We start from the raw sequence: 72,089 nt of genomic DNA, 5'->3' as shown, positions 1-72,089 counted from the left end.
AGTTTGGTGAGAACAGTGTTTTGTGTGCTATGATGCACCTGAGGCGAAGCATTGCCGGATTTCCACCATGAAAATGAGGTAAAATGCTATTGGATTTTCATCGTGGAAATTTGGCACCAATTCCAAACACACTAAGGAAGCATCAATCAAGACCACACCCTTTCCGAAGCCAAACCTCAAAACCCAATTCATTTAAAGCCTCGAGAGCTAATGCCAATAGCTCATTTTTAATTGCTAATGTCCGAAAATTAAGATTTTACTAAAACAAAAGACTGTCCTTGGATAGGCGTTATAGGATGCCTAACACATTCCGCACACATAATCAGACTTCCACACTCAATAATCAAGATTATTTCCCTATCCATATTAGATTAGGAAAAATGAATTGGAGAGGATTGAAATTTCAAAATGAATCGGAGAGGATCGAGATTCATACTGCTGCTCGTTGACATTTCCATTTGTGTTGTTTACATCATCTTTTTTATTATTATGTGTATCAAATATGCATTGACAAAAAGTGGAATAATTCCAAGGTTGAATGTAACTGTAAAATTGTTGAAGCTAATAGATTGTTTAATTTTTGAAAATATGAAGATCTAACGGAGTACATTGGTATTTACTTATAGACCTTATTATATAAATTATATAATTATAATGTCTAGAATTTTCATGATTTGATTTAGAATTATTATAAATATATAATATTTATAAAATATATATAAATATACCCGAAATATTTGGTTGAATAAGCTAATTCTAAAATATTCTGTTCCAATTCATATCATTAAAATAAATTGAAAGCATCGTCCTTAAATTCTTTCAACCATCTCTGTGATTTAAGATAAAAACTCTGAAATGGCGCATGATGGTCAAAGACATCTCACCTACGGGGTGTATGTCCAACGAGTCATAATTACTAATTCGGCTGGTTTAGGGAGTAAGATGCTTACTATTTAAGAAACAAATAATTAAAAAAAAAAAATCTTTGCTAGTAAATAGTAATGATATATATTATATATAGAAGGGAATGTGAAGACCTATGCTGCATGAACACGACTAAAATGGACAAGTACTGAAGTACTCATACCCATTATGGTATTCATGCAACTTGAGAAGGTGTATTATGTATCGGATGCATTAGTTCTCCTCCTTTTTACACAAGGATGGACTTTACACTTGTGGGCTACATCCTCATGTGTGTGTGACTGTGTGAGAGAGGAGTCATGTACCTAATGTATAGTGTATTTTTCTGTACAAATAAGTGTCTAGTTTATTTGAACTATTTATTTGTACGTTAGACAACAATTTATGGACATCATTATACTTTTTTGCTATTTGCTATTGCCTTTAAATTAATTTTAAATATGTTGTTACTTAATTTTAAAACAAAAAATAAACATATTATGTCCATAAAATATTCCTAAAAAGAATATTGATTAATTATCATATCTTAGATGTGTCATACCCTAATTTTTAAAGGAATATCACCCTTGTATTTGCACCCGTACAATTTAGGTGAAGAGAAGAGTGCACCAATTAATGACTAGAAAGAAACATCATGAGAGAGAGAGAGAGAGAGAGAGAGAGAGAGAGAGAGAGAGAGAGTCTGTATCTGATGACAATGCCTGCATCGTTAGCCTCACTCAGTCTGAGAGTTAAGCTGTAGTTTAAGGCCTAACCTAATGGGCCTGCATCATTAACCTAACTAAGTCTGAGAGTTAAGCTGTAGTTTAAGGCCTAACCTAATGGGCCTGCATCATTAACCTAACTAAGTCTGAGAGTTAAGCTGTAGTTTAAGGCCTGGCCTAATGGGCCACCATATACAAAGAATATAATAACTCATATGTTTTATCTATCACATAGTAATCATTGACAATAATTCCCAAATTATAAAAATGGAACAGTATGGAAGTCTTTAGGATTACAAAGGACATTTTCTTCTTGGTTTTTATCTGTAAAAATCCCTTTATTAATCACGTGAATAAGACAATATCTAGTTCCGATACAAAATCCAATAAAAATAGAAAAACAAAACAAAACAACAACACAATTACGAGGGAAAGCCGTAACTCAAAATGTATATAAAGCCTATCCGGCTATGCCTCTTCTTCCCTAAAAAAGAAAAGCAATAGCAATGGACATTAAAGAGACAAAGAAACTAGCAAAGACCCTAATTGATGAAGAACTAGGAGGAGGTGGTGAAGCCATAGTGGATGGACCTTCAACCTTATCAGGAGATGGCGTAGGAGATGGGCTGCAAGCAGCAGGGGTAGTTGATGTGGGAGTAGGGGTGGTAGGAGTAGTAGGAGTGTTGGTGGAGGGTGGAGTAGCGCCCGGAGAGCTCGAGACAGTGATGGCTAGCTTCTGACCTGCTAGGCAGTGCCTGCCGACGGTGCATATGTAGTAGTGACTGCCAGCAGCCTCGAGAGTCACATTAGCAGGGCCAGTTGTGATGGTGTTGCCAATAGGGTTGGCATTGCTGCAAGCGTCGTAGGATTCTTTTGGTACTTTAAGGACATCGTGCTCGTTGGTGGTGAAGTTGAACGCTGCAACACATGGTAATTAATATATATGATGGAAAATGCATTAGATATATTGATATAATACTTAAATTAATAATTGAGTTCCTGATAGGAGGATTGATGCACATTGATTTGTTATCTTTTAGTGTATATAATATTATTAGAGAAATAAAATTTGATGATCTACATTCTGTAGTTGTTTTTTCAAATTAATTGTATACAAACACGTTTATAGCTACTTGATTTTCAATTAATCACTTTTTTCTTTATGTGGGACTATGTTTCCAAGGCTCATATCATAGGGCACCTAATTAATCTCTTGGGTATGTGATTAATCACCCATTCGTTGGTGACATTGTTACAGATAAACATAGCAAAGAGCATATCTAATATGGTTGGAAGTTTGGACTAGGTTCCAACACAAAAGTACGTCTTAAGTAGAAGACATTAATGTTATTTGAAGAATAAATGTCCCTAAGCAGTTGGTAGTGATTAGGGGGTGGCAAAATTGGACACGACCCGTGAACCCGATACGACACAACACGAAATAAGTAGGTTATGGGTCGAGACTTAATAGGTTAGTGTCATATTTGGGTTGACATGACTGACCCGTTTAATAAATTGGTTGGGTTAATGTTCAACATATGAGACCCGTTTGACCCATTTACTTAAATAACATCTTACTAATATACCAATCAAACCCAAGGTATATAAACTTATTAGTTATTGTGGTTTATTTTCTTTGACATATTGTGATTGATTATTTGTGATATTTAGATATGTTTAGTTTTAAATGATTATTTGTGATGCAATTACTAGTTAGTTCTTAATTTTATATTAAGAATATTTATTTGTATGTTTTTTCATAAATATTTTTTTTTTTTTTTTTTGATAAAATTTGATAAACAAGTTGACACAACTGACCCATTTAATAAATTGGTTGCGTTAAGGTTGAGAAATCTTGACCCGTTTAACAAACATGTCGAGTTAATGTTGACCTATATAGTCGAATACTCAAGAGTTGATACGACACGAACCCGACATGTAAACACAAATTGCCACCTCTGGTAGCAATGATGAAAAAGAATAGATAAAAAATTAAAAGTAAAGAGGGCCGTTCACATGAAAGAAGAGAAGAAAGGAATGAAAAAGTGTGAGAAGAGATAGAAAATCATACTTAAAATATCACCAACCACGAACTGCTTGCTAGCAGCCCAAGTCTGATATGCCTGGGCACCACCTTGTGGAATGGTCCAACCAATGTTATCTCCCACAACATGCACTGTTTGTGCTGTCGTGCATTGTAAAAGCACTGCAGCAACAACACCAAGAACAATCACAACACTCATAAGCTTTTCCATTCTCTCTCTTTATCTCTCTAAACAATGTCAGTATGTATATGCTCTTGTATGCCTTTGATACAATCTAAGTTCTCAATGTATTATTGTATATGTCTTCGATGACAATGTGAAGTTGCATGTAGACTATATAAAGTGACGCAAAAATGGTGAGGAAGAGCTCATCTTGGACTTTGACTCTAAGCTAATTCATAATTTAAATGCCGGTCCCTTTTGTTCATTTTATTACTTGGTCATAGGTCCATTATGTACGTACATTTATGAATCCATCTCTTGACCTCAAACCCAAAGTGGAAAGTTTGCAGATTTGATTTGAAAAGTCTTATATTTCTTCGGAACATACGGACAATCAATAAGGCTAGACTTTCTCTTAGTTGGACACTTGGACCACGTCCTATACCAAATCATACGCAAGTTTATAATATTCATTGAAACTAGCTCAAATCATTCATATCTTAATATAGCATTAATAATATTGAAAGACTTAATAGGCTATATTATAACCTATTAATATTTAGTCTTTCAATGTTGATTCTCCAAAAATATAAAAAATAAAAAGGTCTTTCAATGTTATTCTCACCAAAAAAAAAGTCTTCCAAAATTAAATTCTCAAAAAAAAAAAATATATATATATATATATATATATAATAAATCAATCTTTCAATATTGCATACAATAGAAGGATCTAATTGACAATAGATTAAGTCTCTGTTCAAAGGGTATGCGACAAAATTCAAGATTTCAACAATTAAAACCAATATATATGTATTTTGTGCATAGAAAAATATCAATTATGCTACAAGACTTTTGAAAATTGGTTTACTTAATTTATAGTATTATAGTCGTTATTACTTACATTTATAAAGACTTACTTTTAATCAACTCCTTCCTCATGGATATGGAAAAGCACGGTTCTTTTGCCTTAAATTACCATTTGCCAAAAACTTTAACAGGTAAGAAATAAAAAATTTAACCATTTAATTATTATTTTAATATTTTCCTCATGTGTGGACTCACTACATAATTATGACCTGTCCTAAAAATTTAAACGGTTAGAAAGTAAAGAATTCATTTAGTTAACTATTATTTTTAAAACTTGGGTTAATCACCTATTTGATCACTAACTTTTGCATTGTATATCAATTTGGTCACAAACGATTAGGATAGTTTGAGAATTGTTGTTTAAAGTTTTTTGAAGCTTTTTAAAATACGTGTAAGTGAAAAAGTATGTGAAAATGTATGTAATATTGTCTAAAATGTGAAAATTGTTGTTTGAACTTAGTGACCAAACAGGCCTAATCTTTAACATTTTGGTATTATAATTTGTGTAAAAATAGTTCATGTTGTTAAGTTGCGGATAAAAAATACAGAAGGCTAACACAGTGATATTATTATTATTATTATTATTATTTTCAATTGAAGCTGACACATCAACCACCACAAGTCCTTAATTAAAAAATAAATAAAAGACTTTGGCTTTTCTTCCCCAAATCTGAAACCTTGCTCTGCAAAACCTGAAATTGGAAGGCACCGGGCAGGAGAGGATGAAGTTGATGTCCAGCGAAAGAGAATGCGATGGAGAGGTTTTAAATGTGGGGAAGAAAAGTCAGTCTTTTTAAAAATAAATAAATAAGGACACATTATTGTTAATGTGACAGCTCAATTGAAAAGAGAAGATAATATTTTAATATCATAATTAATCACATAATCTTTATCCGGTAAAAACTGTTTTGACACAATACTAAAAACTTAGGGATTAAATTAATATATTTAAAACGTGACATACAATGTAAATTTTAGAAACCAAGTAAATAATTTACCCTAAAAACTGTAATTAGATTACTAGCACCCTTTGGTTAGGCAAGGTTACACTTGCATTCATTCATTCATTATTTTTAGTTCAAAGTTCAAACTAATGGAATCAGGTTTTTTTCCCTTTTTCTTTTGGCTTTTATTTTATTTTATTTTATTTAAAACTAGTTTCTCTTTACTTTTCTTAGAACAATTGATCGTAGGTTTTAGTTTACATTGAAGAAACCAAGAAGCCCACAAGGAAGATTTTATTTCCCATTAATTGACTATCAAGTCTTGAGTATATTTAGATGTGTGTATTCAAAGGTGAAAAGAGACATTAAATCCAAACCAAGACTTGGAAAAATATCATGCCTCCTTGACATTAATGAATTTAAAGTTTAAACTTCGAGAACTCCCAAAATTCTTGTAGTTTGAAGCTTTCCTCTGCCTCCGAGGACTCTTTCTCTTCTCCTCGCCCGTGAAAGACCTCAATGCCCCAACATTAATCTTGCTTCTTTGACATTTCTTGTTTGATTTGACATATGTGATATTACCTGTTTTCTTACTGTAAATGAATTCCTCTCGGACCTCTAAGTGAGTAATTTAGATCACTTGAGCAATAAATAACAAGTACAGACAATGTACAAATTATGTTTAGAGCAACATGTGTTTGGGCTTTTGAAATTTCCAAAAATGAAACATGCTGTCTATATTAAAATGTAAAATACATATTGTTGGAGGCATTCAACACAATCATAGTCTAGACTCAAGCTCAATTTTTGATGTGCAAACCAAAAATACTACTTGTACAAGTAGTATTTTTGGTTTGATGCATTTCTAGGTTTTTCATTACGTTGTGTATGATGTACATGAGATGCGCATGATTTTCCTACAACTATAGTATCAATTCCTACTTCTTTATTGATAAGGGTAAAATTGTGAATGTGAATACTCATGAATATAGTATCATGAAGCGACGTTCAAAATAGATCCGTCGGCCTCACTTGTCATAAATGGCAATCAAACAGCTTTAGGATGTCTACAGCTTTAGGAAGACGGGGTTAACTTGTCATAAATGAAAAGCTGACACTACTAAGTTGAAGGGAATAGGCAAAGCTGACGACCCTAACAAGGTAGTAGGCGAAGCTGACGATCCTGACGAGGTAGTAGGCGAAGCTGACAACCCCAACGAGGGAGTAGGCGAAGATGACGACCCTAACGTGGCTTTGCTTGATCTCCACGTTTGCATATATAAGGAAATATCTTGCGCCCCACACTTGGTGTTAATCAAAAAGACTCCTACAAGGAAAGGATTCCAAAAAATATGTTCATGAGGATTCCTATAAGGAAAAGAACTCTACACTAAGGAAGAGAGATCAACCCTTTACTACTATAAAAGCCCCAATACCCTCACAAACCAAAGTACGCATAATTTACCCGCTCTAGCACTCTAGAGTTGTGAGAAATTCTAACTTGACATTCGGAGGGTATTTGGCCGGCACCACACCGGTGCTCTCTACGAGGTCTTCTCTTTTTGTGTTGCGCAAATGTTGTTTCGAGTGTGCGAGAACCATGTGGCTCACTGGTGATTTTTTCGGCATCATCATTTATCTTTCTTTTTTCACATGTTGTTTGAGTTTAATAATCAAAGAAAGATTTTTTCTTGATGTTTAAAATTTTGTGCATAATCTTGAATTTAAGCATTTTATATGTAGAAACATATTAAGGTTTATGATCAATGCATGATTTGATGTGGTAACATGTTTTATATGTTTTCTTTAATATTCAAACATAAAACATGTAAAGAAGTTGATATTTTGAATACTTGTTTGATAACATTTTTTTTTTTTTTTTTAATCTTGAAAACATGACTTGTTTGATGTTTAAACTTTTGATAGATTGAAAGAAAATAACAAAAATCAAATTAAATTTTAAGTTTTTATAAAACCCTAATTGAAATCCATCAAAAGAAAAACCCGCCTAATGAGGTATGAGGTTAGGGTTTTGTTCTTAGGGTTTCTAGTAAACTAGTATTTTGATTTTGATTTTGTAATTCTAATTAAATTAGTGTACTTACACATTCAAAATAATTTAATTTGAGTGTTCAAAGTATTTTTTTTGTAATATATTATAAAGATTTTCAAGTGTTAGGGTTCCTAATGAGATTGCAAACCCCAGTTGCCTTGAGCAATTGCTGAAACTCAGAGTCCCTAGAACCAAGTGTTGATAGGAACTTGGTGGAATGCTTCTGTATAAAACTTTTAGTCCTGATTAGTTTAGGAGTTTCTTTTAATTAACTACTATAATGAGTTAATTAGAATTCTTGAATGTTTAAGATTTCTAGTTAGGTCAGATAAGGATAAAGTTATAGAGTTTCAACCTATAGAGTCTGCTTCTGATGATTGCATTCTTTATCATCAGATCAAGACACCAATAGGTTTTTGATGTAGGTGAGAATTGAACCCCAACTCTCTTATTCAACCATCAGAGACTTTACCGGTTGAACTAACTAGAACCTACAACTTTCCATTTAGTTAGTAATTCTTATGAGATTAGAATTCTTAAATATTTAAAATCATAATTAAAGTGCAAGGTCAACATTAAGAATTGTGATAAGATCACAATAAATTTTAAGAAAACCATTTTTTTTTTCAAAATAACAATTGAGAGAGTTGGATTTAAAAGTTGAAATTTTTCGTACAATTATTACAATTTTTTTTAATGAAACCTGTATAAATAAATATGTTTGAAATTACAACTAATTATATCATATCAAATTAAACTAATTTTTTAGCAAGAATTGAATAATATTATCCAAGTATTTAACATGAAAATATCGCAAACAAAAACAAAAAATATTAATATCCATGCATTTAAATAAGCTAGTCTTGATTTGTTTGTTTAAACTTTAGATAGTAGGGATTTAGAGTATGAAAAATTTATAATTATAGTCCTTATCAATTGTTAGGCGAGGTGGGGATGGTACAGAGAGGGACTAAAATGTCTGTACTCATCATCTCCCCATCACGTGGCAGGGGTTAAAATCTCACCATATCCCACCCCACCACCTATGCAGGATGGAGAAAACTCATATGGGTATAACGGAGAGAGGCGGGTCAAGGTGGGATGGAGCAAAATTGTCATCTCTATTGACTTTCATTGTCAAGTTTATAGTAATATGAGTAGATACCTTGCCTTCGTCATGGGCCTTGCTCCTTGCCGAGGGTATTTACTTTGCAAGTTACATGACAAAACATTTTTGTGATTAAATTGAGTTTGATCGTACTGTCGTGACATGACTTAGTAGATCACATGGATTCTAGAAAATGGAACACATATGGTGTATAAGGTTTATATTGTGATGAAATCATAATGATTATAAAACGACCCAATTGTTTAAAACATCTAGTGGGAGAGACTCAAAAGAGTTGTGAGTTTCATATCCTACAGAGTCCGTTTATAGTACTATTAGTGTGGGCTTGCCTGATCTGGGCTAGTAAAAAAGAACTAGTCGCTTTTGGAGAAAAGCAGGCCTGATTCAATTGGCAACGACCCATTTAACTGTGGACGTGGGGGGCACGATACCTGTCTTAAGAAATCCTCCTCAGTCACGATTTGTGCTTTTCACTTTTCAGGTTCTTCTTCCCTACAAGTCTTTTCCTATCTTCTCTCTTTCATTCTTTTTGTTTCTTTTTTCTTGCTTTAGTACTTGTAGTTGTAGAGTCCATAGGTTTTATTTTGCCTTCTCCACTTTTGTTCAGAGAATCAGACAGTCCCAAAGGACATTGGCATTAGGCACATTCTCCAGTCAGGGGCGCTTCACATAGAATTGGTCAAAAGACACTTGACCTGAAATATATATATATATATATATATATATATAAATTTTAAAAAATTTATGATTTTTTATCTTTAAAAAGAATTTTGTGGCCACCTTGAAATTTTTTTACAAATTTTTTTAGGGCAAACGTAATAAAACTTTGGACAAAACTTTGGTAACAAAATTGGTTGTAGACTAAAACTACAACTCAATTCAATATTTTTTTTATTTGATATAAATTTTGACAAATTCACCTTTGGATTAGATCTTCTTCTTATATCCTCCAAACTTGCAAAATTTCAAAAAGATCAAAAATCAACTGCTATGTTATCAATCAAATGTTTGAATTTCAAGTTTTTGTTGTCTAAAATTATACATAAAAAATAAATTTATGGATCGAAAGGTGTTGATACTCATTTTTGATAATATGGACCTAAAGGTCCCATGGCAGAAAAAGAAAACCCAAAATAAACCAAAAAATGGACTAAAAAGTGGAAAAAGTAAGGCAATTGGGTTGTGCCCCAAAGGCCCAGAAAGTAAATAAGCACAGCCTAAGCAAGAGCCTGAAGAGAGAAAATACCTAAAAGGGACAAAAGATAGAACCCATTAGCCCACCTTAGGGTATGGGCAATGTAGGTGAGTTGGCCACGGTGGGAAAGGCCCAAAAAAGAAAGAATAGGGCAAGAGCCCAATAGACCCACCCAGCAGAAACTAACAGGAAATGAGAAAGAATGAGGTAAAGAACCAGTAGGCCTAGCCTAGCAAAATGAAACATGGCCCATGTTGCTCCTATACCAGGAACACAAATGAGAAGCACCAAATGCCAAGAGAATGAAAAATAATGAGACAAAACTAGGTAGCAAGGGCTGAAACACATGGAGAAAGAAAAAACAAAGCATGAAGAAGAAGACAAAGATGTAATGATCAAAGTACCACCAACCTAACTCAACTAATGCAAGGAAGGTGGGCCCACGGCTAAATGGATTACAGAATGTGTGGTTTGGTGAAAAGGGAAAAAGAGCCTAATTCTGGTATCCTGCCATGACCTCTTTTGGAGGATACACTGCTAGGAAGGCATCTTTATCCAAAATAGGTGGTAGACTGGCTAAGACCACTTAATGCGTGCTGGAGGAAAAAGATAGAAAGAGACTCAAGGTTTTACCATTTAGAGGGAGAAATAGAGATAGAAAGGCATATACGGCAGAACGTGTAGAAGAGAGTTTGTTGTGAAGTGGGTAGTGGAAGAGAGAAAGTCCTGTCCACAGTCAAGGATTAGTGGAGGTTAATCCCATCTAGCCAGAGGGCATTGGGCACTCCTGAAGAGTGTGAGCAACAGACAAAATGGTTGGTGAACAATAATGGTAAAAATGAAAAATTACATGAGTTTGATTTGGCACATAAATAGGAACAGTACCTATAAGGGGGACAACAACACTGACCTAGGCAATCTGAATAGGAAATTGAAAGTAAAAGAAGAGATAAAAGGAAAAAGTGAAGTGAGACTTAGAAAAGAGAGAAGAGTGATTATGGTAGAAACAGTATGCATCATTACGCAATCTTTTCCCTCCCTCACATAACAAGCCCACTCCTTGTGATCTCATTAGGCAGAGTAGCTATTCTGACCTATCCTCCAAAGTGTATAACTCTATGGTCTGAAAGGGTAATAAGGTTGTATAATGAGACTATCATACAAAATAAGAATAAAGTTTAAGGTTGTATAACTCTATGCCTAACTGCTGACAAATTATTTGGATTGACATTCATTTCTTCTGTTCCATATATATTGCTTGTTTCCCTTTTCTTGGAGTGTCTTGTCTTGTACACAAACGGGTTCTGAAAAAATTCTGCGGAAAAAGAGTCAGGCCCAACTCCCTTACCTTCAACAAATAGCCTCAGCCCAAAAGCATAAAAGGTCCCTACAAATCTATATATTACTAAAAGCTGAAACATAGCGTTTAATACTGTTGCTCTCACGTTGCGCCACATCAGTTGTTACGTCATTTTTTTTTATAAATATAATTTGTCCTATAATTTTAAAATGGTTTTTTACAATTTTCAATCCTAGAAATGTAGCCCACTACTTATTTATTTACTTCCACTATCACCCTATAATAAATCAAAACTAAAGTGTAGCGTTTAATGCTGCTGCTTTCACGTTGCGCCACATCAGCTGCACCATCATTTTTTTTTTTTATAAATATAATTTGTCCTACAATTTTAAAATGGTTTTTTACAATTTTCAGTCCTATAAATGCAATCCATTACTTATTTATTTACTTCCACTATCACCCTATAATAAATCCAGCCCACTATTTATTTATTTAATTCCACTATCACTCTATAATAAATCTGTATAATTAATTCAGCTCACCTCTTATTTATTTAGTTCCACTATCAAGCTCAACTCAAAGTCTTTTCAGTTCAGCTTTAGGGTTTTGTGTAAGCCTTTTCCAAAAAAAAAAAATACAACAACAACAACAACGACGTTGAAGCCTTTCAAGCTTTAAGGTTTTTTTTTTTTTTTTTTTTTTTTCCAATTTTCCTATAATTGTTTTTAACATTTCTTTTTTTAATACTTATCTTTCTCCAACCTTTCTCTCTCCCTTACCATTTCATCTCCCCACTACTTCTTCAATCTTTCTCTCTCTCTTACCTTTTCATCTCCCCACTATCCTCTACATTAATATCATTCTTCCTCTTTCCCTTCATCTTCCTTTATTTTTGTCTCTTCTTATTCACACCCTCTTACTATAAATTTGTCACTATCTCTTTTATTCTATGCATAGTTTTCCCTCACCAAAAAATGGTTCTCTCTCTCTCTCCCTCTCTCTCTCTCTCTCTCTCTCTCTCTAAAGTTTTTGGTGGATTTTTTTAATTTATTTTTCTTGTATCTCTACTTTAGGTTGATAATTTTTTATATTCTTTAAAACTCTATTTTGGGTTAATACGATTTAGTTTTTTTTTTTAAATTGTTGTTGTTGTTGTTGTTGTTTTTTATTTTTATTTTTATTTATAGTTTTATTTTTATTTTTTTTATTCTCTTTGATTGTTAAATGTTATCCTATTGTGTTCTAAAGAATTAAATATAGCATATAAAAATATAATATTATTCTATTGCATAGCATGATTTGGATAATTTGGTATTTGTTCTATTACATAGCATGATTTTTTATAGTGCTCAATTTAGATATTAAACTATGAGACTTTACTAATTTTTGTTTATTTTCTAATCATTTGTGGTGGACAAAGTATTCTTAATAGTTGTATTAGAAGTACTATATAATGCCATTCATATAAAGAAAAGCAAAGGTTAACCAAATGAAAATAATTGGATATGTGACAAATTTTAACTTTTGCAATTTTATTTTAATTATTATTATTTTATAACAATGTCTGTATAGAAATTTAATTCTTAGATTTTGCTAATAATTGTTTATTTGATAATATGTTTTGAGTGGCCAAAATTATAATTTCCACAACGAAAATAACCTTAATAGATTATCAAAAACAAAATTTTATCCTAATATTGGTTCAATTAATCATTGTTAAGTTTTATTAATTTTTTTTAGTTTACGTTTTTTTGGTGTTTTGGATTGTTCCTATATTACATTTATGATTGTTCCTATAATAAATAAAAATATAATTACGAAATACATTACTCATTATTAGATTAGTTTAAATTGTAAATTTTTTTTAATAAAACTACCATAAAAATAATTATCACGCGCAACGCGCGGGTTCGCAGCTAGTAATAAATAACATCTGATTAGCATGAAATTTGACATATATTTTTGTGGGGATCATTCGATTGATAAGCCCATAGGATTCAGAATTGGTTGAGGATTGTTGGGCCAATGGCCCATCCGAGGCCATATACCCGTCCGAGGACATCATGCTCCTCGACAGTACGCGTCCGAGGACGATCAGGACGTGGTCTCGCCGCGATCAGATCTCAGAATTAGGTCATCTCAAAGGGTAGAGTAGCCGACTAAAGATGAAAGAGATAAGGCAAACAAATATCTGAAACTACAGCTGCCTCTGCATTAATGACCTCTCAACCAACTCTCTGGCCGCATTAATGTGGATGTGATACCTGAACAGTAGGGAAGCAGCCTTACAGCTGCCCATAGGAAGTTCCAGGAGGTGCCAGATAGGACAGAAAGAAATCCCCCGGACACAACCTACACGTGTTCGGCGAGGATGGAGCGCAAAGGGGAGTATATAAACTAAAAGAAGAACATGAAGAAGGGGATCGGAAAAAGAAGAAAAGAAAAGAACAGACATAAACTGGAGAGAAGGAAGTAAGAGGAGGGGGAGAGAGTTGCACTAGTGACTAAAGAAAAACGTTCATTATACCAACAAAAAAAAAAACAAAACCTTGTACGGGCTTGAGAGAAAATTTTGGAGGTAGATACCACAGTTAATCTAGTTCTTTACACCCACGCTCTACAAATCATATTGTCTGGGCCTTTTACGTACGAATCCAATACTGTTCAGGTTCGTCACTAAATCGCGTCCTTACAATTGGCGCCGTCTGTGGGAAGAGCTTGTGTTAGCTTGTACAACCTCTGATACAACGTTTCCGATGGAAGGAGTGGAGCTACTTCATCCCGCAGCGGGACTACAACAGGATGATGTCAACTTGCACCAGGCGGAATCAAGGGGCTCTCAGCATGGTGGTCCTCGAAGGAGTCCCGAACGGAGGTTAGTCCGGGAGGGGAGTATACATACCAGTCATACCACGAGGAGCCATACACGCGGGAAGAGTCACATTTCCCACGCGAAGCATGGTGGGGATCTGCAACGTGAGATTGCGGACTTAAAGAGAGAGCTGCGCCATGCACGACGGGAACGTTCCCCACCTCGCTCCGAACTATCATCCGGGGAGTCGGATGGAACTAGCTACAGGCGGAGGTCGAGAACTCCGCAGAGCGAGACTTTCTCCTACGAAGAGGAGCGTCGCCATAGGCGTAGGCGTAAAAGTCCAACTAGTAGGGGCTTGGGAAACGATGCCATGAACAAAGTCTTGAGTCAAATTTCCAGGTCACCCTTTACAAGAAGCATAGATGATGCTACCCATCCTCGGCGGTTCAATCAACCTACGTTCTCTCTGTATGATGGCCATTCGGATCCGGTGGAACATGTAAGCTATTACAGCCAGAAGATGGCTATTCATTCCAGGGATGATGCCCTGATGTGCAAGATTTTTCCGTCGAGTTTGGGTCCAACGGCGATGAGGTGGTTCAATGGCTTAAGGGCCAACTCTGTTGGATCTTTCAAAGCACTGACCCAAGCTTTTGGTGCTCGTTTTATTACATGCAGCAGGACTCCTTTGCCGCTGGGGTCCTTGTTGACCTTGTCTATGCGAGAGGGCAAGACTCTCAAGAGCTATTCGGATAGGTATTGGGAGATGTTTAACGAAATAGGAGGGAAGAATGACGCTGTGGCCATAACCACTTTCAAAGCCAGTCTCCCAGCTGATCACGACTTGAGGAAATCCTTGACGGGTAAACCTGTTACCAGTGTGCGCCAACTGATGGACAGAATAGAGAAGTACAAAAGGATAGAGAAGGATCAACTTCAGGGGAAAGGAAAGGCCAAGATGATCCCTCAGGAGAGGAGGGATTTCAGGTCGGATCGTTATAATAACAACCGACCGAGGAGGGACTTTGTTGGCCAGTCGGCCTCGACAGACGCCCAGGTCGTTAATGCGGTATTTCGGGAGCCTGTTCAGCAGGTTTTAGAGAAGATAAAGGACGAGCCATTTTTCAAATGGCCTAACAGGATGGCAGGAGAGCCTACAAAATGCAACCCGAGTTTGTATTGCCATTACCATCAGGACCATGGACACACGACAGACAACTGCAGGAATTTATGGGACCATTTGGAGCAGTTGGTCCGGGAAGGAAAGTTAAGGCAGCTCTTGCATCACTCCAGCGAAAGGGCGAGCCAAGCAGGTTCCGAGGTGCGTGGGGATGCTTCATCAAGGCTCCCTCGGGGTACAATCAACATCATCTTTGCGGCCCCGGGGAGGATTGGATCTTGCCCCACCAGAGTGTTGTCGGTGTCCCGATCCCCGGCCGAGGATCGTTCTCAAGCATGGAAGAGAGCCAAGAAGCGTGTCCCCTTGGTTTTGGGTTTTTCAGACGAAAATTTGGAGGGAACCATACAACCCCATGAGGATGCCTTGGTGGTAACGCTGAGGATTAGTGGGTACGATGTCCGAAGAGTGATGGTTGATCAGGGAAGCGCAGCGGATGTGATGTATCCGGATTTGTACAAGGGGCTAGGTTTGAAGCAGCAGGACTTGACAACCTATAATTCCCCTCTGGTCAGTTTTGAGGGAAGGTTAATCATTCCCATGGGGCTAATCAGGCTGCCCGTGCAGTCAGGCACGGAGGTGGTGGAGGTGGATTTTATTGTCGTAGATGTTTATTCTCCGTATACGGCTATCTTGGGCAGACCCTGGCTTCACACACTTAAAACGGTTTCATCCACCCTGCATCAGAAGGTGAAGTACCCGTCCGGAGACCAAGTGCTGGAGATAGTAGGGAACCAAGCGGCTGCTCGACAATGCCAAGTAGTGGCTATACGGCATCGGCCTGAGGTAGAAACCTCGGCTACAGCCGATAATGAGTCATAGCAATTAAAGATCCCAGCATCAGGTTTAGACGTACCAACCAATGGGGTAGAGTGTGAAGATCTGGAGAAGGTGACTGTTGCTGATGATCTAGAGAAATTCTTTCGGGTTGGGGCCAAGTTGCAGAAAGTGAGTTTGCTGGAGTTCCTCCGAGCTAATGTGGACGTCTTTGCATGGGACCCGTATGAAGCTCCAGGAGTAGACCCAAGTTTCATTTGTCACCGACTCAATGTAAACCCTGCCGTTCCTCCCAGGAGGCAAATTCCTCGGCGACCATCGAAAGAGCATGCCGAGGCAGTCCGAAGTGAAGTTGCCAAGCTAAAACAGGCTGGGGCTATCAAAGAAGTCTTTTACCCCCAATGGCTGGCCAATACGGTGGTAGTGAAGAAGAAGACGGGGAAGTGGTGAGTGTGCGTGGATTTCACGGATCTTAATAAGGCATGCCCCAAGGACCCATTTCCTATGCCAAAGATTGACCAGCTAGTGGATGCGACCGTGGGCCACCCTAGGATGAGCTTCTTGGATGCCTTTCAAGGGTATCACCAAATACCGTTAGCCGTCGATGATCAAGAAAAGACCGCTTTCGTGACCCCGGTTGGGAACTACCATTACAAGGTGATGCCTTTCGGTCTGAAAAATGCTGGATCTACCTACCAATGCATGATGACGAAGTGCTCCTTTGGTGTAGGTTCCGGGAAATTCTTGGGGTACATGGTGACCCATAGGGGAATTGAGGTGAATCCAGATCAGATTAGGGCTATTAACAATTTGCAAGCGCCCCGAAATCCAAAGGAAGTGCAGAGGTTGACGGGGATGACTGCTGCGTTAAACCGGTTCATCTCCAGGTCGGCTGAAAGGTGTCGTCCTTTTTTCCGTCTGTTACATAAGTGGCAGGGATTTGAATGGACCGAGGAGTGTGTTGAGGCGTTCCAGCAGTTGAAAAATTATTTATCCAAACCGCCGATCATGTCTAGCCCTGAAGTGGATGAGATGTTGTATGCCTATCTGGCGGTAGCTCCACACGCAGTCAGTTTCGTCTTGATGCGAGAAGACAGTGGCGTCCAGAGGCCGGTATATTATGTAAGTAAATCCCTCCATGAAGCCGAGGTGAGATATCTGTCGTTAGAGAAGGCCATACTGGCAGTCGTCCATGCAACACGTAAACTTCCGCACTATTTTCAAGCTCACACTGTAGTTGTTTTGACCCAATTGCCTCTCAAATCCATACTTAGAAGTGCTGACTATACCGGCAGAATTGCCAAGTGGGGAACGATTCTGGGTGCTTTTGACATCAAATACATGCTCCGCACCTCTGTAAAGGGTCAAGTTCTCGCCGATTTGGTAGCTAATTCACTGAGTGCCCTGAGGAAGTTAGTAGGAATCAAGATCACATGGATGAAAAATCGGTTGGCGTGATATCCGCGCCAGGAGGGCCGGTATGGAAGGTATACGTGGATGGGGCCGCAAACCAACGGGGAGCTGGATTGGGGTTGGTTCTGATATCTCCCGAAGAGGTCATCATCGAGAAGTCGCTAAGACTAGGGTTCTCGGCTACTAACAATGAATCAGAGTACGAAGCTCTGATAATGGGAATGAGCATGGTCCATAAGATGGGTGGAAAGGCGGTGAAACTGTTCTCGGACTCGAGGCTGGTCGTTGGCCAGGTGACTGGAGAGTTGGAGGCCAGAGACCCAAGGATGCAAGGGTATCTGAACCGGGTTAGACATATGCGAACAGAGTTCGAATCTTTCGACGTACTACATATTCCACGAGGTGAAAATACCCACGCTGACTCCTTGGCGACCCTTGCCACCTCCTCAGTGCGAAATTTCCCTCGGATAGTTATCGTCGAAGACTTGCGTACTCCCACTTCACCAGAAAAGGAGGTTTGCCAAGTTCGTCAAGCTAGTTTGACGCCATGCTGGATTGACCCTGTATTAAAATTTCTCGACAGTGACGTGTTGCCCGAAGATAAGGTGGAAGCTAAGAAAATACGAAGGAGAGCACCTCAGTACTGGTTATCCGAGGATAAAAAGCTATATAGACGGTCCTTCTCTGGGCCATATTTGCTCTGCGTGCCTCCTGAGACAGCAGAATTAATCCTGGAAGAGTTGCATGAGGGTATTTGTGGAAGCCACACAGGAGGAAGGTCCCTGTCATGCAGAGCACTAACGCAAGGTTATTGGTGGCCGAATATGCAGAAAGAAGCACAAGAGTACGTTAGGAAGTGCGATCAGTGTCAAAGATATGCTCCGAATATCCACCAACCCGGAAGAGTTCTTAACCCTCTCTCAAGCCCTTGGCCCTTTGCACAATGGGGGCTGGACATTGTCGGCCCTTTTCCTAAAGCTATAGGAAACAAGAAGTACCTGCTGGTCGGCACAGACTACTTTACTAAATGGGTTGAAGCTGAGCCCTTGGCGAACATCCGGGACGTAGATGTGAAGAAGTTTGTCTGGAAGAACATTGTTACGCGATTTGGAATCCCACGAGCTCTTGTTTCGGACAACGGGCTCCAGTTCGATAGCAATGCCTTTAGGAAATACTGTTCAGAACTAGGAATAAGAAACAGATATTCCACTCCAGCTTATCCGCAAGGCAATGGGCAGGCTGAAGCTGTTAACAAAGTCATTGTCCATGGGCTTAAGAAGAGACTAGACGACGCGAAAGGAAGATGGGTGGAGGAACTACCACATGTGCTTTGGACGTATCGGACAACACCCCGGCGTTCGACGGGAGAAACTCCTTTCTCCATGACCTATGGGGCCGAGGCCGTTATTCCCCTGGAAACTGGATTCCCGACGTTAAAGACCAGTGCATTCTCTTCGAGTAATAATGATGCGATGTTGGAAAAAAGTTTAGACCTGATTGAAGAACGAAGGAAGAGTGCGATGGTTCGGCTAGCTTACTACCAGCACAAACTTAAGCAGTGCTACGATAGTAATGTGAGAATGAGGCCGTTAGCCATAGGCGATCTGGTGCTGAGAAAAGTCCTGGGGGCCACTAAGAATCCAAATTGGGGAAAACTGGGACCCAATTGGGAGGGACCATATCGGATTACTTCTGTAGCAGGAATAGGGGCTTACTATCTAGAGGACCTAGACGAAAAACCTGTACTCCATCCTTGGAATGTAAATAATCTTAGAAGGTATTATTACTAGTAAAGAAGTTTTAATTCAAATATTCTCTTTTAACTTACGTCAAATATGCATCCTATAAGTCTCGCATCCTGTCATATCATATTGAATTGTTAAACAGAAACTGAGTTATGCCAGGTCCTCGGATCGCAAACTCAGTGGAAATTAACATCCTATCATACTGAATTGTTAAACAGAAACTGAGTTATGCCGGGTCCTCGGATCGCAAACTTAGTGGAAATTAACATCCTATCATATTGAATTGTTAAACAGAAACTGAGTTAATCGCAAACTGAAATTAACATCCTATCATACTGAATTGTTAAACAGAAACTGAGTTATGCCGGGTCCTCGGATCGCAAAATTTAGTGGAAATTAACATCCTATCATACTGAATTGTTAAACAGAAACTGAGTTATGCCGGGTCCTCGGATCGCAAACTTAGTGAAAATTAGCATCCCATCATACTGAATTGTTAAACAGAAACTAAGTTATACCAGGTCCTCGGATCGCAAACTTAGTGGAAATTAACATCCTATCATTCATACTGAATTGTTAAACAGAAACTAAGTTATGCCAGGTCCTCGGATCGCAAACTTAGTGGAAATTAACATCCTATCATTCATACTGAATTGTTAAACAGAAACTAAGTTATGCCAGGTCCTTGGATCGCAAACTTAGTGGAAATTAACATCCTATCATTCATACTGAATTGTAAACAGAAACTATGTTATGTCAAATCCTTAGACCACTAATTCGGTAGAAACTTACCTGCTAAGTTGTGTATTGAATTATTAAATGGCAGAAAGAGTGGTGATGAGTTTTCTAAATCATAAACTTAGTAAAAGTAATGCCCTATGAACATTCGTTAAGGAGTCAGAAAGAGAGAGCTTCGAATGCAAGATTGGCGTACAATGAAAGAGGCGTCTGAAATGAACCCATCCAAAATTACGACGACAAAGTAAGTAAGTGTAAAGATAACTTAGAACCATCAGAATGATAAGAAAGTAAGCGAGAAAGTCCTCTATTAAGTGTCTAAATTAAAATTACAAAGCAGTTTCTATCTTTTTACTTTTAATTGATGATGCCCCCAGTTGATTGAACTGTGGAGTCCAATTCTTGTTGAAAACCCTGTGAGACCGTATCTGTCTTCGAAGCAGTGGTGGATTTTTTTGGAGAAGCTCCTGGAGGGGAATTGCGAGGTAAAACCTCCTCGCTGGGGTTAATAGCTGGGGCTGGAGTATCAGCTTGGTGTGGTTGAGGAGCTGAGGAGCGTATCGCTTCGGGGTAATATACGTTCTCTGGCTTACGTAGTTCAGATGAGGCTTCAACCCCAGCACGGTTAAGAGCCTCGCTCCAGGTTCTCGCACAGAAGATGCGGTAAACCTCCGGAACTTCGGCTCTTAACGCTTTCTCAGTTTCAGCTATCCCAATTTCGTAGCCCCTCTGCTCGGCTTCATCCATTGCCTTCTCAGACTCGATTTTTGCTTTCTCGGCTTGTTCTTTAAGCTTTTCGGCTTTCTCCCTTAACCTCTGAGTTTCTTCTAGATGCTTCTTAAGAATAAGAACTTGCTCCTGAGTCTTCTTCAGCTCGGCATTCGCCTCGCGCAGAAGCTTGGCTTGTTCCTCGGCCTGCTTCTGGTAGCCTTCTGATGTCGATTCAGCACTCTTGCGAGCTTCTTCCTCGACCTGTAGCTTTTTCCTTGCGACGGTTAGATCCTGTTCAGATTTGGACAAGGTTTGTACAGCCATTACCCTTCTTTTCCTTTCACCATCTAGCTGGTTGGAACAAGCATTGAGCATCTCATCTAGCTTGAAGGTATTTTGGATGATCTGTAAAAAATAAAAGGGGGGGTGAGTTAGTGTTATAGTTAATGAAAAGTGCGCATTAGTAAGTAACAGTCACAGAATGAAACAGTATAAAAGACAGCTTCTCACCATGCCCAAATATCGTTTATTGTCAAGGATGAGTTGATTCTTCCTCACATTCTTTAGCTCAGCCATATCCTTTGGGAGCAATAAGGCCTCCTCTATGGCCGAGGCCACATGACACCCAATGCCGCCGTTATAATCCCTTACAGAGGCATCGTCTCGCAGGGGCTCCCCACCGAGCATAGGAACTGGCAGCCACGCTTGTGAATCGGGATGTGGGGAATCGGATTTCTCTTGGCCCCGCGTAGAGGGGTGCCTGGTTTTCTGCTGCTTTGCAGCTCGTTGGACATCCTCCTCTCGAGTGGGACGGGATTTGCTCGCATCTGCCGCCCCCTTACCCTTTTGTTCTCTGCGCTTCTCTTGCTCGGCAGTGCTTGGCGGTGCTGGTTGCGGAGATGATCGAGGAGGGTGGCGGGGGACTGGAGGAGGAGACCTGGCTGGAAGAGGTGAAACCTGGGATGGTACTGTTTGGGCAGGTGCAGACTTTCCCTGTTGACCTCCTATCAGCTCCATCAAGCTTTTCTGGGGTGTCCTTTGTACCCCCATCTCGTCAGAATTTTCCTCGGGGCTTGAGGGCTGATCGAAAATCTCAAAATCGTCCGTGGATTCAGATACTGTTACAACGGTTTCCTTACTTTTTTCCCTTTTCCTTCTCCTATTGGTCCCCTTTTTCTTGAGGGAAGGTGAGGGTGAAGAAGGCCCCGCTGAGACGCTGGCCACGAAAAGAGGCTCTGTGAGAGGTGTGTGTTCGGGAAGTGGAATACCCTCTGGAACGATGAACCCTTCGTAGGCAACACTGATACGGCGAAACCGAGGATCGCGTGCCCTAATCACGCACTTCGGCGCCTGAAAGCCAAAAGAAAGGGGGGTATATCCAAGAATTAAATGTGTTGCTCGTAACTGACCATCAGCCTCGTTCACGTATATTTCAGCTCTCAATAATCTGTCTAGGCTCGCTTTATTGACCAATCTGAGATTGGGCTTCGTGTAGCGTCTATCTGTAAAACCGTTGATTTTAAAGTTAAAAGTTGTAAGACGCGAAAATAATAAAGGTAATTAAAATGTGATCATGAGCTAAGTAGCATAGGTCTATAACTTCGCACCCACTTGGCGTTCCCTCCACTGTCGGGCAAGATAGACCATCATGCCATTCTCCAGAAAAAATGAGGAAATCTTCTTTTAGGTGCTTATTTGAAGTAGGGAGGCACTGAATTAACCTTACTTCAGGATATCTCGACTTGAGATAGTAGTCCTGGTCAGCTAGGCGGTGAAGGCTGTACACCCAATTCACGTCGTGATGGGATAGATTTAGACCCATTCTCTGATTCAGAGCGTCTATACTTCCCAGAACCCTAAACATATTAGGAGCGCATTGGGTGGGGGATAGCCTAAAGAAATTAAGGTAACCCCTAGTGATACTACCCATGGGGATGGTCATCCATCCTTCAATAAAGGCGATCATGGGAATAACCACTTCCCCAGTTTGCCTGGCGTCAACCCACTCCCCTTGGGCCGCATACCTCATCCCTACCGTTGGTGGGATATTGTACTTCAAGCGGAAGTTTCTAATACCCTCCTCGGAGTCGACGAGACACCGAAAGGGATTCCTCTGTTTCCCCATTTTTTCTAAAGAAACTTAGTAGAGAAAAAACTTTTTGATTTTGAATAAAAATGGTAAAAGCTTCTAGAGGACTTACAGGTTCAAAGGAAGGACCTCGGACAACGTACGATTATTTGTAGTCGCCAGGAGAACAGTGAAGACTGGAAGAGGGCAGGTTCAGTGTATAGGCCTTGGAACCACGTAACCATTAAGGGTAAGGTACAGGTTCAATTTGGGAACGCCTTTATAGTCATGTGAAGATTGTGAGCGGCAAAATTCCCGCTCACAAAACAAGAGAAGCCCCCTACCGTTTGATTTGGATCTAACCGTCGAACGTGGGAGACAAGGGAGTTGTCAGAATTTAATGCTGCCAAAATCGGGGCGTTGAAGCGTCAGGGGCATGCCCCGAAATGCGTACAGGTGCAGGCTTATGACGTCAAAACCCACCTTTTCTCCTGAGGAGTCGAAAAGTAGGATTTTGAGGGGCTATTGTGGGGATCGTTCGATTGATAGGCCCATAGGATTCAGAATTGGTTGAGGATTGTTGGGCCAGTGGCCCATCCGAGGCCGTATACCCGTCCGAGGACGTCATGCTCCTCGGCAGTATGCGTCCGAGGACGATCGCGTCCGAGGACGATCAGGACGTAGTCTCACCGCGATCAGATCTCAGAATTAGGTCATCTCAAAGGGTAGAGTAGCCGACTAAAGATGAAAGAGATAAGGCAAACAAATATCTGAAACTATAGCTGCCTCCGCATTAATGACCTCTCAACCAACTCTCTGGCCGCATTAATGTGGAGGTGATACCTGAACAGTAGGGAAGCAGCCTTACAGCTGCCCATAGGAAGTTCCAGGAGGTGCCAGATGGGACAGAAAGAAATCCCCCAGACACAACCTACACGTGTTCGGCGAGGATGGAGCGCAAAGGGGAGTATATAAACTAAAAGAAGAACATGAAGAAGGGGATCGGAAAAAGAAGAAAAGAAAAGAACAGACATAAACTGGAGAGAAGGAAGTAAGAGGAGGGGGAGAGAGTTGCACTAGTGACTAAAGAAAAACGTTCATTATACCAACAAAAACAAAACAAAACCTTGTACGGGCTTGAGAGAAAATCTTGGAGATAGATACCACAGTTAACCTAGTTCTTTACACCCACGCTCTACAAATCATATTGTCTGGACCTTTTACGTACGAACCCAATACTGTTCAAGTTCGTCACTAAATCGCGTCCTTACAATTTTAATAACATAAAGAACATGCAATTCAATTGTTAAATTTTCAAAATATGTAATGTTGCTATGTTAATTTGTTTAGTGAAATTTGAAACTAAACTTTATCCTTAAATTTGAAACCAAACTTTATCCTTAATTTGATAAAGTTTGGTTTCAAATTTGAGAATCACAAAATAAGAAGGAAATTGTAAGACTTTTTTGTATTTACACATGTTTATTTATTTATTTATTTTTTTTTGTTAATATATGAAGTTCTTTTTTTATTAGATTTTGTATAATTTAAGTTTCGTAATGACCACCCTAAAAAAAATTCCTAAAATCACCATTGTCTCCGGAATGGATTCCACGTTCCTAACTTGGAATAATAAAACATTGGATGTCTTTTAAATTCTATTCAAAGCCTCAACCTTCATTTAACCCTCAAATGGGGCAGTCTTATTTATTGTTTTGCCAACATTAAAGAACGTCATAAACCCACCTTAATTCACCCGTGTCATTTATCTTTATTTTGCATGGTTGCATTTTAATTGGGTACTAAAATGTCAAATGAAAATTCAGTAAACGAGTTTGCTTTGAAGCCCATAGGATGAAAGAATTTCAACAAGGATAATTTTTTTTTTTTTTTTAATTGAAGAATGAATAGGGGAAAAGAAAGAACGACTATTGTATTTTGCTGAAATATGAAAATGGCCATTGGCAATATTGGAGTCATCAACTATTTCAAGAATGTTTGTTAATACAAGAATAAATTGAATTGGCTATACAACGAATGTTACAACAATTATGAATCCAAGACCTTGAATTTCTTCCCTGAGCTGGCTGACCATCTCGAAGAACATAGGCCCTGACCTTTTGACTAATTACAATGTTAATATCAGTAGCAGCAGTGTAGCACTAGTAAAAATCAGCGAGTTTGATAATCCAATCCCCTGTAAGCCAAAACATTAGAAAATGAAATAATATTAGCTTAATTACAACAACTATAAATGGTACAACTCTGATTCAATTTTAATGCAAGAGATTATAGAAACGTGACAATGAATTGTATTCTTATTGCTTAGTCCTTGAATTCATAGAATATTAAGTTAATTAGCTAACAATCTACTACTAGAGGATAGCATCTTCTAGACATGCATACAGGGCAGGGTCTTAGCTCAAGTAATGAGGTGGGAGGGAGGGATTAAGGTTGGTCTTTGGTTCTATTTTCTTTGAAAGAATCTAGCTACATAAGAACTTCCCCTAGATAAAACACCAATTAAAAAGGCTACTCATTAAGAATTCCTAAATTCTTATGGAATATCCATTCCATTATAATGCTGCCCAAATGTTTCAGCCAAGCACCGACAAGATTCTTAACTAGATCGGAGATTCAGACTGTCCATTGTGTAGCAGAATTTGGTTAAATTAGATCATTGTCATTATGATGGAAGAGGTTTCATATGGCTGAAGTTGTAATGTAATTGTGAATTGAACTTGTCGTATCACAAATTGTCAAACAAAGAATTTCAGTAGACTTAGCAAAGCAACTAGAAAAATAACAATATCATGAAGCAGAGATGATAGCAGAAGAAATTGCCCCAAGATCTTTGGTTACTTGCCAAAAACAAATTTTGCAAAATATTCCCTTTCTAAATCGGTCATTGATGTTATGATATCAGTATTTCCTTCGCCTAAACGAGAACTTGATTTATTGGCTTTTTCCATATGATGTGAATGCAAGTTATATTTAGTGGCTCTAATCTAAAGATAGACAGGAATGCTCTACTCTCTCAACAAAGCTAAGGTTTACTCCTGACAACAGCATAGATTTTTCATCAAGAAAGCAATAGACAGTACTTCCACAGACAATCATAAACTTAAAATGAACCAAGTGATTTGGAATCCCATACCTTGAAAGTGATCAGAGATGAGGTTGCTGAAGAAGGGACAAGTCCTGTGAATCCAATGTCATATGCAATGCTCCCATCAGCTTTAAACAACCCAAAGTTCCTCTCGGAAGTTGGCCCAAATTTCAAGTTCTCATTGAACAAAGCAAAAATATAAGCCCTCACAGGTTTCTTTGGCCTGTAGGGGGTACCTTTCTTTTTGAGTAGCCGTTTTCGCAAATTTTTATTATATGCCCTTGCATTTGCCACTGTGGCGCCTGCTTCATTATCGTCTCCTTTAGAAGCCCAACCAGTTTCAGAAACAATGACCTCCATCTTACCAAACCCAACCTTTTCTAAAGCAGCATAAGCTGCATCAACCTGGGCATCAAACATGTTATCATAGTGTAATTTAGTCTTTGCATCATAAATTCCTTTATTTGATTTGAAGAGGGCATAGTTAATATCAATATGCTCAGGGTCACTCTTGTAAGCCAGAAATGGATAAGCATTTATATAAAAAGGAGAACCAATCTGCGAGAAGAATTGCAGAAGTGGCTTCATGAATGGAAGAATATCATCTCTGAAAGTACATGAGGATGGCGGAAATGAATTGGCGAAAACAGCCTCTGAATGTGGGCTTGAGACCTGAACCACTTTTGTCAAGCCCAGCCGGTCAAGAGCAGTGTAAATGTTCTTTGATGCAGGCAACAAGGCCTCCCATATTTCAATTGGAGTAACACCCAAGATCTCATTCCCGATTGAAATTCCTCGTATAGATGTTCCAGGAAGGTATGGCTGCACATTTTCTTTTATCCAATCCATGGCACGTTGCTCGCCGACACTGACCTCGATCAGAAGTTCATTTGGCAAACAAACCATTATTTCAATTCCAGATCCTTTGAAGGCTGTGAGAACATCAGGATTTGCGTCATAGATTCTAATGTTTTTGATCTTTGCTGCCTTTAGAAGGGTCACCACACTGCCCGGTGGAGGTAGATTGTCAGCTATCCTACCATAGTTTACCCCATAAGTTCCTGTGAATGCTTGTCCTGTCAAAACTGCATTAGCCAATAACAGGAACAAAAAAGATTTATTAGATTTAAAATTCAGACTAATGAACTATTTATTTTCCAGTTTCAAGGTAAATTTCTATGTTATTCTGGGGGAATACTTTACTTAAATTTTAAGCTAAGGCATGAAAATCAAATTTAATATAACATTGGAAGGGAGAAAGCATTTCTTTTTTTAAAGGTTCTTTCTCATTTCCAATGTAAATTAAATTTGATTTCCATGACTTGGCTCAAAATTTAATTGAAGTATTCTCAAAAGCACATAAAGAACATTTCCACCCCCCTAGAAGAACATAGAAATTTACCTTTTGTCATCTTTGATACAAACTGTAAAAGTGATGGCCTTAATTACATAGGCATCGAGATAGATTTTTATTGAAAATTATATGTACAGGGAAGGACAGGCTCAAGCATGCCCATCCAAATATTCAAAATAAGTTCTATCATGAATGTATAAATTTTGGTCAAAACAATTTAACTTTTGAAAATTAAATAATAAATAAATATCTTATACATTTTTTTTTAATCCGATTCACAGGTGTTCTCACCGCATTTGTTAATAGGCCATTTTAGGAAAATTATAATATTACTTACATTGAAAATATAAAAAGTAATCAAAAAAGTTAGTTACTTTTTTCTTTTCTTTTCTCATAAATAGTTTTTAAAATTATTTCATAAATCCTAAGGGTATTCATTAATTTTTTTTCCTTTTTTTTTTTGGGTCAAATTCAATGGCTTTGGGGTCAAATCCTAGTATTAGTATTGAACCTGGATGCTTTTTAGCTAAACTTTCCAAAGCAATGTTACACATGCATCAAGTCTGGTTTGATCCTTGCTATTTTACATGTTCATCTAAATATATACAAATAGTAACTAATAATAAGATAGGAAACATTGAATAGAATAAAACAGAGATGTCGTTAACATATATCCTTGATTCTTATTACTCCACAACTAAAGTACGACGGTTTGAATTGCTGGTTCATATATAATATTTAAACATGATTAAGCAGAAGGGCCAATGTGTGCTATTACATATTTTGTAGTATTCAACATAAAGCTACAAGGAAAGAAACTATGATACATACCATTGAGAGATACGAGAGAGAGCACAAGCAGAAATCTGAGAAAGGAAGAAGAGGACCGCATGTGTTTTGTGGGCATGTTAACAACGCAAGAGCATTCCATTTGTAGAATGGATGTGGGTATGGCCTTGTATTTTATAACTCGTAAAAGATAACACGTCAAAGGGTCAAGACAACATTAACCATCCCGTGATTTATGCAATGCTTTTCCTTCAGGCATGCGGCATGCCATAGACAAAATATTCCAAAGACAATGAAAGAAAATGAGAGAGGAAGATTCCTAGCCTTTGTCCAAAGACGAAGAAAAAATATTTAGATATTGGGTTTCTTGGAAGTTCTGCAAGTCTTTAAGTCTGAGAAGTCTTAGATACAGGTGATTTCTAAAAATCTCAACCATTGCATAACAAAGATGGTCATACAAGCTCATGGGGTATGACTTCGTGTTATAGAATACAAGAGTTGCACGCAGTGGAAGATGCTTTGTCAAGAATATGAGCAAGTGAAAGAAATGGAGGCACTCAAAGAAGAAGTGAATGCCAATCTCCAAAATCTTAAGGAACTCCTCCTATTTTACATGGGAAAAAATTCTAGATTTCCTAGAACTCTCTTTTGATTAAGGAGATCATTCACCAATTTCATGGCAGCACACATGGAGGTTATCATAAGACATTAAATCCAGGCAATCTTTTACTGAAGTCTGAAGGAGCACATTAAGGAATTCATAAGGAATTGTGATTACATGCCAATGCCACCAAGTGGAGCAAATGACACCTTCCTGCCTCTTGCTTGCTTTGCCGACTCCGAACCAGGTATGGGAGGATAGTATATCAATGAATTTTACTGATGGGTTTGCCTTTATTAAAAGATAAATCAATCATATTAGTAGTGGTTGATCGCCTTTCAAAATATGCCCATTTTGTTCCAATTCCTCACATCCATATATGGCTGCTGCTTGCATTGCAAAAGTTATTATTCGACCCCATATTTGCATGGCATGCCACTTAAAACTTGTTTGTAAAACTGAACCGACATTCAAAAGTGTTTGGTTCAACCACAACTTCCATTGGTGATTGCAGATCTTTTAGGTTCTGTATGTATTCCGTGTCAAAATTTTCTTGTAATTATCATGCAAATACTTTGTTATTTGTATTTTGTGGGTCCTTATGTAATTGGGTTGAGGGTTCATGAGCTATATATAATTGAAGTTGTTCAAGATGGAGTTCCGGTCTAGTGAAATGAAGGAGGTGTCCGGCGAAGTGGCACGTGAAAAGCAATTTGAGAATAAGTTAGGTAGTGATCACGCAAGACAGTCAGTTGACCGAAATGGTCAGAACCTGAGAGAATTCACTTAAGAACTCTCCTTGCTATCTGAAGTTTGAGAGAAACCCAATAAATATTGAGATCCAAACACCAATGTATTTTCTCTACCTTGTCCCTCTCACTCTTGCCAAATCCTTGAGAGGATATCATCCCCATCACATCCATCACTAACTTCGAGCTGTGAGTGTTGATTGAAGCTTTTGGAAAGCATTGGAGACACCACAGAATCAGCCATGGAGGCTTAAAGTTGCCATTGGAGTCGGTTCCGAGCAAAATTTTGGAGGGCTTGAGTACACTTTTTGCTACATTACTTGGAGGGTTTTGTCAGAAATTTATACTACGACCCGTTTGGATACAGTTGAAAATTGAAAACTAAAAACTGAAAAATACTATAATAAAATAATTTTTAAATGTGTAAATAGTACCGTGAGACTTATTTTTAATGAAAAAGTTGTTAAAAAGTGAAATTTGTGGATTCGTGAACAATGCGCGGGACGCACATGTGGCTGAAAATTGGTTAAAAAGTCAAACTTTTAGGCTAAAAAAAAAAAGGCAGAAACGCAAACATGCATCTAAGAAGCGCAAAACGCGCTTCCCAAATGCACACTATAACTATCTATTCTAATGGATAGTTTTTAGTGGTGAGATTGCGAAGAGGTTTTCCACCCAGTTCTTAGATTTATCCATGCTTACTAGTGTTTATTGGCTAATCATGTACACAATTGGACTTTAAATTAATTAGCTTAAATTTTGCATTAGCCTTAATTGTGACTTGGAGTCCAAGTGACAATCTTAATCTTTATTGAATATCTGGCGACCAGCATGGTGCCCAGGCCGCAAGTAGCTAGTTTTGGATTACGGTGTAAGAAGGAAAAGAAAGGAGCTTCTGATACAGTCGCAGGGTCTGCCCCACACCAAAGCCACATGGGAAGACTTCCAAACAAATGAAATGAAGATTCTGTTTTCTCATTCTACCTTTCGGACAAGACTTTAGAGGTGGAGTACTGTTATTTGAGTTTGAAAAGTCAAGTATTAAATTATTAGTATCATTAAATTTAGCATTTTCCTAACTGTTTAAATATTATGGGCTAAAAGTGACTAAAAACAATTACGTTAAGTTATTAAGGACAAAAAATTAACCGGACCCTTCATTTATATGCTTTGCTTTCAAGGTCTAGAGATGCACTTACTTCTTTTAATGTTGCCATTAATAACAAAAGATAAACATTGAATATATTGCAAACCAATAAATTATTCAAAAATATGTATTACAACTTATAATTGAGCATTTATTATTCTTTGAGGGCACCTGTTAATAATACTTTATTTTGAATTCTATTCAAAGCCTATCTCTCTCCATTTTTTTAAAAAAAGGAGCATGGATTTCCTTCATTTAAGCTATCAAATGAAGCATTGCTGTATTATTTATTGTTTCAACTTCCAACATAGAGAACCTCCTAAACCCACCTCAATCCACCGTGTCATTTAAAGTTTCAAGCCACACTCATATTTTAATGGGTCTGATTAATTAGTGTTCTTTAGGGCATTTATTAATAGACTATTAGAAATGTTTTGATATCATTTTTATAAAAAAAAATATAAAAAATTATTAAAAAAAAAACTTTACTTTTTTCTTTGAGTCATGCTAACGAATGCTTTTAGGACACTTGTTAATAATCCATTTTAGGAAAGTTTTAACATCATTTTTATAATAAATGAAAAAAACTGTCAAAACATTTTTTTTTCTTTTCCCATAAAAACTTTTTTTAACTGGATTCTTAACCAGGGTCCTAAGGTCACTCGTTAGTATTTCCCTTTTTCTTTTCTCATAAAATATTTTTAAATATATATTTTTAACCAAAACCCTTACGGCACCTGTTAACTTTTCAATTAAAGTCTCTAGGTAGCTATCTTTTTTTTTTTTGAAGAGAAAATAATATTGCATTGCAAATAAAAGGAGGATACAAAAAGAATTTGCCAAGCAGGTTAATGCTGCATATCAGCTTGTACAATAGGATCTAGAAAAGAAGGGGTAACCCCTTTCCATAAGTGGACAGTCCTATTACAACGGGCAAACTGGGCCAGCGCATGGGCAGCACCATTAAAAGCCCGATTGAGGTGCCTGAAGGAGCAGAAAACAAAGGATTGATGAGCATGAGAAATGTCCTGAATAATATGTCCGTGAGGGGTACCAAAGGCAGATTCATTGATCACTGAGAGAGCATCACTTTCAAACATAACCTTGGAGAGTTGTAACTCTTGAGCAAGCAAGATACCTTGCTCCATTGCAAACACCTCCACCAGATCAGCCGTGTAATGGGACTGAAAAGGCTTACAGAAGGCAGCAACGGTTTGGCCTTTGCAGTCCCTGATGATGACTCCAACGCTGGATGACTCTTCAAGATCGGTTGAAGACCCATCAACATTGACTTTAAAGACACCGGGTGGAGGAGGAGACCAGCCAGCTTGGAGAGAGGGTCTAGGCGTGAATAAGTCAATATTTACCGCGTCACTGAGCTCCTCAACTAAGTTTTTGGCCATCTGCCAAGTCTGAGAGGGAGAAGAGCATTTATCATCATGTGTAACTTTGTTTCTGTTGAACCAAATTGCCCAAGCAGCAGTGAGGAACATCTCCAAATCAGCGGGAGGCTTGTGGGCTAAAATGTATAAGGCCGAATCATGGAAAGTCCATTTGTTCCTATGGATCATCTGCGGAAACTCAGACCAGAAATTCCAAACCAAATTAACAAAATCACAATGGAGCAGAGCATGATGGACGGTTTCAAGTTCCTTACCACATATTGGACATTCATAGCTATCTGTAACAATAGTACCGATTTATCTTTATGTTGCAAGGTTGCATTTTTATTGGGTACTAAACTGTTAACTGATTTTTTTTTTTTTTTAAGGAAAAAATGAAACAGGGAGAAAAGAAAGAATGACTAAATAAATGTACTTCACTGAAATATGAAAACGTTCTATTAGCAATTTTGTAGTCATCAACTATTTCAAGAATGTGTGTTAATACAAGAATAAATTGAATTGGCTATACAAGTAATGTTACAACAATTATGAATCCAAGACCCTGAATTTCTTCCGTGAGCTGGTTGAACATCCAGAAGAACAAAATAAGACCGTGACTTTTTCACTAATTATAATGTTAATATCAGTGGCAGCAGTGCAGCAATAGAAAAAACCAGCGAGTTTGATAATCCAATCCCCTGTAAGCCAAAACATCAGAAAATTGAAATAATACAAGCTTAATTAGAACAAAAACTATGAATGGTACAACTCTGATTCAATTTTAATGCAAGAGATTGTAGACACATGACAGTGAATTGTAACTTCCATATATATACACTTATTGCTTAGTCCTTAAATTCCATGAAAATTAAGCTAATTAGCTAAGAATCTACTACTAAAAGATAGCATATTCTAGCCATGAATTAGAACCTAGCTAATTATCCAGGGTCTTAGCTCAAGTACTGAGGTGGAAGGATGGGATTAAGATTGTTAATTGGTTCCAAAAGAACCTAGCTACATAGATATAACTTTCCCTTAGATAAAGAACCAATAGAAAAGGGCTCTAACATAGATAGACAGGACAAAACTAAGGTTGACTCCCAACAACAGCTTAGATTTCCGTTAACAAAGCGAAAAAGAAAGTTTACAGCCGATCATAAAATTCAAATGAACCAAGTAATTAGGAATCCCATACCTTGAAAGAGAGAAGAGATGAGGTAGCTGAAGAAGGGACAAGTCCGGGGAATCCAATGTCATATGCAATGCTCCCATCAGCTTTAAACAATCCAAAGTTCCTCTCAGAGGTTGGCCCTGGCTTCAAGTTCTCATTGAACAAAGCAAAAACATAAGCCTTTGCCACCATCTTTGGCCTGTAGGGGGTACCCTTCTTTTTTAGTAGCCGTTTTCGCAAATTCTTATTGTAAGTCATTGCATTTTTCACCGAGGCACCTGCTTCATCTTCGTCACCTTTAGAAGCCCAACCAGTTTCTGAAACAATAACCTCTGTCTTCTCAAACCCAACTTTTTCTAAAGCCGCATAAGCTGCGTCAACCTGGGCATCAAACATGTTATCATAGTGTAAATTAGTTTTTGCATCATCAATTCCTTCATTTGGTTGGAAGAGGGCATAATTAAGATCAATATGCTCAGGATCACTCTTATAAGCCAGAAATGGATATGCATTTATATAAAAAGGAGAACCAATCTGCGAGAAGAACTGCAAAAGTGGCTTCATGAATGGAAGAACATCATCCCTGAAATTACAAGATGATGGTGGAAACGAATTGGCGAAAACAGCCTCTGAATGTGGGCTTGAGACCTGAACCACTTTTGCCAAGTCCAACCAATCAAGGGCATTGTAAACATTCTTTACTGCAGGCAACAACACCTCCCAAAGTTCCATATTTGTACCACCCAAGATCTCATTCCCAACTGCAATTCCGCGTATGGAAGTTCCAGGAAGGAATGGCTGTACATTTTCTTTTATCCAATTTATGGCACGATCCTCGGCCACACTGATGTCTGTGAGAAATTCATTGCCAAGTCCAACCACAATTTCAATTCCAGATCCTTTGAAGGCTGCGAGAACTTCATGATCAGCATCATAGATTCTAATATTTTTTATCTTTGCAGCTTTTAGAAGGGTCACCACACTACTCGGTGGAGGTAGATTGTCAGCTATCCTCCCATAGTTTACTCCATAAGTTCCCGTGAATGCCTGTGCTGTCAAAACTGCATAACAGAAGGAGGATAGATACTGCCATTAGCCAATGCTTCACCATGATAACAGACCAAAAAAAATAGATTTAAGATTCAGACGCATGAACTTCGTGGCATACAGTTTCAAGGTAAATTTCTATGTTATTCAAGGGAAGAAAGAAATAAAAATGTTTTTCTTTATGTGGTTCTGAGAATACATCAGTTAAAATACTTGTAAATTTTGAGCTAAGGCATGGTAATCAAATTCAATATCTCATTAAATTCACTTATGTTTGTTGGTTACAAACTGCAACACTGGCCTTCATCTACGTACATATAGAAACAACTAATAATATACATAGGAAACATTAAACAGAGAAAACAGAGCAATTGCTAACGTTCCAACAACATATATCCTTATCAATTCATCAAATATATATACTTATTACTCTACAACCGAAAGTGAAATGCTCTTAATTACTGGTTTATATATATTTGTGTGTGTGTGTTTATGTATGTATATCCTTCATAAGATAAACCATTACATATATACTATGCTATTACATAGTTTATAACATTCAAAATAAAGTTGCAAGTAATGAAACATGACACATACCATTGAGAGAGACGAGATAGAACACAAGCAGAAACCTGAGAAAGAAAGAAGAGAACCGCATGTGTTTAGTGAGCATGTTAACAATGTATGAGTATTCCATTTGTATAAAGGATGTGGGCATGGCCTGGTATTATGTAACTCATAAAAGGTGACATTAAAATATTAACAATTCTGAGGATGATGCAAAGCTTTTCCTTCAGGCATGCCATAGAGCCAAGATTCCGAAGAAAATGAAAGAAAATGAGAGGAAGATTCCTAGCCTTTGTTCAAAGATGATGAAAAATATATATGTAAAGGGGTGTCTTCGATTGGAGGGGCTGAAAATAGATTCTTCCTTTACTCTCACTTTTATCCCCTCACAAAGTATACCTTTTTCACTTTCTGTTCTTGTTCCCATCTGGTTATACTCTCTCTTCCATCTAAAAGGTTTTGTTGAGATAGTTAATATACCTTACGTGGTTAATGAGGAGTATGAAACTTGTGAAGGTAGTTGGTAAGCCTCTGGGGCAATAGAGGTGGCAGAATTAACCACCAGCTTAAGCAGTTTGGCTTCCCTTTTTGGTGTACTGGTGCACACTGTTCCAACTCCAAAAGATATAATGGAGATTGAAAATTGAAAATATATCTTTTGAACAATCTAGCAAGTCCAAGTTTTCTGTCCAAGACAAAAAGGAAAGCACTTCCACATTCCTTTCACTTTTACAACAAATAATAACAAAAGGCAAGCTTTTAAAACAAAGGGAACACAACTTTACAATCAGGGGACTACACCAATTAGTATTGTTAACAAGGTTTTCGTTAATATATACAAGTTGAGTAATAGTTAATGTAACTCTTGTTTATTGTTATACTATTTAATAACATTTTGTTAAATTAATATTTTGAAAATTCACATCCTTAACTCATACACAAAACATAATATCAAACTTCATTTTAACTAAGAAGTAATATATTATTTGATTCATAAACTCATATTTTGTATATAATTTAGAATTAAAAAATATTAAATATTTTAACATTTTAAAAATAAGATGGCCATTAATCTTTGATGTCCTTGATATTTTTGCAAGCAAGTAACATATAAAAAGACAATGTAATCGGTGGATGGAATTGTAAAATATATAAACATAAATTAATTAATTAATTAATAAATAAATAAAACATAATAAAATGTTATTGAATGGTATACCATTCACAAAAGCTATCCTAGATATAACTTGAAAACCAACCCATTTAGGGTGAGTTTGGTTCAGTTTTTTTCGAAAAAGTGAAGTTTCCAAAAAGTGCATAATGAAAAAATGTTTTTTCAAAAAACTGAATGTTTGGTAAAAGCTGTTAAAAAGTGCTTTTTGAAAAAACTAAGTGTTTGATTAGCACTTATAAAAGTGGCAATTTGAGGGATAAATTACCAAAAAAGACAATGTATATATAAGGGAGTTTATTTCATACTTAAATCAATATTGTGAAATTATTTTTTTCTCACCAATATTAGCTAATAATAACCTACCACTTAATATTTATTGTGATAATTTATACTAATTTTAATTTGAACATACTATTACAATTATTTTTTTCTCTTTCTAAACAAATTATTTTTTTTTCTCATTAATATTAACTAATAATAACTTACCACTTAAGATTTATTATGAAAGTATTGTGAAAATATTGTGACAGTTTCTCAATTTTAATTTCTTATTCTTTATTTTATGTTTCCCTTATTTTATTTTATTTTTTTATCCATATTTCCCTCTTCTTCTTTTTCCCTCTTTTTTTCTCCTCCACACATGTACCCTTAATTTTTTTTCTTTATTTCCTTATTTTCTCTTTTTCCCTACCACTTCCTCCACACACATGCCCTTACTTTTTCTTTTTTTTCTTTTTTTCCTTCTTTTGTCTTTTTCCCTACCACTTCATACTCCAGAACATTCCACACAATCTCCGCCCCTCTCTCATCCCTCAAAGTCTCTGCATTTCTTTTCTTTTTCTTTTTTTTCTTTTTTGACAGTTTGAAAGCTACAAGGAAGAGAGAAGATGATGATGATGATGATGAAGATGAAGGATTGAAACATAAGGAAACCCCTCATCTCTCTCCTTAATTCTCAGATCCCTTTAGTCTCTACCACCATTGGGTTTGTATTTGATTTTGATTTTGGGTTTGGGTCATGGGTTTTCAATTAATGGTTTAATTTTGAGTTGATTTTCTGTGGATTTTGGGTTTGATTTTGAGTTGATTTTGTTTTGGGTTGATTTTGAGTTGGGCTTGGGATGAGTTTTCCAATGGGGTTTGAGCTGATTTTAAGTTGTTTTGTGTTGATTTTGAGTTATTTTTTGTTTGATTTTGTTGATTTTGTGTTTGGATTATCAAATATTAAAATAGGTTAGGGTGGTAAACCAGTGATAGTTGGGTGGTGCTGTGTATGTAGCAACATAGAGAGGGCAAAGTAGAGAGAAGAGATGAGAGGCATGAGTGAGCTTCAGGGCAAAGGGCAAACCAGAGAGATGAGATAAGAGGAATGAGGGACAAGCGTGAGAACTGAGGAAATTAACATGATTTATTGAAGGGTAATTTGGTAATTGCTTGAAGAATCCAATGGATAGCTGAGAACGCACATGACTTTTTTCTAAAATAGACCTCCAAAGCTCCATAATGGCTTGCGCGTTCTCAGCCTTGGCGCAACTTTTTCCAAAAAGTTGCGTTTTATACTGAACCAGACAGACTTTCCACTCCAGCTTTCTTCAAAACAGGCTTTTTAAATTGAAAACGTTGAAACAAACAGGAACTTAGTAAGACAACCGAAATAATAAATTCAAAATAGGACTTGAATTAAACTATTATATATTTCAAATAAAATACTAGTTTTTAAGAAAATTCTTTCACAACAAAAGAAGCCTCCCTATCCCCATGAGTCATGATACCCTTATTTCTGGCATAGGACTAAGATTCGTGACACATACCAGAGTAAACGTTTTCCATGTTTACAAAAACCACATTTTTAACTAGTCATAGTCTCATACGGTTGCCAACATTCTAACCTTCGGGACGCTAGAAAATGTGATTCAAACAAGAATACATGAAATGGATCAAGTACCAATAACCTTGCATAATCCTTGGGTAGGTCTGGCCAACATCATTGCATGTAACACACAGCACGACATAACCACAACTTTATGCTAACCTAAGTATGGCTAATAAAATTTGTTCTCTTATACACAGCCTTTTGAGCATGCTTTCCTTCCAGTCATTCTTTCATTTTTAAAGTTCTGGTCATATTGATCAGACTAATGCAAACTGAATATCTCCCCAAACACGAATAATGGGGCCAGCCAAGATTGCTACCACACAAAAAAAATGCAGAGACCGAGAGAATATAAAATCTAACCAACCATAAAGTCAAGGAACATGATGTCTTACAGTCTAAGATCTAAGTTCCTCCTGATTGTAACAAAAGGCTACAGAATCTAAAACCCTATTCTACCATTGGTACAACTTGATTCCCCTACATACAATGAAATCTAGCATCAGCAGCACTAAAATTAGTCATCCAAGGAATCCAAAAGCTCAAAAACAAAAGGTGGAAGGGGTGTTACAAAAGGACTAATTGCTATGGAAATATATTCAGCAGCTCACTTGATTAACCTTGCCATTTCCAATCACCTCCCCAACTTTCTCTTTCATTACTTCCTCGGATGCAGATGTGATTATGTTGGGATCATCTTGCTTTGCTCCCCCATTTGCTTCCACAGTCACAGTATCTGGCCCATCTTGCTTCTTGTCACTCGTACCATTAGCTTCTTCAGCAGGCATTTCACCTGCTGCTGCAGCTGCAACATCTTGCTGTTTAACTTTATCCTCAGGTTGGGTTTTAGCAGCATCAGAAGCTTTTGCAAAAGCACGAACATTCATGCTTTCCTCCTCATCAATCTCACTTTTCTCATCTTCACTTCCATTCTCCACCACAGTTTCATTGGGAACATCGTTCTCCCCAGCTTCCTCTGCATATTGCATTTTAATTTCCCTTGGGCCTTCATTTTTTCCAGTTGCAGCTTCCGCTTCTTTGTTGTCCTTTGAACCTGAAGATCGGCCACGTTTCTTTGGGGGTTCACTCTCTGATGGTGGAGTTGCCTTGGCCTTCTCACTGATCCTCGCAGATCTCCTAGGGGTCTCACCAGTACCCCAATTAAACTCTGATATTGCAGGATTACCAGGGTGTGATTTTAGGTATTGCTCCAGCTGTTTCTTGCTATGGAATTCCTCCCCAGTAGGAGCAATGAAAACAATTTCATTCTTCTTCTGTGTACCTTCTTTCTTAGGAAAGAACTGCAGATGAACAGAAAGCAGAGATGTATGTTAAGAGTTATACAACACGATTTATGAGCTACAAACATGATTAATAGTACTTGTCCTGAATACTTCCCAGAAATGTGAATACAGTATTTTTTTTTAATTATGTTATGTCTCAGTTGTAATTCAGCATAAAGTAGATTAATATGAAAACATATACTAAACTGATAAGAGGGGGAAGAGGGGGCAAAAAGTATATTGAAACATGTTAAATCTGTTCTCAGTAATTCTTGTGTAGTTATTTAATTCTTGTAAAGCTATCCGTATATAATTCTATTGCACTATCCTTAGTGTGCCATTTTTATCTTTGTGTCACAAGATGAAATCACCTACAGGTTGCATCAGGAATGAAAACAATAAAATTATATCATAATATGGAAATGACCATCATAATATCTTAAGATACCAACAAGCATTTCTTGATGGAATATGATACAAAATGACATACTGTAGTCAGATTCAAACATGAATTAATAAAAGAACAACAAACACATCAGAATTAAGTAATCTCATGCTTCTAGTTCTAGTTAGCAAAGAAATTCATGTTGATACCAACAACTAAATTCGAATATCTTAATCTACTCATGCAACATGATTCTCAATTCTAAACCAGAATATTCAATTGATTGGTTCTTACTACAATACATACATATAACAATTCATTAAATAATCTGCTTATGTATAATGTTTGTCTATTTATATTTTATCATACACCCATCATTTTCTGTATTAATTTTTTTATGTATATATAGATCATTCTTTTGGACATGTTTGACTGAATATATCGCATGCTAATTTTATCACATAAAACTTGAAAACAATTGAAGCCAAAAAATTTGACATGAGAATATTAACTGAAGACTCAATCTACTTAAACCTACTTTTACAAGCAAAACAGCCATGTCCCAATGTCATTGACAGACAATAACTTATTGAAGCTTCAACTTACTAAATGAACCTAGAACACTTCTAACATAAAGATCAGGCAACATTCTCCTGGCTTAAAACCACAACCATTGTAAGATTATTATCATTTCGACAGGAAAATGAGCAAGTTATGAAACATGTCTAATCTAATTCACAAGAGAACATTAACCATTGGACCGACTTAAATTGGTTTGTTAGACCACAAGTTTTCAGGGAATATTTGCCAATCTTAACCCTGGAGATTCTCCATTTACTTAAATTATACGTGTTGCAAGTTTGAGAAGAGTAAAAGACATCCACTCCACTATAATTGACATTTTAAGTTGGACAAAAAGGATTTGTCCGGAATAGATTTATGCCCGAGTCTTTTCTCTATTGATCAGCAACAAACTTTAACTACCATCTTAAACCAGGTAAACATACCATTCTACATATTGCAGATAAGCCACCAACTTATTCTTTCACTAAGGCCCACTATCTCTATATTCTAAAGAGTCCACAAGTTATATCACACAACTCTGTCCACAACTCCAACAAGAGTTCTAACACCAACTACTGGAGTGTCCTTAAAATTTGTAATATCAATGGAACATTAAAACAGTGCAGAGCAAGCTAAAAAGTGATGGTGAAGTGATTTGATAAAGAACTACTGTTCATACAGAATTGCCCTTTAATTTCTCAGAAATCAATAGAGCACATACACCAGGTCTATTGCCTTGACATACCAAGGGGGAAAACATCATTGCAAAGGCTGAGTAGAATGAAAACAAGAAATCAACAATCAGAACACCATCTAAAAATTTTTTGACTCTTATAAATTAAAAACACAACAATAGCTAACAAATCCAGGGGATTTATGGCCTGATTAGAACAGTTTTGCTTTTCAAATTGTTTAAAAAAAAAAAAATGAACAGGAACAGGAACAACAACAAGAACACACAAAAAAAAAAAAAAAAAAAAAAAAAAGCTCGAACTTTTGAGAATAAGAACGACAAACTGACTTCTATTGTTTCAGTCATTAAAATGTGTTTGGAAAGATCCAAACTTTTAAAATTTTGTAAAAACAAAAAGTACAAACTTGGAAAAACAAGTGATATTAACCAACATTAAAACTTTTTTGAAAATATATAGTAAAAAACTTGAAAAAACAAGTGAAATTAATAAACATTAATATTTACTGGTTGTATCCTTGTTCTAAAGCTACCATGCTTGAAAAACAAGTAATATAAAGATAATTGCTACCCGGAAAAATTGTGAGAAAGAATATTATAAGCAGTGTCCTCAACCACTATTATAGCAGTACCACAGGGAACAACACCACCCTTCTTTGAACACTATCTACTGTGAACTATGCAACTGCCACAATTAAGTGGCCCTAGATGGCTCACACTTGAGAAACAAGAGCAATCAAAAGAATTAAGAATGTTACCAAATATTCTAAGGTGAGCCAAAAAGAATATTTTCATTTAGTTTTATGTGCTGGGGTACAAAAGAATTCATTGCCCCTCATTGTACAGTCTCCATATCCTCAATACATGCAAAAATTGCACATGGTTACTAAAATTTATTTGGAATAAGTAAATCCATTAATCCAAAGAATCAAGAGTAAAAAGTTGTACAAATTCCAGCTGAAGAAATATAAGAACTGGTGCAGCTGGAAGACATATAAATTCGCATCCATATATCACAGAGCATTCAAGGCATGCAGAATAAAGCATATTTTGGCCTTGAGGAAAACACAATTCTAGTGCTTTGATTTTAAATTATGACATCACCAAGCAGAAGAGCAAAGCTGGGCATACGTTTTTCACTTCAAATCATCGTACTAGAGTCTAGAATGGATTTAATACTGATCGACTAATCAGAAGCCAAGTCAAAATTTGAGGATCACAGCAAATCATACTGAGCAGCATACTACTATTTCTTACTACAAGATCGCCTTGCATAAATGTTGTACATCTTGATAATAATATTCTACCAACAGTTACACAGACCTAAATTAATTTTTAACAGTGACCTCTAGCCAGTAATTTATTTTTTACTATATAGACAAGAAGTTCTATAAATGCATATAACGTCATAAGCAGAGGCAATGAAACTTTCACACTTCCTCTTTCAAGTTGTGCACAGCAAACAAATTTTCATGTTTGTACGACAATCGCAGCATTTTTAAGTGTATAATTGGACGTCCTTCCAAAAACAACTACTACTTACCCCAAATTTGATTTCTATTTCCCTCAATTAGGTTATATCTTTTTTCCTCGTACCCCATAGCTTGATTACCACATAGAAACGCATATATCATCACCCACAAAAGCAGCAGAGTTCACAAAGGATCTAGGGAAAAAATCCCAACACCAATATTAGGGCAATGAAGACATTGCTTTAGCCAAAAGGAGACTCACAAAATCAAATCAGACAACATCATAGCTGATTTGATTTCTAAATGGAGGCAGATATTAAACAAACCAAGACTGACCCTCTTTCAGGGGAATATGATGATTGAATAAAAACCTATTCACATTTTCTTTTCCTCTCAAGTCCCATTTTTTATTGCAATGCAAAATCAGAAACCAAATAAATGTGTTACAGTCCCCTTCTGTCAAGGTAATATAATAATTGAATAACAAAATACATTTACTAGTAATCCTGAGAATGGAGCAAACTTTAATGCATCACTATAAAATTATGAAAAAATTTATTAAAAAAAAGTACTTTACAAGAAAACCCTAAACACAAAATCACTCCCATAATACAAAATTCATCCACAAAACCTAACTTACCAAGGAAAAGAATAAAAATAAAAATGACTCATAGTAAGAACCAAATTCTAGCACGTAACTTTACCAACAAGCAAAATCCGACAACATTAAAAAGAACACTAATTTCAGCCAAAAAAATAACACTGTTTCTTTTATATAAAAAACAGAACTAATTTGAAACAAGCAAACCCAGATGCAAAAATTTTACCAACAGCCATAAAAGAACATATATTCAAAAAAAAAAAAGCTTTTTTTATATATAAAAACAAAACACTCTATTGAAACAAGCAAAACCCAGATGCCAAAATTTAACCAACAAACATAAAAGAACATAGATTTCAAGAAAGCTCAAAACTTCAGTAACAAAAGTACAAATTTTTATATGTCGAGAGAGAGAGACCAGTTTCTTCCAAGCTGGAGGAGCTGAAAGCTCCACTGAAACAACCTCCTCTTGGGCTCCACTTTGTGCTTCCTTCACCATTGTTCACCTGCAAAACAGAGTACTCTCTCAAACCAGACCAAACCCTTCACCTCTTTCTCTCTTCTCTTCCTTGTTTTTGTGTTTGTGGTGAGAAAGGAGTAACAAAAATCGTTGGGAGTGTCTGTTTTTACTTTATAAGAAATCTTATAGATATATACCTCTCTCTTTCTCTCTCACAAACCGTCACGTACTGCAATGAAGGAGGTGATAATTTTACCACGAAATTATGGTAGATTTTTTCAATTTTCAAAGTTTCTCAACCCGTCTCAAACGTAGTTGGATGTTTGGATTTTTTGTCCTCGTAATTAATGTCAGCACGTGTAATTTTATTTCCTAAAAAGATATAAATTTTTTTTTTGGGTTTGAACGGAATTTTCGGTTCCAAAATTTAATGTCAGCACGTGTCAAAATGGTTTGCGGAATTTAAATTGTAAGATTTTAAAATAAATCCCAAGACCATCCACAAATGTGGGGATATTGCACCCACGCTCTTTCCTGCCGTGTGAACTATACTTTTCTTTAGAGCATCAAATATCTTAAAAATTTTAGCATCTAACTTTATAACATATAACACATCACTTTATAAGAGTACTCACAGCAATGGTGTTATATTGCTATAATACTATAATTTAACTCCACTGATACCAAAATTACGCTCTAGCAGTGGAGCTATATCCATTTTTTTTAGCTCCATATGAGCAGTACACATCTATAGATAGAATTAAATAATAATATTTAATTCTAGTCGGGGGATTAAAATAATACCGCTCCATTTTTTTTCATTCTTTTATCTCTTTCTCACTCTGTGCCTCTCTCTCACTTCGTCTGAAGTCTTATCCTCTCCCCAGAATTCTCTCAAGCTCTCATCCTCTCTGTCACTGTGCAATCTCACCGTCCCGACCAGCCGTCCTCAAGCTCTCATCCTCTTTCTCACTCCGGTCTGACCAACCGCCCCAAGCCGCTCTCAAAACTCACCGTCACTCTCCTCTCTCACCATCACTCTCTCAAGCCCCCTTATTCCTCGCCGCCGACCCAACCCAACCATCCCAAGCCACCAATCACCTATTACAGAGATTTGGGTTTTTTTTTTTTTTCCTTCTGTGGACTGCTGGTGCTGCTGTTGTTGGTGGTGTTGGTGGTGGTTGTGGCTGTGGCTGAGGAAAAAGATTGGGGATTTGGGTTTTTTTTTTTTTTTTTTTTTTTCTATTGTGGACTGCTAGTGGTGATGGTTGTGGTTGTGGTTGTGGCGGTGGCTGAGGAAAAATATTGGAGATTTGGGTTTTTTTTTTTTTTTTTTTTTTTTTTCCTGTTGTGGACTGCTACTGGTGGTGGTGGTGGTGGTGTTGGTGGTGGTTGTGGCTGTGGCTGATGGTAGAGGTGGTTGTGGTTGGTACTGTGGATGTTTTTTTGGGTAATGGAATATATTATTTTATTGTAGTGGTTATAATATTTTATTGTGATATTTATATTATTTTATTGTGTTGAAAGTTAAAATAAATCCACTGCTGCAGTATATGTATAGGTAAAATAGATAAAGTAAGTTTTAGTGGAGCTAAATAGCTAAATATTTAGCTCCACTGCTGTGGATGCTCTAATATTTCTTACATTAAGGGTTTATTTGGGATCCGCTTATTAAAACTGAAATTTTTTAGCTAAAAATACTGTAGATAAAGATAAAAGTTAGCTAAAATAGTATAATGAGACTTATGAATAGTACCAAAAATAAGTTGAATATTAAAATAAACTGGCTTTTTAATTTAGAGCCAAACTCACACTAAAACTTCCATTTTTTTTTAACACTTCATTTAAATATTCTTTCTTTATCATTTTTTATTCTCTCTCTCTCTCTCCCCCCTTTGTCTTTCTCTTTCTCAACCCAACACTGCCGACCACCACATCCACCCACCCACCACAACCACCACATCCACCCACCATCGCCGCCACCAGTCAGATCCATCACAACCACAAACAACAGCAGAGGAAAAAAAAAAAAAAACCCTCCGCATCCACCCACCATCGCTACCACCAATCAGATCCACCACAACCACAAACAATAGTAGAGGGAAAAAAAAAAAAAAACCTCCACATCCAAAGCCACTAAATCAACCCAAACCCACAAATCAACTCAACACCCAGACTTCTCGACCTTCAACCACTACCTCTCCCTCATACACCTCGCTGACGAGATCAACAGCCGCACCACCATAACCGTCTGCGTTGTTGACAACGCTGCCATGTCCAACCTCCTCTCCACCCACCCTTCCATCTACACCATAGAAAACATCCTCTCCCTCCACATCCTCTTCGACTACTTTGGTGCCAAAAAGCTCCACCAAATCACCAACGGCACCTCCTTGGCCGCCACCATGTTCTAGGCCACTGGCTCCGCCCCTAGCTCCTCCAGCTTCGTCAACATCACCGACCTTAAGGGCGGAAAGGTTGGCTTTTCCCCTAAGGACAACAACAACCAGATCAACACTACGGAATCAACCTAGCAGTGGAGAGAGGCATAGAGAAGGAGAAAGACAGAGAGAGGAAAGCAATGGAGAGGCACGGCACACAAGAGAGAGAGAGAGAGAAAGAAAAAAATAATAAAAAATAAAACTCAATTTGTGAAGGAAATTGAAAATATGCAAAAGGCTGTTTTCAATTTCTAATTTTCAAAAGTCAATGAAAATATGCATTTAATTTAATAAATTGTCTCATTTAATGAGTTAGCATTAGAGTTCAAATCCTAGTAACAACATATTTTAGTATTTTCTATTTTTTTCTTATAGAATTTTTTTTTTTTTTAATTTCAACTAACCAAACATGTTTTTGATTTCAAAAATACAAGAAAATTGTTTTTTCTTTATATTCCCAAAAACAAGTTTTTGAAAATAGAAAACAAAAACTATTACCAAACACAACCTAAGTGTTTCTATTGAGAACACAAAGAGATGTCAGTTGAATTACAAGACTATTGGCACAAATTATTTTAGTTGAATTGTCTTAATAGGTTGCCAAGGAAAACAAAATAAGGCAAATTACACTTCCCTCCCTTGAGGTTTGGGGGAATAATACTCATCCCCAAACCTAAAAGAAAAAAACACTCTCTTTCAGTTAATATTAGTGACAAAATATTCCAAAATTTAAAATATTCTCTTCATCAAAGTTTAACCATGGTTAGTAAAATAAAAATAAAAATGAAAAGAGCATATTATAAAACAAATTGAGTGGATTTTTTTAGTCACTTTTAATCGCACCTTACCAATTGATACAATTTAAGTTTGAAGATTCATAAAAATTTTAATCACACCTGTCACTAAAAGCTTTGGATAAAAATTTATGAGATAAAACATGTTGCTTAAAATTTTTAAGCTTTTATTATTAAAAAATGAGTTTGAAACTTTTAGAGTAACTTATCAAAATAAAAAACTTTGAGAGTCAATTTGGTTGATTGGTGAACAAACTTATTGTAAGGTTGAATTTATTCAACCATCTAATTGGCTTTATTCCGTGCCAAATTTGCTTGTAATTCAGCATTTAGTAACCCTGTATTTAGGTGGGTTTGATGTAAGGGTAGTGAGTGAGATAGAGTGAAGATTGCTCAAGAGTGTGCAAGAAAACAGAGACTCGCGGCTGGGACTCGCGGGTGACTTGCGGCTGCAAGCCGCCAGACGCAGCACACGTGCCAAGCATGCTGGAAGATGAACAGTCATGCTAGCTGGAGCACTTCAGGACAAAACAGGACAACTGGCCATACGGTTAACTCGCAACTGGATCTCGCGACTTGGTCAAGCCGCGAGGTCAAGCTGCGAGCCATCCCTGTTTTGTAAAACCTGACGTTTCACATTCCTCTCCCACTCCAGTATAAATACCCCTTTTACCCACGATTGAAAGAGGGCTTCCAAAGAGAATTTTGAGAGAGAAACCCTAAAGAAAAACAAGATTGGTTCACCCACAATCTATACCTTAGAGTCTCTCCAAATTCCTCAACTCTCTTCCTCTCCATTGTCAAATCCTTGAGAGGCATTATACCAAACCTAGTTCTCACCATCACCATCACTATGAGACAGTTGTTTGGATTTCTGGGAAGCAGTTAGGAAGGAACCAATCTTCATTGGTTGATTCTATGGTCTAGTAGCGGAATCCAGGAAGCTAGAAAAGAAAAAGGTTCGGCACAACCTCGTTGGAGCAAGAAGCTTGGAGGGCTTAGGTGCACTGGGTAGATTAGGCTTGGAGGGTCTATTACTGTCCTTGTATCCCAACTGTATTTTCTAGTGGATTGTTTACCGCTTGGAGGGCGGCGGAGAGGTTTTACGCCGAGGGCTTCGGTTTCCTCTTCGATAACACATCGCGTGTTGTCTTTGTGTTTGCATCTTCCTTCCTCTCTATCTTTGCCTTTTCATTATCTGTTGTGGATTTCAATTTGTTATGGCTTAGATAGTATTTAATCAATTTCATATTATAGCATATGTTAAGTTTCCGCACACTAGTTGTTTGACATATTGCTTGAATTGGTTAAGTTGTATTTTGGGGGTCTAAACGTTCAAAGGTGTTTTCACACGTTTTTGAACTTTCAATTGGTATCAGAACGGGTACACTGCTATTGGTTTCATTACCATTGTGTGATCCTTGACTCCCTTTTGAGATGGATAGGTCTCAATCCCTAAATGCACCTCCATATTTTGATGGTAGTAATTATGCTTTTTGGAAGGTTCGCATGAGAGCTTTTCTGTGTTCTATTGATGAATCTGTTTGGGATGCTATTGAGATTGGTTGGACCAGACTTGAGGCAGCCAAATCCACTTGGGATAAGGCAGCACTTGCTGCATCCAATGCTAACAGTAAAGCACTCAATGCTATTTTCTGTGGTGTGTCTCCAGATGAATTTCACAGGATTTCTCACATTACCATTGCCAAAGAAGCATGGGAGATTTTGGAAACCACCTATGAAGGCACGAAGAAAGTGAAGGACACCAAGTTACAAATGCTGACCACCCGGTTTGAGGAGCTCAAAATGAGTGAGGATGAGTCTTTTGACTCTTTCTATGGGAAGCTAAATGAGGTGGTTGTCAGTAAGTTCAACTTGGGGGAGAAAACGGAGGATTCAAAGATTGTAAGGAAGATCCTTCGATCATTGCCGGAAAGTTTTCGTGCTAAAGTGACAGCAATTGAAGAGAGCAAGGACCTTGATGACATCAAAGTGCAGGAGCTGGTGGGTTCTCTGCAGACTTATGAGATGTCGCTGCCCAATCAACGGAAGAGTAAATCTCTTACTCTAAAGACCATTAATGAGAATGTGGAAGATTAAGACTCATCGGGAGAAGATGTGGTTGACAAAGATGTTGCATACCTTGTCAAAAATTTCAGAAAGTTTTTGAAATTCAAAAATAATGGCAAATTTGATGATAAAAGAAAATTCCAAAGTTCTGGAAGGGAGAAAAGGGATTTCAAAAAGAAAGATGGAAAAGAATCCCAACCCACACAAGGTGTCACTTGTTTCGAATGTAACGGGCATGGACACTTTAAGAAGGAATGTCTGAATTATTTGAAATCGAAAGGTAAAGTGTATGCCACGACATTGAGTGACTCAGATTCATCTGACTCAGAATCAGAAGAAAGCTGTGATGGAGAGGGGAACTATTCAGCTTTTATGACTATTGCTCATGTTGAGTCTTCTGATGAGTTGAATCTGCTTGTACAAGACCTTGGAGAACATAGTGATGATGAATCACTAGGAATTATTGAAGAATCAGATGCTGAAGAAGATGAAAGCACAGCAAATCTTCAAGAGAATTATAACATACTCTTGGAGAAGTCGGGTGAGTACACAAGGGTGGCCAAGACTGCTGTGAGAAAAATGAAGAAGGCTGAGGAGGACTACAAAAGTCTCCTAATCCGATATAGGGAGGCCAAATGTGAGATAGAAACATTGAATGGTGAGTTGTCCGAAGCTTACACAAAAGTGAGATTTCTTGAGAATGAGGTTGTGCAAGCAAATGCTAAAATAGAGAGGGTCACCACCAAGAAGTTAGATGATGTTATCTCATCTCAAAAGAGCTTTTCAGACAAATTCGGATTGGGATATACAGGAGGAAGTAGTTCATCTGGAAATGTCACTAAAGAAGTGAAGTTTGTAAAGGCCAAAGATCCAGTTGTAGCTGACCTTACTGGTGAGAAGCTCGAGGTGGAGGAGAAGAAGAATGTGGTGAACCAACGGATGCCGAATCCCCGTAATCAATCTGTGGGCAGGTCTGAATCTCGTGCCAAGTCACGCCCACGACCACAAAGAGGTCCTAGAGCGACTTATGTATGTCATTATTGCGGATTTCAAGGGCATACTCGACCAAATTGCCAAAAGCTGAGAGTAAAGAACAGTGCAACTCCTCAAAGGTCAGGAAAACCTAGAAATGATAGAAGAATTTGGGCAGGTGATCAATCTAGAGATCAGAATGGTGATCCCGGAATGATGAACGTGATGAAGATGATTGGTGCATTCACCAACTGCTTGGAAAGCTTCTCACGAAGGTTTGAAAGCCCTAACTCTCGTACCCAATCCTATAAGGAAATCACCCCAAACGCAAGTGACGTGTGGGTGAAAAAGGGTACTCATGCATAAGCATTAGAACATGTCCATGCATTAATACTTCCTATGCTTTGTGACAATGTTTGGTTTTTTTACTTGCTGTTTTTGCTATTGGTTGTTTGCTTGTCTTCTTGTGCATTTTTTTTTTATTTTTGTCTTATCAATCTTTTTGCTTCTTGTGTCAAAAATCCAAAAATCACATAAAAAATTAGAAAATCAAAAAGCTTGATTGACTTTATTGAGTTTTTGTCTCAAAACTTGTTTTGCCTTGTACCTTTGTGCTAATGGATTTGTGCATTTTCGAGCATTACTTGTTTTCATGCACTCATATCACTGTGGGAAAAAATCTTGAAATCTATGTGATTGTTGTAAATAGATCTTCAAACTTGTCATGAATGATTAGTGAATGGTTATGTTGATCTTGAGACATGCATAGACTTGTGTCTATATATCTTCCCACTATTTATTTTTGTTTTGCTAAAAAGAGTTCACCAAATGTAAATCTCCAAATGAAAAGAGATATTGAGCTGCAAAAGCCTGTCGCACATTCTAGTATTTGACTAGGAAAAAGGGTAAGCGACCTTATATTAAAGTGAATGTTTATTCAAAAAGCCAAAGGCTTATTCATTAAAGTGAAATATCAAATATCACTCTCACAATGAGAGGTGATTGCCTCAAAAGATCAAATGTTGATTAAAAGTGGAGTCAAATGTAAAGCTCCAAGTCATGTTATCAAGTTTTGTGGGAGGTCATATATACATACTTCTATAATTGAGATGGGTCACATGATCTAGTGCTAATTGTGTATGTCTTGGTTGAATTGATCATTGAAACTTCAAATTAGACTAAGGACTATCTCATTGTTGATATCCACACACAACACACAAGTTTATGTTCAATAAATGCCATATTCATTTGTGTGATTGTACTTGATGAAATGTGTTTTCACATGCTCAATCTTTGTTAATTCAAGCACAAAAAGATTTTTGAGTGTTTTAGGTGTTTTTGGAAAGTATTTTGTTTGAAAAATCTGAAAATTTCAAAAATCCTGTTTTGCCCTGTTTTGGCGGCTCAGTCGCGGGTATGTCAAGTCGCGTGCCTCAGTCGCGTCTTCGCAAGTCATTTTTGGCGACTTGTTCGTGAGTGGAAGGTCCAGTCGCGAGGTTTACTCAGAGATTTTCGCGGCTCAGCTCGCGACTCACTCGCGGGTAAACCTTCCAGTCGCGAAAAACACTTAGAAAAATTTTTCAAATTTTTGTCCTTGAGTGCTTTGGCGGCTTGATCTGGCGACTGTGTGGCGACTTAATCAAGTCGCGAAAATCACGTGTTTGGCAGAAACAGGAGCAGTTTTTAAATCTTTTTCAGTTTTCCCTCGAACATTTGTGACTGTTCATCTTCTCTCTAAACTTTCTCCATCTCAAACACTCCGTGCTCCCATCTCCAATCTCCATTGTTGCATTCTTTCAGCTCAAAATCTTCAAGTCTCAGGTATGAGTTTTCATTTTTGAACTCATTTCTACTTGATTTTGTGTTTTTCCCTTTGATCTTTCGCATATGTTCATGATTTAGAAATGGGTTTGTGTTTTGGCCATTGTTCTTTGTTCATGCTTTGCTTGCGGATGTTGTTGCTAAAGTTTGTGTTGATCTTGGTTGTTTCCTTTCTGGTCTTCATCCTGTGCTTAGCTTAGTGTGTCTTTTCTTTTATCTGAACTTGAGCTGTTGAATTGTTTCAAATTGTTCCGTTTGAGGTTGTGAGTTTTTACAGTGATGAATGTGCATGCACTATTGTGTAAATCCATTGGGTGCATCTGTTAGTTTCACAATGCTGTTTATGAGCCTTATCATTTTCCATTATCTGTCTCATTGTCATATATCTACATTTAGGACAGTTTCTATATCTGATGATTTTATATGTGTTTCCTATCTTAGGCTTGTTTATCCATGTGATTTTTCTAAGTAGCTTATGATTTAAGTGTTCAAAGTTCATTTGTTTGGCTGAAATCTCTTTGTTAAACTACATGGTACTGACTAGTTCTGCACATATATTGCTCTATACTGTTGTGGCCTCTTCTGATTGTTCACAGATGGCTCCCTCACCTCCTAAGAAGAAAACTCCTGCAAAGAAGGCTGACAAAAGATTGAAAATGGATCCTAAACTGTTTAGGTCAGTTCATCACTTTGAGAGATATAAGGATAACTTCTTGAAAGCAGGAATTATTCAAGAAAGATTTGTAGATTTGGAGGACTTGAGACAAACCTTTATCTCCAGCTGTTTTGAAGGAAGAGGATGGGAAAAGCTTCTGAGTGATTTCCCTGTAGTGTGTGAACCCCTGATTAGGGAATTTTACTTAAATGCTGTGATAAAGGAGAATGAGTTAAGTTGCTGGGTTAGAGGTAAGAAATTCATTTTGGATGCACATGTCATAGATGATGCATTAGGCCTTGAAGGATTAGAAGATGAGGAATTTATCAACTACAAGGATAGGAGTGCTTCTATTGAAACAGTTCAACAAAGGATAGGTGGGCAGAGAGAAGGGAAATGTTTTAATACCACTGCCTTTCCAGTGGACATGAGGTGTCTAACAATCATCATGATGTTTAACCTCTATCCCATTAAGAAGTTGACTACAATCAATTGTGCTAGAGCAATCTTTCTGATGGATCTCAAAGAAAAGAATTTCATAGACATAAGTTCCCACATATATGACACCATTGTGGATGAGACAAGAACAACCTCTAGGCCAAAATTGATCTTTCCCAATTTGCTGATGAGGATTTTTAGAAGGAAGGGTGTTCCAATCCCTCAAGACATCAGTCCCATGTCCACACCTTCTGCAATTAACAAGTTTACCTGCAAAAGGATAAGTGTTAGGCTTCCAGGAGAAGAAGATGAAGGTGATGAAGGAGAAGGTGTCCCAATGGATACTGAAGTAGAGGCAGCAGGGCATGCATCAACCTCAACACCCAGGAGGAGTGGCAAAAGACCCAGAGCATCAACTTCTTCAGATACACCTCCAGATGCTTTCCAAATCATTCTGGAAAGACTTGATGGGATCAGAGAAATCCAGACTGAGCACTCTGAGAGGATGAGAGCCATGCAAGACCAGATTGATGTTTTGTCTGCAAAACTTGACAGCTTCACCACTCAGCCTGCATAGTGACCCTTGGGCCATTCTTGTCAAAAAGGGGGAGATGTTTCTGTTGATAATGACATTGATGATTGAGAAGCAGAAAAGCAGCTCTTAAGGGGGAGTAATGTGTTGAGGGGGAGTTGTCAAATTCAAAGACTTTGTTTATATATGTTTATGTTTTGAGTACTCTTAGTGTTTTTATGGGTTTGATACACTGTGTTTTTGGTGTATAGTTGTTTCTATCTCTTAACATATGCTCTTGGTTTAAACTTTAATATATTTTGATGATGTTTTTCAGGATGTTTTGTGGTATGTACCCATGTGCTTTTGTAAGCTTTTAGGGTTAATGTGTTATGCATAGTTTGTAGGCTTTATGGTTTGTACCTTGCTTTTTGCAGCCTTTATGCTATGTTGAAATCAGTACTTCAATCTAAATGTCTTGCATTTTGGTTTATGTACTGTCACTCTTGTGCCCTTGTAGGATTGTTCCTAGATGCATATACCTTGTGTGTTATGCATTGGTTGAGTGTTGAACATACAAGTGTCTTGCCTTGTACTTGTTAACTTGTATGTCCTTGTGTTCATTCCAAGTGTGAATGAGCACTGTGATCACTACCTTGTGGTGTTCACTTGGTTGATCAAGCCATGATTTGTTTCTTAACTCCATCTTTGCTTGATCACATATTGCCTGTTTCATATGCATTTTATAATTTTCTGCTTACAATGATCATGGTGTATTGTTGTGTTTCAGGAGTATTATGTTCATATGATTCAAGTGCTTCATAGCTTCTAGAGTTAGGTGTGAGTGAGTTTTGTTCAACTGTTCCCAACTCACATGTTAAGTCTAGAGTCTGTTTTAGGGTTTTGTCACGGAATAGCCAAAGGGGGAGATTGTAAGGTTGAATTTATCCAACCATCTAATTGGCTTTATTCCGTGTCAAATTTGCTTGTAATTCAGCATTTAGTAACCCTGTATTTAGGTGGGTTTGATGTAAGGGTAGTGAGTGAGATAGAGTGAAGATTGCTCAAGAGTGTGCAAGAAAACAGAGACTCGCGGCTGGGACTCACGGGTGACTCGTGGCTGCAAGCCGCCAGACACAGCACACGTGCCAAGCATGCTGGAAGATGAACAGTCATGCTAGCTGGAGCACTATAGGACAAAACAGGACAACTGGCCATACGGTTAACTCGCGACTGGATCTCGCGACTTGGTCAAGCCGCGAGGTCAAGCCGCGAGCCACCCCTATTTTGTAAAACCTGACGTTTCACATTCCTCTCCCACTCCAGTATAAATACCCCTTTTACCCACGATTGAAAGAGGGCTTCCAGAGAGAATTTTGAGAGAGAAACCCTAAAGAAAAACAAGATTGATTCACCCACAATCTATACCTTAGAGTCTCTCCAAATTCCTCAACTCTCTTCCTCTCCATTGTCAAATCCTTGAGAGGCATTATACCAAACCTGGTTCTCACCATCATCATCACTGTGAGACAGTTGTTTGGATTTCTGGGAAGCAGTTAGGAAGGAACCAATCTTCATTGGTTGATGCTATGGTCTAGTAGCGGAATCCGGGAAGCTAGAAAAGAAAAATGTTCGGCGCAACCTCGTTGGAGCAAGAAGCTTGGAGGGCTTAGGTGCACTGGGTAGATTAGGCTTGGAGGGTCTATTGCTGTCCTTGTATCCCAACTGTATTTTCTAGTGGATTATTTACCGCTTGGAGGGCGGCGGAGAGATTTTACGCCGAGGGCTTCGGTTTCCTCTTCGATAACACATCGCGTGTTGTCTTTGTGTTTGCATCTTCCTTCCTCTCTATCTTTGCCTTTTCATTATCTGCTGTGGATTTTAATTTGTTATGGCTTAGATAGTATTTAATCAATTTCATATTATAGCATATGTTAAGTTTCCGCACACTAGTTGTTTGACATATTGCTTGAATTGGTTAAGTTGTATTTTGGGGGTCTAAACGTTCAAAGGTGTTTTTACACGTTTTTGAACTTTCACTTATAAAAGCTTATTCGTCACTAATGTTAAATTAGAAAAGCAGTTAAAGGACAAGCATATCCTACGGCCAATAAATTTGTGAAAAATTGCTACAACAAATTGACTTAGATTAGAGCTATCAACATTACACAAAAATAAAAATAAAAATAAAATAAATAAAAAACATTTTCGGTTTAGTAAAACCTTTATGTGAGAGAATGCACTTCCTAAGGGGGTGCTCTCAAAAAAGAGATTTGGGTGCTTGTAAGGGCACCTCTCTTTTGGGTAGTGGTGTGGAGTCGCCACTTATTTTTTATACAAAAAAATTAGAAAAAATAAATACAAATTACATGATCAAAATATTTCGAATGTCATTGATTGAATAAAGACAAGTACAATTTTGGTAAATTAAACCTTACATGGCTTTGGGTCCTAGTTACAATCTATTCAAAAAAATACAAAGTTTTGGTCCTAGTTGCCATCTACCAAAATTAAAAAGACAAAACACTAATCTATCTATCCAAAAACCCTAAGCTTGGGGGTTAGGTTACGGAATAGGAAGGTGTTAGGCACCCATTCCACCCAAACCGAGTCTGGTCTTCTAGACTCTAATGACCAATATACTATTTTTACATGATATTGAATGATATGTTGAACATACATGACAAATGCTTTACAAAAATTGATTTAAATAAATCTACCTTGTGGATGTGCCCTCTTTTTAAAGAATATTCAGATCTTTTTTGTGAATTAAAAAAATTAATTTGGTTTGTAAAAAAATCAAATCTGTTTTTATGTAAAACAAAGAATAAGACTTTGTTAAAAAATAACAAATCTATTTTGGTGTAAAATTAAAAAAAGGTGATTTTATCAAGAAAAATCATATCTGTTTTTATGTAAAAGAAATAATAAGATTTTGTTAAAAAGAATCAAATCTGCTTTTATGTAAAGTTAAACAAGAGTGGTTTTATCAAGAAAAAAAATCAGATATGTTTTTAGAAACAAAAAAAATAATTAAAAAAAAAAAGACTTTTTGAAAGAGGATTCACATTCATGAGGTGAATTTATTATGCATGCATCACGTATTAAAAAAACTACAACCTAACTTTCAATCCCTTCTTTTAAATTTCAAACTCTACAATTTTGTAACAAAGAAAGCTTTTTCTAAAAAAATTAGATCTGTATTTAATGAAAATATAGATCAGTTTCGAGTTTTTTTTTTTTTTTTTAATAAAATCTGAAAAATACAAATCAGTTTTGGATTAAAAAAATTAGATCTGAAAAATACAGATTAGTTTTTGTGTTTAGAGGAAATCAGATCTGAAAATACAGATCAGTTTTTTGAATTTTGAAAAAAAATCAAATCTGTTAATACAGATCAGTTTTTGAATCTTTAAAGAAATTAGATCTGAAAAATACAAATCAGTTTTTTGTTTTCATAAAAGAATTTTGTTAGTCATTGCAGATTTTGAAACTTTAGAAAAAGAATTACAATAAACATTCACCTAAGCACATGTTAAAGAAAATTCTAGCAACATATTTAAGCATGGTAATTATATATCAAGAACAAAACATAATAAAGACATGCTAAACATATTCATGCATCAAACAATAAAAATTAATGAAAGAAGAAAAGAAAGAAAAACAGAATACTTCTTGCATGAGCGTGCTCTTCCAATGAAAGAATATTTTAGAATTCAAAGAAATTTGTTCACCTCTTTGAAGCCTAAAATACTTTACTTAAAAAAAAAATTGTTCCTAAAGCAAAAGTCTCCGGAACATCTTTAACGTAAGGGGAATTGAAAAGTCAGAAGAGAAGAGCCCCTAATTCTGATTTGTTTCCTCTATTTATAGAGGTTAGGATGCTTCAATGAGATTAGATACGAATTGGGACACGTCCTTATCTCTTTAAAATCGAAAAAGATAGGCCTTATCTCGATTAGGGAGTCCCCAGGCCGTGCCAACAATTTGGACCAATTGGCACTTGGGGAGTGCCAAATGGCCTTCTTGGGTGTCAAGCTCGAGTTTTAGTTTTAGTCCAATTTTGACTATTTTTTGAGGATTTTTTAGCTAGGAATTGTACTTAGATGCATTTTTAATCCATATTCTAAAAGTTAATCTATTTTTCCAGATATTCAGGCCTTTAAAGTGATAATTATCTTGTAAATAAACATTCCAAAAAGTCTTGATTATCCACAACTTCTTTGTTATCTGATTATCCACTTTATTTTCATGCAAGCATGTCTATTTTTGACACTAACCAACAACCAATCACAAAATTATTTAATTAATTTTAATTTTTTAGCTAATCAGAATTAATTTAAATTAATCATGCCTAGCCGATTCCACCCAAACAAAATGCATGTAGACCGTGCAAACTTGATCATGTGATATCTTTCAATCTGATGGTCTGATTTGGAAATCGAACACAGTGTCGTGACCGTTAGAACCTCAAGATCATTCTTATGATATGCAATAGATGAATTAATGCATGTAATGCAACTCTAAATTTTGGGCATGTGAACGATCACTCTAGTCATAATGGGTGCAAAATCGAGTGTCTACAGAATGCCCCTCATTGAAAAAGCTTGCAAAGCGAATGTCAATGTAAAACAAAGACATTAATTTTAGCAGCCATGATTTAATTGAGGTTGACTTTTCAAAGATTACCTAGCCCTAGAACCTAAAACCTTGACACATAGAACTAGTGTTTTGCCGTTTTGAAAAGTGCAAATTGCAAATAGTTGACCTACTTGATGATTGATAAACTTGAAATGAATCTTGAAATCTGGAGTGACTGAGAGGCTACTCTATCTCAATCTGAATCTGGGGTGGATTGAGAGGCTTTTTTATCTCAATCCGCATGTGGGGACGATTAAGGGGCTTCTCTACCTCGATCTAAATGGAAGGTAACCAAGAGGCTTCTCTACCTTGGAACCTGGGATGATTGAGAGGTTTCTCTATCTCAATCTTGAATTGTGATGACCAAGGGGCTTCTCTACCTCAATCTGAATGGAAGGTAACCAAGGAGCTTCTTTACCTTGGAACCTAGGGTGATTGAGAGGTTTCTCTATCTCAATCTTGAATTGTGATGAACAAAGGTCTTCTCCACCTCGATCTGAATGGAAGGTATCTAAGGGGCTTCTCTACCTTGGAACCTGGGGTGATTGAAAGGCTTTTCTCTCTCAATCTTGAATTGTGACAAACAAGGGGCTTCTCTACTTCAATCTGAATTGAAGGTAACTAAGGGGCTTCTCTACCTCAGAACCTGGGGTGATTGAGAGGCTTCTCTATCTCAATCTTGAATTGTAATGACCAAAGGGCTTCTCTACCTAGATCTAAATGGAAGGTAACTAAGGAGCTTCTCTACCTTGGAATCTAGGGCGATTGAAAGGCTTCTCTCTCTCAATCTTGAATTGTGACGACCAAAGGGATTCTTTACCTTAATCTGAATGGAAGATAACCAAGGGGCTTTTCTACCTTGGAACCTAAGGTGATTAAGAGGCTTCTCTATCTCAATCTTGAATTGTGACAACCAAGGGGCTTCTCTACCTCGATTTGAATGGGAGATAACCAAGGGGTTTCTCTACCTTGGAACCTGGGGTTTTGCCTACAAAAGACCTAAATTTGGGATTTTATTTTAAATGATGGGTGTCCTATTGTTTGACTATTTTTGAAATGTGTGATTTTCCTCTCTCTCTCTCTCTCTCTCTCTCTCTCTCTCTCTCTCTCTCTTACTTGAATTTCCTCTTTTGAAGGAAAATCCATTGATTTTTATGAAGTCCTTTGAAAATTTTTCATCATTTATTTTTTGAAATTTGTTCATGGAGATTTGTCCCTTGAAGATTTGTTCAGAAGATTTTTCCTTTAGAAGATTTATTCAGGAGATTTTTTCTTTTATGAAGATGTGTTCATGGAGATTTGTCCTTTGAAAATTTTTTCAGGAGATTTCTCCTTTTGAAGATTTGTTCAGGAGATTTTTCCTTTCATGAAGATATATTCATGAAGATTTATTTAGGAGATTTTTCCTTTTATGAAGATGTGTTCATGGAGATTTGTCCTTTGAAGATTTGTTCAGGGATTTTTCATTTTGAAGATTTGTTCAAGAGATTTTTCCTTTCATGAAGATTTATTTAGGAAATTTTTCCTTCTATGAAGATGTATTCATGAAGATTTGTCCTTTGAAGATTAAAGTGTAGGAGATTTATCCCTTTTTGAAGATTTGATCATGGAGATTTTTCCTTTGAAGATTTATTCATGAGATTTTTCCTTTTATGAAGATGTGTTCATGGAGATTTATCCATTGAAGACTGAAGTGTAGAAGATTTATCCCTTTTTGAAGATTTGATCATGGAGATTTGTCCTTTGAAGATTTATTTAGGAGATTTTTCCTTTTATGAAGATGTGTTCATGGAGATTTATCCATTGAAGATTGAAGTGTAGAAGATTTATCCCTTTTTGAAGATTTTTCCTTTTTGAAAATTGTTTTAGGAGATTTATCCTTTTGAAATTTTTTAGGAGATTTGTCCTTTTAAAAATTTGTTTAGGAGATTTATCCTTTGAAAAGTTTGCTAGGAGATTTGTCCATTGAAAATTGAAGTTCAGGAGATTTTTCCTCTTCTAATTTCCTGCAAGAAAAACAAAAGTTGATTTCTAGTCAGTTAATTTGTATAACTCATAAACTACCACTCTTTGATCTTTGCATTTGATGACTTTGATATGCATGGACTTATTCTTGTAAGAGCTTGATTCAGAAAAGTTTAGAGTTTACCTGATGAAGCTTTGTGGTGTAAAGGTTTGAATTTACCTGACAGGTTTTGACATGGGTGATCTTACCTGAATGAGGCATAGTTGAATGCCCCTAGTCTACAAATTGAAGCATGATTTTGAAAATCTTGACTTTTGAGGAAAAAATGATTTCTTTTTTTTCAAAATTTTTAAGGCATGAACGAATGCCCCCAGTTGAGAAATGGATGCATGATTTTTGGAAATCTTGATTTTTTTTTTTTTTTCTTCTGAGAAGATGATTATGATAATCTCTTTTTTTGAAAATGCATGAGGTATAGCCGAATGCCCCTAGTTTGCGAATTGATGCATGACTTTTGAAAACCTTGATATTTGAGGAAAAGATGATTTTTTTTTTTTTTTCAAAATAGATGAGGTATGGTCGAATGCCCCTAGTTTAGAAAGGGATGCATGATTTTTGGAAATCTTGATTTTTTTTTTTTTTTTGAAAAGATGATGATGATGATCTTGATGGGCCAATGGGCTCTGTTGGAGTGTCGATTGGCACATCTTGAGCCTTCTCCAGTTGTTGCGTTTTCAACCTTTTTTTCTACGACATATGGTAGCATCTAAATTGAAGATTAATGGTGAACGTTGATTATTTAAAAGATCCGTGTCCACCTCCTACAAAAGATTCTTTCCATGAGCTTGTTAGTAATCGGTTATTATAAAAATGTTTTGGGCTAATGCCCCTAGTTTGGACATGCTTGCACAGAAAATTGATGATATGCTTAATGCAAAATAGATGCTCCTAGCTTAAATTCACACAAAGAAATGTTTTGATTTTGAGCTTTTGAAAAAATGTTTTTTTGAGTGATTGTGACCGGGCCTTTAGAAAGGCTACCTATGTACTTCTCTCATAGAAGATTAGGTCCAAACATAGTTTGAAAAAAAAGTTTTGAAAAATATTCTTTTTTGAAAAATTCTTTCTTTTTTTTTTGGAAATGAGTCTCTCTCTTTCTTTTTTTTCTTTTTTTTCTTTTTTTTTTTGAAAAAAGCAATTCACTTAGAATGCGATTTTTTGAAATTTTGTCTTTTTCAAATTAACAAAAGGGGATCCTTTGAACAACCTTTTTGATCAATCATAATGTTCAATTGTTAACTCGGTCTCATTGGCTAGAAAGGATTTGAAGTCATTAAAAACATGTAATCAAATTTGCTTCTTCATTTTGAAAATTTTTAGATTAAGTCTTCAAAAACAATCAAAGAAATGAAAGGCTTTGGGATCACATATGTTGGGAACAAGCAAGAAAGGGAAAAATCCTAAGTTTGAAGATTTGAAAATTTTTGACAATTTGAAAATTTGTTCTCTTGAGAGATATTTTCTGTTGGAAGCAAACAAAATGAGTGTTTGGAGCTTGTTTGGAGCTTAGAAAAAAAAAAATCAGTCACTTGAGAATTTGTGAAATTTTGTCTTTTAAAGATATCAGCCAGTGGGGCTTGATAATCTTGAGCAATTTTCCTTTTTAATCCAAGAGAAAATATTATTAGAGTTAAATGTGTGCTTTCAATTAGTAGGACTTCAAGGTGGTTTTTATTCAAATGTTGTAATGTAGGTCGGGTTCAGGTTATTAAAAGGAATGATATAAAAGGTTCAAAACCCTTATGATATTTCCCCAAGTATGCAACACTTTAAATTCAAGCATTGGAAGAGTTTTCGAAATCTTTCACCATTGACTCTTGTGCTAAAATCCTTGTCATGTTTATTATCTTCTCATTGATCTTCATTGATTCCTTTCATTTGGTCTTGATTTTTTTAGCTTGACAACTTCCTCTTTTTGGGCTTCTTAGCATCTTATCTTGTGATCAGATCACTCACTCTCATTTTTGTTTTCCTCTTCTTCTTTTTTGAATTTTTTTTTGTTTTGTTTTGTTTTTGCCCTCATTTTTGCCTAGACCGCCCTTTCGTGTTTTCAGCCTAGCAGGCTCTTTTTTTTTTTTTTTTTTGCTCTAATTTTTGCCTAGACTGCCCTTTTGGGTTTTCAGCTTAGTGAGCTTTTCTTCTTTTCTTTTTTTTTTTGGAATTTTATTGGCATTCACTCAACTGCATTTTTTTTGTTCTTTCAATTTGACAGACTTCCATCTTTCTCGAATGAATTTGCATTTCTCCTTGATACCCTCTTATCCTTTCTAATGCACTTTCATTTTTCTTGACTTGACTGAACACACTTTTTTTTTTTTTATTTATTAAATATATCTTACTTTTTCTTTTCCTCATCTTCCTCAATTTGATTAAATTTCTTCTCTTGATGAATCTTCATTTTTGCCCATCCTTCTCAACTTGAATGATCTTTCGTGGAATCTCATATCTCTTGTGTCTTTTGATGAATCAATATTCTCTCACAACTTGATGAAAATTCTTGCATTCACTTCTCTCTCTTGTTTTTTGTTGTTGTTGTTGTTGCTGTTGTTGTTGTTGTTGTTGTTGTTGTTGTTGAAGTCTTTTCTAGCTTGATGGCCTTCTCTTTTTTCTCACAGTTTGATGCTTTCTTAAAATCTTATCTCTCCTTGATGGATTTCCTTCCTTTCTAGCTTGATGGAGTGAATTATCCCTTTTTTTGATGAACTCTCTCTTTTCTGAATTTGATGAACTTTTCATCAATCTCATTGTCTTCATTGAGGACCTTACCAAGTGGTGCTGAATCCATAAGGTCAACACTTCCTCGTCTTGAGATTTAAGCATGCAAACTTAATTTTCCCACTCAAGGTTTAAGTTTTTAGTGGGTTCATTGAAAAACAGGCTAACTATTTAAAGGCTCAAGTTGGCTAGCAATGGATAATTATTATATTAGGTGTCAAGGAATAATGTGGTTACCGAAGGTGGCCTCCTATCCCTAGTGATGCTTTCTTGTAAGCACAGTGACTTAAACTCTTTTAATAAATTATTCTTGGAATAGAAGTATAAATGCTCCAACAATGTGAAAATTTCTGTAGAGATTGGGATTGAGTGTATATGGTTTGAGAAATTTGGATGAATGGATGAATTTCTTTAATTGCCTTTTAGGACATTTTCTTCTCATATTCTAAATGTTTAGCAAAAGTCCTCACATGAATTGAATGAAGTCAAATCCCTCTTTGGAACAAATTGATTGGTAGAGCAATTAATCATCATGATTTGGAAAAAGTTTTATCAAATGGATCTTCTTGTATTCTCTTGAAAATAAGGCTTTTGAAAAAAATTTGGAGTCTTTGAAAGGGAGGCTTTGGAAAAATCTTGGTGTATTTGAAAGATCAAAAAGGGTTTTTAGAAAAAGGTTACTAAAAAAGCCCAATGCTCCCAATCTAATGAATTGAAATGATTTGAAGGCCTAATGCCCCTAGTCCAAAAGATTTTTTTTTTTTTTTAATTTTTTGAAAATCCCTTCTTTTTTTTTTTTTTTTGAAATTTTTTTCTCTTTTTTTTTTTTTTTTTTTTTTTTTTTTTTTTTTTTTTAAATTTTTTTTTTTTTTTTTTTTTTTTTTTTTTGTTTTTTGAATTTTTTATGTACATATGAACAACATGATGAATCAAATGCATCTAACACAGCATGGATTTTATTGAGTAAATGACCAACTAGAAAGCAAATGCTAAATAAACAATAAAACGAAAGAGCCAATCTAAAAACTTGTAAGATGAAGTTCAAGCAAAGTCTGGATGGCTGGTCAATGATGGCGGAGTAATGACTTGTTTGTCAATCAGATTTTGAATGGCATGTCGCAGATTGATGCATTTGTCTGTCTGATGGCTAGGTTCTTGATGATATTTGCAGAACTCATGTGACTTGTAACCTTTAGACAATGGGCTTGGAGGAGATTGAGGTTTAAGTAGGCAAAGATGCCCTTCAAGTTTGGGCTTTTCAAACAATTGGCTCATAGGCATGTGGAGTTCATTGAACTTCCTTCAAGGCCTAGAATTGACAGTTGATGATGTTTGGGGAACTACAACATTGATTGCCTCCTCATTGGTGGTGTAGGTTGCAGCTTTCTCAAAAATGAATCCTTCTTCATTCTTCAACATGCCATTATTGATAGCATCTTTTACTTGAGTACCAGCTATGACCAAGGCTTTGAAGTTCAGAAAGTATTGGGAAAAAAATGCTTGTGGAATATGGGTAACAAATTCTTCACCACCATTTGGATTTGATCTTCTTCACTAGGTCTTGTGATCATTTGGGCTGCCTTGGCTCTCCACTTGGTTATGAAAGTGGAAAAGGACTCCTTCGACTGTTGTTTAGTGGTCTCCAAGTCTCTCCTTATCACATCCGCTTCTATGTTGTACTTGTATTGATTATGAAACTCGCGGCAGATGTTATCCCAACTCCTTGCTCTAGCATTGTCTAAGTTAAGGAACCACCTAAGAGCAACTCCAGTCGAAGTATTTTAAAACATTTCAACAAAAAGTTCTTCAGTTGCTCCTAGGGGCTACATGGTCCTTATGTACTTCTTTAAATGGGACTTTGGGTAGTCAGTCCCATCAAACTTATCCAAGGTCAGCATCTTGAACTTAGGAGGCAATCTCACATTTGGGAAAAGCGAGAGTGATTGGTAATCCAAGAGACCTTCCATCTTGCGGGCCCTTTTGATCATCTCTTCCATCTTATTTACCCTTTCATTAATCTTCTTCTTACCCTCCAAGATAGTGGGATTCTGATTGGTCTTATTCTCTTCTTGGTCACTCTTCAAGTTTTGAAATTGTTGTACGATAAGGTTCATGTCTTCCCTTAACTGGATTTGACTTGCTACCATAGTGTTCAGTAGCTCTTGCGTGTTCATTGGCTCTTCAGTGTTTGGATGTTCTTCCCTTTTTGCCGTGGTGATAGAGTCTTCGGACTTCTTGTGGCTTGGGCTGTCTTGTAAGTTGAACAAGAATTGTAATGTTGCCACTGTGGAATGCCTTCTATGCTGACATGCCTCAATACTGTGATGGGCTTAGAACTGGAACTGCTAGCTTGAGTGTCGTCCTTGGATTCTCTTTGAAGTCTTCCTTTTGACCAAATTATCCTCTAAGAACAGGCTTGGTTGGGTCAAACAAAGTTAGGTCCCTATCTACATCAATCTATCAACCAAAAAAACACACACAAAATGCAATGCAATTTTAACATGGACCGGCCTAAGGGTAGGTTCTAAGTCATTACATTGTAGGGTAGGTTTGTTTGTTGTTTTATTGTTTCCCATAGCTAGGACATTACACCTCCCAACTTGTAATGTAATGAACATTACCTTGGTCCATACGGCATGGTCTATCCTTTATAGTCAACAAGAAATGATCCAGTGACTTTGGGCTATGAGTTGGTGAGTTCACCACTAGGTACCCGAATCTAATGAAAACCGGTGATCCATAGTTACTACCACCATATGTTGAGATGGGTGCATACATATTTGTTGTTTTGATGGCACACATTATGGCAGTTAGGGAAAGGACTTAACAACTAACATGGCAACACAAACAAAAAAAATATTATACAAACATTTTAAAACAAAAAAAAAAAAAAAAAAAACAACAATACCATGCAAAATCATGCAAAAGACAAGGGTATATAGTTGGTCACTTAAAGTCTAACATGAAACCTAGCCTTCGACATCCCTAGTGGAGTCACCACTATGGGAGACTGCACTTCTTAAGGGGGTGCTCTCAAAAAAGAGATTTAGGTGCTTATAAGGACACCTCTCTTTTGGGTAGTGGTGTGGAGTCACCACTTATTTTTTATACTAAAAAATAAGAAAAAATAAATACAAATTACATGATCATTTCGAATGTCATTGATTGAATAAAGACAAGTACAATTTTGGTAAATTAAGCCTTATATGGCTTTGGGTTCTAGTTACAATTTATGCAAAAGAATACAAAACTTTGGTTCTAGTTACAATCTACCAAAATTAAAAAGACAAAACACTAATCTACTTATCCAAAAACCCTACGCTCGAGGGCTAGATTACGGAATGGTAAGGTATTAGGCACTCATTCTGCCCAGACAAAGCCTGGTCTTCTAGACTCTAATGACCAATATACCTGTTTTACATGATATTGAATGATATATTGAACATACATGATAAACGCCTGACAAAAATTAATTTAAATAAACCTGTCTTGTGGATGTGCCCTCTTTTTAAAGAATATTTAGATCTGTTTTGTAAAAAAATTGATTTGGTTTGTAAAAAAATCAGATATATTTTTATGTAAAAGAAAGAATAAAATTTTGTTAAAAAGTATCAGATCTATTTTGGTGTAAAATTAAAAAAATGTGATTTTATCAAGAAAAAGCAGATCTGTTTTTATGTAAAAGAAATAATAAGATTTTGTTAAAAAGAATCAGATCTGCTTTTTAAAGTTAAAAATGAGTGGTTTTTTCAAGAAAAAAAATCAGATCTGTTTTTAGGAAAAAAAAAACCAAAAAAAAAAAAAAAGACTTTTTGAAAGAGGATTCACATTCATGAGGTGAATTTATTATGCATGCTTCACATATTAAAAAAACTATAACCTAACTTTCAATCCCTTCTTTTAAATTTCAAACTCTGCAATTTTGTAACAAAGAAAACTTTTTCTAAAAAAATCAGATCTGTATTTAATGAAAATACATATCAGTTTTGAGATTTAAAAAAAAAAAAAAAAAAATCAAATCTGAAAAATATAGATCAGTTTTGGATTAAAAAAATCAAATCTGAAAAATACAGATCAGTTTTTGTGTTAGAGGAAATCAGATCTAAAAATACAGATCGGTTTTTTGAATTTTGAAAAAAAATTCAGATCTGTTAATACAGATTAGTTTTTGAATCTTTAAAGAAATTAGATCTGAAAAATGCAAATCAGTTTTTGTTTTCATAAAAGAATTTTGTTAGTCATTGCAGATTTTGAAACTTAAGAAAAAGAATTACAATAAACAATCACCTAAGCACATGTTAAAGAAAATTCTAGCAACGTATTTAAGCATGGTAATTATATATCAAGAACAAAACACAATAAAGACATGCTAAACATATTCATGCATCAAACAATAAAAATTAATGAAAGAAGAAAAGAAAGAAAAATAGAATACCTCTTGCATAAGTGTGCTCTTCCAATGAAAGAATATTTTAGGATTCAAAGAAATTTGTTCACCTCTTTGAAGCCTAAAATAATTTACTTACAAAAAAGAAGTTCCTAAAACAAGAGCCTCCGGAACATCTTTAACATAAGGGGAATTGAAAAGTCAGAAGAGAAGAGCCCCTAATTCTGATTTGTTTCCTCTATTTATAGAGATTAGGATGCTTCAATGAGATCAGATACGAATTGGGACGCGTCCTTATCTCTAAAAAATCGAAAAAGATAAGTTTTATCTCAATTAGGGAGTCCCCAGGCTGTGCCAACAATTTGGGCCAATCAGCACTTTTCATGTGCCGATTGGCACTCCAAGAGTGCCGAATGGCCCTCTTGGGTGCCAAGCCCGCATTTGAGTTTTGGTCCAATTTAAATTCATTTTTTGAAGATTTTTGAGCTGAGAATTGTACTTAGATGCATTTTTAATTCGTATTCTAAAAATTAATCCATTTTTCCGGAGATTCAGGTCTTTAAAGTGATAATTATCTTGTAGATAAATATTCCAAAAGTCTTTATTATCCACAACTTCTTTGTTATCTGATTATCCACTTTATTCCCATGCAAGCAAGTCTATTTTTGACACTGACCAACAACCGATCACAAAATTATTTAATAAATTTTAATTTGTTAGAAAAACAGAATTAATTTAAATTAATCATGGGTGGTCGGTTCCACCCAAACAAAATGCATGCAGACTGTGCAAACTTGATTATGTGATATCTTTCAATTCGACGGTCCGATTTGGAAATCGGACACATCGTCGTGACTGTTAGAAATTCAAGATCATTCTTATGATATGCAATGAATGAATTAATGCATTTAATGCAACTCTAAATTTTGGGTATGTGAATGGTCACTCTAGTCATCTTCATTGATTAAATTATAAGTGCAAAATCGAGTGTCTACACTTTAACTTTTTAATGATAAATGGAGGGTAATTTTGGAAATCTACCCTTAATCAAAATGCAAGTTAGTAAACAACATTTTTAACATTAATTTAACAGAGTTTAATCAAATGAATATCAAGGGGGAAAGGTGTTTTTTCCTGTTAGGTTTGGGGGGAGTGTCATCTCCTTAAATCTGAAGGAATGGGGTGTAATTAACCCAATAAAATTAAGTCATTAGTAATAATAAATACTTCTTTTTTAAAAATCAAAATATCACCGTTTGTAGCTCAATGACATATCCAAGTGTTTCCCATGGAAATGACAAGGGTTCAAATCCTTCCACCCCATTGTTGTAAAATTATAATAAAAAATCAAATCTTTGTTTTTAATTAATAAAAATCTTATATAAGTATTTTGTAAAAAAGCTTGACAATTGTGGATATTTTTAATTTTTTAATAATGAAATTAAATTGATAAAATGCTTTATGCCCCAAAAAAAAAAAAAAAATTATTGGGTAATTCTTATCTGCATGTTTAGTAATTATATTTGGTGTTCTTTTTATTTTAACAAAATAAGGATGTAAGCTGTCATGTTCACATTCAAATCAAATTTTTTTATTTTTTATTTTTTTTATAAGAATTGTAAGAGCGCGTTTTGGATCCATGACCCAAAGTATGATTGGATCCAAGCCCAATAAGCCCAATACAATGAATTTGTAGAGAGTGGGTTGGAAAAATAGGCTCTAATGAATGACTTAATAGTTAGAATGGATTTTAAAAGATAATCAAACAGAAATGGACTGGATTTATCTAAGTAAATTTGTCCTCGACACAATCCGAGAAGGTATATTTTAGTATATATTGATTGAAAATGGTTACAAATATGGTTCAAGCTGCTACAGTGCTTTCTTTTACAAATTTCCGATCCCTTTCTCTTAGGGTCTCCATTCCATTTTATGTTATCTTCCCCTAGCATCCCCACCCTCCACGTGCAGATCAGATCTCTGGGGTTGGTTCTTGTCCTATCAGCACTTTCCTAAAGTCTTTGGGTAGTAGATGGAAGGCTAAAAATTACTGTTCAGGGATCACTTCATCATTAATACAACCAGAGAGTTAGTTGTGGTATATTTAATGCAGTGGTAGCAGTTTTTCCCAAGATATTTGTAGCTTTCCTCTGTCATGTCCCTTCTTGATGTTTATCCTTATCCATGGAACGGTTTGGAATGTTGCTCTTGACCGCAGTACACTTCCTCTTACCTCGACTTTACTTTGCCGAGATGACACTACTCCTCGGACCTTTGCCAGGTGATCCTGATCAGATTTTACCCCTTTACCTACTACCACTGACCCTTATGCAAGCAATTATTCGTCCTTGGATTAGTTACGTCCTCGAATTGTGCCCCTGGCCCAATACATGTGTAGAGATGTACTCCTAGGCTTTTCTCCCCCACAAGAATAATTATAAACTAAGCATTTTACAAGTGCTATATGCCGATCTTTTCTAAAAATTCTAAGTAATGATAACTACTTCTACACATTTATACTCTATTAAACAATATAACATCTAAGTAATTTTTATTTTTATAAAAAATATATATAGTAATTATAAGTCGTTAATCTAATTAGGACTGTGCGGAGTTGGATTGGATGGGTTGAGGGAAAATAATTTCAATTAATTTGCCCTTGGTTGGTAGAAAAAACTTCAAATCACCATCAACCCACCAATCATAAAAAAAGATGGGTCGAATGAAAATTTGGGTAGTTTTTTAACTCAGGGGATTAGGTTGGTTCATTTTAGTTATGTATCGTATACTAAACTTTAAAATTTCTTTTACCATCTATGGATAAATTTAAGAAGTTGTCTTTCCTCAAAATCCTATAAACTAGTGAAGGAAACTATAGGAAGTGATCCATTTTTCCATTGATCAAAGTACACGCATCCTAAATATTTAAACTATGTGTACTTTTTAACATTTTCTAAAATAAAAAATAAAAAATAAAAGTAAAAATAAATATAAACTTATGAGTACCATAATCATGTCACTGTATATGCTTACAAATATTTTGGAAAATACCATTCATTTTTCACATTAACATGTGTAAATCATGATGCTAACAATATTGAAATAAGTTTTATTTTATATATAGGTGGGTTATGTCAAGTCTAGACATTTTTTGAAATAAAAAAATTAAAAATTAAAAAACTCAACTCGCTATCCAACCTAATCCATCACTTTAATAATTGAATTTACCTAACCCATTTAACAATCAATTTATATTCGTACGAGACAGTATAGAGCGGAGCGAGTCGAATAGTTTAGGTGAATTGAATGGATTGTCACACAGCCCTAAATCTAATTTTAAAAAATTAATAGAGAATGCAAGGATTTTAAAACCGTGGGGTTTCATCTGTTTTTCTTTTAATTTTTAAACGTGTACTAAAATTTAGGTGTTTGAAGTATACTACTATTAATTTTTCTTATTATTTGGATTTATCATTTTAAAAAAGAAATACTTTATTGTGATTAATAAGTGGAGTATATTTTGAACCATGACACAAATATTGAGAAAAAAAGAAAAGAACAAAAAGAGGAGAGGGTGAGTTTAATATGCGCGCACGCGCCTCGTAAGAGTGAGGAAGGTGGACCACCATTGGTAAAGGACAGCCATCTGACACGTGTACGCAAAAAAGGTTAAGGTATCGGTTTGGGATAACGTTTTTCTTTCCATCAACTAAATTAAAAGGTGGGGTTCATGTCCGAATATGGCGGTTCTTTTTTACTTTTGACCGCCTCTATTAATAACACCTCCTCCTACTAATTTTGTATTACTTTTACTTTTTTAAATTTTAAAAAATTTTAAAATTTTAAACCCAAGAGAAGAGATCTTGATCTTGATTAAAATTTTAAACCCAAGAGAAGAGATCTTGATCTTGATTGATACGACCGTGGAGGTGAGGTGATGTTGAGTGTGGGTCACGTAAATTCACACGTGTCAATTTGACAAACCTTTATAGGGAGATCTATAATTGTTGATGTGTACGGATTATGGGATTGAGTTGTATTTTTTTTGTTGAATTGGATTCCAACACGTGTTAAACTTGTACACATGTCTGCATCTGGGTGTCGGCGTGTACGGATTATGGGATTGAGTTGTAGTTTTTTTTTGAATTGGATCCAACACGTGTTAAACTTGTACACATGTCTGCATCTGGGTGTCGGGGTGTGTCCGATGCATACACTAAACATGAGGTTTGTCACCAAGTGGCAAAGAAAATGTGTAGCAGTGTAGGCAATGAAGTGGGTTTTTTTTATGAGAAGCCACCCCAGAAAGAGGGGGTAGGCAATGAAGTGGTAAAATATGTCCATGGTTTTTACTTTTTAAACCATTGTTACGAAATAAAAATATACCCCAAAAAATACAATAAAATAAAATAAAACTAGAGATCTTAGGTATAATCTATTATGGTTTATGAGATTTTCGAGATGTTTCATGAGTAAAAAATGAGATGGTCTAGGTAATGGTACCACTTTATTATATTCATAATAGAGTTAGAATTTCGAGCGAAGAGATGCGAGATATACTTAAGCCCAAATACTTAAAAATTTGTTAGGGCCTAAACCTTTATATTGTAACTCTAGATTAACCCATGGGCAACAATGTTTTTATTAAAGCTACTTATAAAACAATATATATATATATATATATATATATTAAAGCTACTCTGTCTTCACTATATATATATATATATATAGTATTATAAATTAGGATTTAGGTTTTCTAAGTTTGTCACAAAAAACCTGCTTATGAAACTATTTTGATTTGAACCTCTTGTCAAGATTATTCATTTTCATTATTCTTCTAGAGGGCGAAAAAGTGTTAATAAAATTTGGCATTTCATTTAGGTAATTAGTTTTGACTTTTTGACAATCATTTTCTCATTTTAAGCAAAACTTTCTCTCTCAAAACAAAGCTTTAAAGGATCAAGAAGAGGAGTAAAACAATGAGCTATATGGGGCCAGAGAATTTGTGATCTTGGCCCACTTTACATTAGGGCCCAAGGCCCACGCCGAGGAGAGGCGTTGTCGAGGACATGCAACGGAAGTCCAAATGGCCTAGAGATATAACTGAGGACGATTTTGTCCTCGACATCCCAAAGCGCTCCTAGAAGAAAAGGCGAGTACGGTATAGGAGTGGTTTAAGAAAAAGCTAAACACCTTCGCATTGATGGGGAAAGGACCCATGAACAGTGTGGCAACAAAGGATAAGGGAAAGGTTGTCATTACTGCAATTAAGTACTCTACGCCTGACAGAGCAATACTTTTCAGTTTTTACAACCACCCCTAACCACTTTGGGTATGGGCTGATAGGACAAGTATCAGCCCTAGAAAACTGAACCTACACGTGGACGTTGGAGGGAGGGTAAATGCTAGTATAAAAGGAAAAGGAAGCA

At 36.3% G+C, this 72,089-nt stretch overlaps 4 protein-coding genes across 4 annotated transcripts; all 4 read right to left on the bottom strand.

Moving 5' to 3' along the window:
* Nucleotides 1-1,944: 1,944 nt before the first annotated feature.
* On the bottom strand, nt 1,945-3,975 carry LOC115992728 (cucumber peeling cupredoxin-like). Its single transcript, XM_031116951.1, has 2 exons — nt 3,700-3,975; nt 1,945-2,546 (listed from the first exon to the last, which is right to left on the bottom strand). The coding sequence occupies exons 1-2, from the start codon at nt 3,881-3,883 to the stop codon at nt 2,113-2,115; spliced, it is 618 nt and encodes a 205-aa protein (XP_030972811.1). The 5' UTR covers nt 3,884-3,975; the 3' UTR covers nt 1,945-2,112.
* A 20,755-nt stretch (nt 3,976-24,730) lies between these two features.
* On the bottom strand, nt 24,731-28,234 carry LOC115992295 (glucan endo-1,3-beta-glucosidase 14-like). Its single transcript, XM_031116450.1, has 3 exons — nt 28,062-28,234; nt 25,925-26,961; nt 24,731-24,964 (listed from the first exon to the last, which is right to left on the bottom strand). Exons 1-3 carry the CDS (start codon nt 28,159-28,161, stop codon nt 24,896-24,898), a joined length of 1,206 nt encoding a protein of 401 aa, XP_030972310.1. The 5' UTR covers nt 28,162-28,234; the 3' UTR covers nt 24,731-24,895.
* A 4,128-nt stretch (nt 28,235-32,362) lies between these two features.
* LOC115992328 (glucan endo-1,3-beta-glucosidase 14-like) lies at nt 32,363-34,827 on the bottom strand. Its single transcript, XM_031116482.1, has 3 exons — nt 34,717-34,827; nt 33,097-34,133; nt 32,363-32,599 (listed from the first exon to the last, which is right to left on the bottom strand). The coding sequence occupies exons 1-3, from the start codon at nt 34,814-34,816 to the stop codon at nt 32,531-32,533; spliced, it is 1,206 nt and encodes a 401-aa protein (XP_030972342.1). The 5' UTR covers nt 34,817-34,827; the 3' UTR covers nt 32,363-32,530.
* A 3,239-nt stretch (nt 34,828-38,066) lies between these two features.
* LOC115991704 (methyl-CpG-binding domain-containing protein 11) lies at nt 38,067-43,509 on the bottom strand. The gene is made up of 2 exons (XM_031115559.1): nt 43,148-43,509; nt 38,067-39,034 (listed from the first exon to the last, which is right to left on the bottom strand). Exons 1-2 carry the CDS (start codon nt 43,226-43,228, stop codon nt 38,333-38,335), a joined length of 783 nt encoding a protein of 260 aa, XP_030971419.1. The 5' UTR covers nt 43,229-43,509; the 3' UTR covers nt 38,067-38,332.
* Nucleotides 43,510-72,089: the final 28,580 nt, after the last annotated feature.

Source organism: Quercus lobata, chromosome 5, assembly GCF_001633185.2.
Source record: "Quercus lobata isolate SW786 chromosome 5, ValleyOak3.0 Primary Assembly, whole genome shotgun sequence".
Lineage (NCBI taxonomy): Eukaryota > Viridiplantae > Streptophyta > Magnoliopsida > Fagales > Fagaceae > Quercus > Quercus lobata.
This window is presented reverse-complemented; position numbering and strand designations above follow the sequence as displayed.

What these genes read in the sequence shown, in the direction of transcription:
- LOC115991704 (XM_031115559.1), bottom strand. Translation starts at nt 43,228, where the DNA reads ATGGTGAAGGAAGCACAAAGTGGAGCCCAAGAGGAGGTTGTTTCAGTG. An exon ending in CTCCAGCTTGGAAGAAACTG is followed by an intron (nt 39,035 to 43,147) that starts GTCTCTCTCTCT and finishes GTTCATCTGCAG; the next exon opens with TTCTTTCCTAAGAAAGAAGG.
- LOC115992295 (XM_031116450.1), bottom strand. Translation starts at nt 28,161, where the DNA reads ATGGAATGCTCTTGCGTTGTTAACATGCCCACAAAACACATGCGGTCC. An exon ending in CTCTCTCGTATCTCTCAATG is followed by an intron (nt 26,962 to 28,061) that starts GTATGTATCATA and finishes TGGCTAATGCAG; the next exon opens with TTTTGACAGGACAAGCATTC. An exon ending in CATCTCTGATCACTTTCAAG is followed by an intron (nt 24,965 to 25,924) that starts GTATGGGATTCC and finishes TTTGGCTTACAG; the next exon opens with GGGATTGGATTATCAAACTC.
- LOC115992328 (XM_031116482.1), bottom strand. Translation starts at nt 34,816, where the DNA reads ATGGAATACTCATACATTGTTAACATGCTCACTAAACACATGCGGTTC. An exon ending in CTATCTCGTCTCTCTCAATG is followed by an intron (nt 34,134 to 34,716) that starts GTATGTGTCATG and finishes TCTGTTATGCAG; the next exon opens with TTTTGACAGCACAGGCATTC. An exon ending in CATCTCTTCTCTCTTTCAAG is followed by an intron (nt 32,600 to 33,096) that starts GTATGGGATTCC and finishes TTTGGCTTACAG; the next exon opens with GGGATTGGATTATCAAACTC.
- LOC115992728 (XM_031116951.1), bottom strand. Translation starts at nt 3,883, where the DNA reads ATGGAAAAGCTTATGAGTGTTGTGATTGTTCTTGGTGTTGTTGCTGCA. An exon ending in CGTGGTTGGTGATATTTTAA is followed by an intron (nt 2,547 to 3,699) that starts GTATGATTTTCT and finishes CATGTGTTGCAG; the next exon opens with CGTTCAACTTCACCACCAAC.